This window comes from Neopsephotus bourkii, unplaced genomic scaffold (assembly GCF_033783945.1).
Source record: "Neopsephotus bourkii isolate Nb327-2 ecotype Australia unplaced genomic scaffold, CSIRO-AGI_Nbou_v1 NB_144, whole genome shotgun sequence".
Lineage (NCBI taxonomy): Eukaryota > Metazoa > Chordata > Aves > Psittaciformes > Psittacidae > Neopsephotus > Neopsephotus bourkii.
In genome coordinates, this window is record NW_026900661.1 from 777836 (window position 1) to 849924 (window position 72089).

General features: G+C 39.5%; 2 protein-coding genes across 9 annotated transcripts; one reads left to right on the forward strand and one right to left on the reverse strand.

Annotated features, from left to right (window-relative positions):
• Positions 1-7024: 7024 nt before the first annotated feature.
• Positions 7025-25752, reverse strand: TRMT44 (tRNA methyltransferase 44 homolog). Of its 4 annotated transcripts, XM_061369434.1 has the most exons (11): positions 25252-25752; positions 22966-23083; positions 21947-22166; positions 20892-20960; positions 19098-19205; positions 17727-17798; positions 12972-13078; positions 12186-12369; positions 11206-11596; positions 9646-9762; positions 7025-7702 (listed from the first exon to the last, which is right to left on the reverse strand). In XM_061369434.1, exons 1-11 carry the CDS (start codon positions 25679-25681, stop codon positions 7470-7472), a joined length of 2049 nt encoding a protein of 682 aa, XP_061225418.1. In that variant the 5' UTR covers positions 25682-25752; the 3' UTR covers positions 7025-7469. The 4 variants fall into 4 exon arrangements, with proteins under 4 accessions (XP_061225418.1, XP_061225436.1, XP_061225427.1 ...); XM_061369452.1 differs by lacking the exon at positions 19098-19205; XM_061369443.1 differs by lacking the exon at positions 17727-17798.
• ACOX3 (acyl-CoA oxidase 3, pristanoyl) lies at positions 25647-60102 on the forward strand. 5 transcript variants are annotated; one of them, XM_061369400.1, is made up of 18 exons: positions 25647-25777; positions 28951-29123; positions 29786-30019; positions 31002-31073; positions 32503-32592; positions 34208-34351; positions 35216-35304; positions 43676-43772; positions 44179-44361; positions 45367-45489; positions 47058-47178; positions 47664-47783; positions 48470-48583; positions 50260-50375; positions 52947-53121; positions 53572-53639; positions 54354-54440; positions 58916-60102. In XM_061369400.1, exons 2-18 carry the CDS (start codon positions 28962-28964, stop codon positions 59033-59035), a joined length of 2115 nt encoding a protein of 704 aa, XP_061225384.1. In that variant the 5' UTR covers positions 25647-25777; positions 28951-28961; the 3' UTR covers positions 59036-60102. The 5 variants fall into 5 exon arrangements, with proteins under 5 accessions (XP_061225384.1, XP_061225393.1, XP_061225364.1 ...); XM_061369409.1 differs by lacking the exon at positions 25647-25777 and adding an exon at positions 26035-26127 and having other exon boundaries at positions 45370-45489; XM_061369380.1 differs by lacking the exon at positions 25647-25777 and adding an exon at positions 26036-26127.
• The last annotated feature ends 11987 nt before the right edge of the window (positions 60103-72089 follow it).

A 72089-nucleotide genomic window follows, 5' to 3' on the forward strand; every position in this document is an offset into this window, starting at 1 on the left:
AAGCTTAAAAAAAAAAAACAAACAGTAGACTCACTTAAAAGCGTTTCCTATCTGCTTAGATTCCAAATACAAGAATATGACTGCTTGGCTAAACTCAATATTTGTGTTCACAGCGTTATCAGATCATTGCTAACAGGCAATGTGTTCGCTATGGGATTTAAAGTCTCTGAAACAACCTGACAAAACAAACGTTAAATAAAATAGAAGGAAAATAAAAATAATAATAATAAAAAAGACCAAAATGATTATGACTATACTGTTCTGCAGTATAACAGGTAAGGATAACAAAGGCTGTACTGGATGGATTTCCTCATGATGCACCAAAAGCCAGTGAAGACACTAAGGTGCTGCAGAGTAAAAGCATTGCCCCTCAGAAGGCTACACATTCAAAGAAAACAAAAGCATGATGTACTGGCAAAAAGCCAGGCAACCTGAAAACTGTTCTCTCGCTATCCTGTACCCAAGAAAAGGGCAAACAATTTTCCCTTCCTCTCCCAGTTTCACGTTTATTGGCTGGATTAAAACCTGCTAACACAAAGCTTACAGTTCAAAGCAAAAAGACTTATATTTCACAGCTGTTGTATCTCTGTGTGCACCCCACTCACAATATTAATTAGCACTGAGGACTGAGGACAGTTTCCTTATTGCTACTACAGCAAAGCAATTACCCAAGTATTCAACATTCAGGGCAGGCTTTCTAAGAGAAGACTGTTTTGATTTTGTGCAGTGTCTGGCTAGCTGTCAGCAACAAGACTGACTGGCAGCTTGCAGGAGGGTGTTTCCACAGCATGGCAGGTGAGCTCAGCTTCAGCAGTCAGCTCCTGCCCCTTGAGCATCTGCAGCACCACGTACCGGGGAAGGACTGGATACACAGCTCTGGAAACTAATTCAGATGGATCCGCTGATCTCTGAACAAAAATTTGCCATGATGCTGCTGCCATGTAGGAATCCAAAGCTACAATCACCCATTTAGAGCTGTTGAAACCTGTTATAATAAAATTGTAGAGGGAAGAGAGGAGCTTGGTTACAATTGCTAAGCAGATTTAGTCTGGCAGAATCATAGTAATGCCCAGTTAGAAATAGCTTGAAGGAGTGCCCATTAGAGTATGGCAAATGAACACAAAAGCAGTTATGTATTTCTACCTGATAAATATGGACATTAAGTTATAATACAAAAAGACCTCGCATAAACTCAGCAAGCCCAAATAATAGTGTTCACTCACCACATGCAGAGCCCAGTCATAAAACCATTGCCACATATATACAGCATCACAGACTCATTAGGGTTGGAAGAGACCTCTGGAGATCATCTGGTCCAAACCCCCCTGCCAAGGCAGGGCCACCCAGGGCAGCTTACACAGAAACATGTCCAGGTAGGTTTTGAAGATCTCTGGAAAGGGAGACTCCACAACCTCCCTGGGCAGCCTGTGCCAGTGCTCTGCCACCCCCAACGTAAAGAAGCTTTTCCTCATGTTGAGGTGACACTTCTGTGTTTTAGTTTATGGCCATTCCTCCTCATCCTGTCACTGGGTACCACTGAAAGTCTGGCACCATCATCTTGGCACTCACCTTTGAGATATTGATATGCATTAATGAGATCGCATCTCAGCCTTCTCTAGAGAAGACCCAGCTCGCACAATCTTTCCCTGTAAGAGGGATGCTCCAGACCTCTGATCATCCTTGTGGCCCTCCCCAGGACCCTTTCTGGTAGTTCCTTATCTTTCTTGTACCGAGGAGCCCAGCACTGGACACAGTACTCCAGATGTAGCCTCACTAGGTCAAGTAGAAGGGAAAGATCACCTCCCTTGACCTGCAGGCCACACTCCAGGATATTCTTGTGCCTCCTGGCCACAAGGACACATTGCCAGTTCATAGACAACTCATCATCCACCAATACTCCCAGGTCCTTCTCAGCTGAAGTGCCCTCTAGTAGGTGAGCCCCCAACAGTGCTGCTGCCACAGGCTTCAGCAAGAGGAAATGTACCAATGCCCTGGAGGAAAATCTTACGATGCTACTCACAGGTCCAGCATGATATAACAGCAGAGCAAGGTGACTGTGAAAGATAATCCTCGTGATAACATGGCCATTACGCTCTGGGTGAATTCCCAATTAACTGCAAGTTTTGAACGAAAATACTCTTCCAAATATATAAGCAGAAATTACCAGCAATAACAGAACACAGTGGCTGATTTCAGTTGATTCCAAATGTTTAGACACTTCAGTGGACACCTGTCTCAATATTTGTTTCAGCTGTCACTTGGTAGGACTGTTACAGATTTTGCATTTCATCTATTGATTCTGAAATATTTGCCAGTATAATGCCCTAAGCAAAGCTATGGATTGCTCATCCTTGCCTTATTTATATAGCTAAAGGTAGATTCCAGCTCATTAAAACATGCTAACATCACTGAAGGTAAAGAGGTAGTTCATAGAATCCTACAATGGTTTGGGTTGGAAGGGACCTTAAAGATCATCTACTTCCACCTCTGCCATGGGCCAGGACACCTTCCACTAGACCAGGTTGCCCAAAGCCTCATGCAGCCTGGCCTTGAACACTGCCAGGGATGGGGTAGCTAGAAATTTTCATTTAAAACTCTGAATCAGAACAAACAAGCCCCCAAACCCGTAAGCAGCAGCCTGTTATTACAAAGCATACCTAGAGGCCTGTGTTTGCTGTCAGGCAAGCTAGAACACTTCCTCTAGGAATTGCTCTAAATCTCAGCTAATCATTTGTAACATGAAGTGGTGACAGTAACATCGTAAACAGAACAACCCAAACTGACACATACACAGAAAAGTTTTCTTGTTTCTAAATGTGCCAGAAAAGAGACTGTTGTGAAGCTATAGGTGGATATACTATGAGTAAAAACTTTGTCTTATGTTTTTTTTTTCTTTAGGTTTAGGAACCTGATAAAAATCTACAATTCAGTCCTTCACTGAGACTTAAGGGAAAATATAAACATATACTTTTTCGTTCTTATTCAATTTAGAATATTTCTGTAGACTTAATGGGATTGTAGTTCATCTGAAGATGGAAATGAAAAATCTCTAGCTCCCAGCATTTCTGGTTCTAGACATCTAACTTCTCTTCATAGTCTCACTCTTGTGAGGTATCTACAACACCATGCATTTTCCCTTTATAACCTACATGTCAAATAAAGCCAAATTAACTAACAGGAAGTGATACTAATAAAGCACGGAGTAAAATGAGAGCATGACCTGAAAAATTCAGACTTTCATAGAATCATAGAATAGTTAGGGCTGGAAAGGACCTTAAGATTACCTAATTCCAACCCCCTACCATGGGCAGGGACACCTCACACTAAACTGTCCAGCCTGGCCTTGACCACTGCCAGGGATGGAGCATTCACAACCTCCCTGGGCAACCCATTCCAGTGCCTCACCACCCTAACAGGAAAGAATTTCCTCCTTATATCCAATCTAAACTTCCCCTATTTTAAGTTTTAACCCATTACCCCTTGTCCTATCACTACAGTCCCTAATTAAGAGTCCCTCCCCAGCATCCCTATAGGCCCCCATCAGATACTGGAAGGTTGCTATGAGGTCTCCACGCAGCCTTCTCTTCTCCAGGCTGAAGAGCCCCAACTTTCTCAGCCTATCTTCATATGTGAGGTGCTCCAGTCCCCTGATGATCCTCGTGGCCCTCCTCTGGACTTGTTCCAACAGATCCATGTCCTTCTTATGTTGAGGACACCAGAACTGCACACAATACTCCAAGTGAGGTCTCACGAGAGCAGAGCAGAGGGGCAGGGTCACCTCCTTCGACCTGCTGGTCACGCTGATTTTGATGCAGCTCAGGATACGGTTGGCTTTCTGGACTGTAAGCACACACTGAAGCCGGATCATGTTCATTTTCTCATCGACCACCACCCCCAAGTCCTTCTCCGCAGGGCTGCTCTGAATCTCTTCTCTGCTCAATCTGTAGCTGTGCCTGGGATTGTTCCGACCCAGGTGTAGGACCTTGCACTTGGCATGGTTAAACTTTATGCTTGAACCCCTTGTGGAGCAAGAGCTTTGTTTTCAGGAAAGAAACTGATTCTTATTCTGTATAGTACTTCATCCATCGCTAAAGCTGAATATTGTATTAATGCCATTTTAAGCATGTGGATCACAGAGAAAGCAACAACATACAGAATTTAGAGAAAGCATAGCTATTTCACACCTTCAGCAGTTACCTTCACATTTAAATGGTGAATTATATAAGGCTGGCATTTAGATGCAAAAATGTTCTCTTACCACTTCTCTGAACAACAGGGAAGTTTGTGTAATTATAGGAGATTTGCTGTCTGGCTTGCCACCTGCAGGGATGCCAAACAGAAAGGGAGCAGCCTTTGTACATCTGCGACAATCTGCATTCTGGTGAGTTCAGAAACAGTCTATACAAAGGAGGCAGGGTACTACAGTATCACTGTATGCTACATTAGTTCTGATAGCATTGCAAAAATAATAAAAGAGGTAGTTTTAAAGCTAATTCACTGGTCTTATCTTGTGTGCATTTGTGACTTCAATGAGTCAAGCAGGTACTTCATTCACCAGTTACCGGAAGGAATGAAGTGAAAAAAAAAGGCACAAGCAAAATACAACCAGCCTTCTTCCAACTTGTTAACCCTGACTTCTGGCAAGCCCATCTGAGAGGCTCCACAGGTAAACTCTATCTAACTCAGGAAATGTTTCAAGTCAAACACATCCTACCCCAATGTGAATCATTAGGGAAGACCAATGACAGGAAAACAACTGAAAGTTTGTTTTTGCTCTTTGGACCATCTGGAAGCAATCTCCATATGCAGATCACATGAACTTAAGTTTTACAGAAGCCTCCTTCTCATCAAACATTATCAGTATGTTTACCACAGTAAGCATCATGGGGAATTCTTACCCTGCATGTAGCCAAATAAAGGCTAACACAAACAACTTCATGCTTGATCGCATGCAAGTTTATATAATTCCATGGCTGTTCTCAAATTTTTCCCCTCAATAAGCTATTTTCCTGAGATTCCTATACCAGTAAGAACACCATCAGCTGTGTTCCCTTACTGTGCTGCCCTGCTTCACAGAAGTTGCAGCTCATCTGGCTTACACTATTCTTTCCTTTACCCCAATCACCCTAACTGAGCTACATCCAATTTGCCCCTTAGAATGTGATTTACCCAAGGGTTTATCTTCTTTTCGAAATGCCTAGTGCTAAATTCAGGACATGGTGTGCTGCTTTTGTAATTTTCGTCATAGTAGCTGGTATGGGGTTATGTTTTGGATTTGTGCCCGAAACAGTGTTGATAATTTGGATGTTTAGCTATTGCTGAGCAGTGATTACACATCATCAAGGCTGACTGGGTTTCTCATACTGCCCCACCAAGTAGGCTGGGAGTGCAGAAGGGAAGGGACACAGCCAGAACAGCTGACCTTAACTGACCCAGGAGCTATCCCATACCATATGGTGTCATGCTTGGCATATGAAGCTGGGAGAAGGAAGGGGGGGGACATTCAGAGTTACACCACTTGTAACTGTTATGCATGCTGAAGCTCTACGTGCCTGGAGACGGCTGAATACCTGCCTGCACATGGGAAGCGGTGAATGAATTCCTTTTTCTACTTCACTTGTGCATGTGGCTTTTGTTTTGCCTGTTAAGCTGTCTGTGAGTTTTCTCACTTTTCTGTTTTTCTCCCCCATCCCGCTGGATGTGGGGGAGAGGGGACAACAGTAAGTGGTCGTGTGGGGCTCAGTTGCTGACACACTGTCCAACACTGCAGACCAGAGCCATGGGGAAAGACACAGAGCCCACCACAGCTCCTGTACTACCCGGCATACTGGATTACATGTCTGTGATCTCGGAGTAAGGTGCTGCTGCAATTATCAGGGTCACTGTTACCTATCAAGAGCTACTACTTCTTCCAGGAATGAAAAGAGATAAGGGAGAACATACAACACTTCAGACATACTCCTGGCATGTCAAACACATTTAGACCCTGCTTCTTCTGCATGCACTGGACTGGAACACAGTGGTTTAAAGTTAGGGTGTTAGAAAAGTGGCTTTGGAATGGTTTTGAAAAGTGTTCTCAGTGTCATCTTTCATTTCTCCTCTGCTTTGTCCTCAATTATTTCATTCCTTTGTTCTTCAGATTCCCTGAGCTCTTACACAGTTCTCACACAGCTTACTCATTCATATCCCTAGACCTCTTTGTTTTGCAATCCATTTCTATGTCATTGCTCTCACCTCCACATTTCAGATATACTGAATTTTACAAGTACTTTTCAGTTGACAGATATGAATTATGACACTAGTTCAGTGACTGTTACTGGGAAATAATTAGGATTTCTGCTAAGTTCATAGAGTCATTTAGGTTGGAAGAGACTCTTAAGGTCATCAGCTTCTACCATTAACCCAGCACTGCCAAGTCCATCACTAAACCATGTCCCTAAGTGCCACATCTATACGTCTTTTAAATACCTCCAGGGATGGTGACTCCACCACTTCCCTTGGAAGCCTATTCCAACAGTTTAACAGTCCTTCCAGTGAAGAAATTTTTCCTCATATCCAATCTAAACCTTCCTTTATGGCAGCCTGAGGCCATTACCTCTTGTCTTTGTCAGACTTGGGCTCCAAACACTTCACCAGCTTCATTGCTCTTCTTTGGATGTGCATTTAAAGTTAAGCCTTTTACATAAACTAACAGCCCACCACAGCAAATGATCACCTGCACAAGGTGCTAAGACATTCCTCTGTTATCTGCTAAGCCAAGCCCTTCCACTCCAATGTTACTGTTACTCCTTACTTTAAAAACAAGAGGGAAAGGACAGTATGGCCTACAATAGCCCTAAAAACCTACACTTACCTGTGAAAACTTCCACAATGATTTCCCAGGAAGTTATTCTTCAATTTAACACTCACTTTGAATCAACATGAAAAACATGGAGTAGAGGACTAGGGCCTGACCAAGAAACAAAGGATAATATGTAGTATTATACCATAGTAACAGGGAGAAGAAGCTGTCAGGTCAGGAAAGTGAAACCTCACCAGTTTCTGACTGATAGAGCTTCTGAGTCATAAGAAACCACAAATACTCCTGGACAATCTAGAACCTAACCAGCTGATTTTCATGGTTTGAAAATGCTGCATCATGTACATTTGATCTCACTGAGGATTATGAAGAGTGCCCTAGGAAACAAAGCTTTTAAATTTTTCAACTTATACAAATGCATGTTAGACAAACCAAATCCAGAAGTGAAACAAAATCCAAAAGTATTACATACTTTACTATATACCTTTCCTGTGTTAATGACAAAATAAAAGAATGAGAAATACAGAACTTGTAAATTAAATGGAAAATAATATGCACGGGAATTGGGAAACCCCTCCATACTGTACAGATCTTCATGCACTAGGCAGTCCCAAAGTCAATCACATATTTGGTTATGTACATCAGCTTAAACATAAGTGGAAGCATTTTATTACTGTACATGTTTCTTCTTTTTAATCTTCTGAGACTGCCTTAGCTCCTCAGTCCCATGAGCATATGGGCAGGATTCAGAAGGCAAAGAACAACCATCAGGATGATGAATGAAAAACCAACAGAGACGTGTTTTAAATGCTTCAGCTGAAAGGCGGCGTTTCACTTCAGGCTTAGTTTTCCTTGACGGTTTCTCTTTTCTCCAGTCACGAATATGAACTCTCCCATTTAGAACTAAGATTCAGAAACAAACAAAAAGCAGCTGTGAATAGACAGCCATGGGAATTATACTGGAAAAAATGCACAGTGACAGTCTGTGAATAAAATATGTTCTACAAATGGATCACTCAGGCAAAACCAAATGTGCCATGTGCATAGGAACGGAAAGAACTATACAACAAACCAAGATGATATAGACATGGTCTAAAGCAGAATTGATTGTTTTCCCTGTGAGAGGCTTTATTGTGATGCTGAATAGTTTAAGGTACCTTTGTATCAACTTTGTAGATATTTATTTCAAATACAGCAGTTAGAATCATTTAGACTAAAATCCTTTGAATTTAGATTGCAAATCCTGACGAAGTTTCAACTTCAAGAATCGTAATCCTTCCTATGTTCAAATTACCCCACATTTGAAATATGATTAACAGTAAAAATCTAGTAAGAGTCTTCTGTTACTTTTTCACTACACAGAAATGCTTTTGCAAAGACAATGGTTTACTGGCCCAAAAAAATACACTGCGCCAAGGAAATGAAAAGTCTAATCCTCCATATGAACCAACAGGAAAGTTTAACTCGTCACGTTGGGCAGTTTTTAATTCATCTGCTGCCCATAAACTGCACACACACATTTGGGAGCCTCTGCCAGCTCCTTAAATGCGCAATAAAACCAGAATAAAAGTTATTAAGAGAGAAAGGAAAAAAAAGATTAAAAACAACAGTGAAAATGAGGAAGAGAGAATCTGCCACTTCTAAGTTGCCATGCTCTATTTTCATATTCTGCTTCAATCATACCTTCTGTGTCACATACTTGTATCAGTTAACTGATACCACTGTGCATTCTGATAACTGCTATTCCAAAGGTAACAAGTCAAGTGAAAACTTAATATCACACATTTAGGCCTGGATGAATTCATCCCTCAAGGTTTCCCTGTGATATACAAATAGATCTGAACAAAGGAATCCAGGAGTGCGTTCAGCTTTAACATCTCTCTCAAATGATGAAGAAAAATGAGCAGATCTAGTGCTATTTATGTTCAAGTGTATTTTTAACTAGAAAACCAGACCTGTATTGGACAAGATGCCAGATCAAAAGAAACTGCCACAGATCAGTCACTCTAAGGCCCTTTTTGTGTGTGTGTGCATCCATCTGTTTTCCTTAACTTTAAAAGAAATACATTTTAGAAAAAATGACAAAAATGCTGCAGCCATGTTCTTCTCTGTTGTCTTTGGCATGAGCAATGTCCTTGCAGACCACTTGCTGATAGAAGTCACTTGTTATGGTGAAGGAAAGAATTAAACAGTCCCTACTGAAGCCCCATGGAGCTTCCATGTGATGTAAATCGCTAAGAAAGATATGGCCTTAATCCTAGTCTTTCCTCAGAGGTAATGTGCAGACAGCATCCATGCCAAATTAAAATGCTCACTCCACTTAACAGGTTGTAAATCTATTCTACCTATCCCTAATGACAGGGAATCCAATTCAGATACATAATGAATGCAGTACGACTAGTTCAAAGCAAACAAAAAATAAACTCCAAACAAAACAACAAAATCCCCACAACAAAACCCTCAAAAAAATCCAAACAAATGAAAACACACACCAAAACCCACACAGAACACACCACCACAATGGGGAAAAATACCCCAAACAAACATACAAGCAAAAAAACAATTATTGACAAACCCAGGCAAACACAGAAACTTGCTACTGAATTCTTTCTGCCATGCCACCACAGTCTATGTAAGCACACCAAGCCTCAGAGTTAACAGATTCTCATGAAGACTGGTTTTATTTTGTGTCAGCATTTACACTATGGTCTTGATAAGGCCAGACAGATACTGAAAGTGGTTAAAAAAAACAAAACCACCACCACAAGAATTTTCCAGATGTGTTTAATGGCATAGAGAGGAGACAAAATAAATTATTAAAGAAAACCAAACCAAAATGCCCTTACCTTCAAATACTTGATGATTGTTCTTGAGAAGTGTCTGCAGGCCTCCATATTCATTCTTTAGCCTTTTTAAAGTCTCTTTATGTAAGTGTTCTGCTACTTCTTTCAAGGAAAGGCTTTCTGCAATAAATAATGGTGTAGCTATTAAAATGTATACATATGTAGAAGTTAAATTTCCTTAGGACTTTATAAGTTAATGATTATGAGCAGAATCTATGAATTATTTACCAGTACTGCATCAACTTGTACTCCTGATATTATGTGTGATACAATTTTATATGTATACTGTCTGTAAAATAGCAGCTTTCATTCTACGGGACTCAAGTCAGAATTTCCACAGTAAGGCATTTTTTATTTTCCTCCTTTTTTTGTAGCAACAAGTAACTCTCATTGCAATAAGCACTGTTTACATGCACGTATTTAGAGAAAAGAGAATGACTCAAGGGATATCCTGTAACAGTAATATATGACAAACAACAAGTAAGTAAATAATAACAATGCATAGAGAAAAATGGAACAATGGTAGCAAGAATGCTTATAAAATTAACAATGTCTATTCTTTTTCTAAGACTACACAAAAAATTCCTAATCCTGTCATAATCAAATGGCACTTCAAAGCACTTCTTACACGATTCTTACAAAATTATAGCTGACTGTGATGTTAGAAAACTTACTGTTCTCCACAGATAAATGTAGATGTTCCGTTTTAGTACAGAGGGAGGAGCTGTGGGTTTGGTTTGGCTTTTGTAATAAAAACTAATGCAGGCCTAGTATTTAAGTGTAGAGAAAAAAAAAACACCACACCAATTCCAAAATATTCTTATAAGAATACATAATTCTTATAAACTTACGCTTTATTAGCATCCTAGTGTGCAATAAAACATTGCAGAATAAAAAAAAAAGTGCCTTTAATTGCTACTGTACTGCTCTTGGTATTGCCTAAAAACTATTCCTCATTTGGAGTATTGTGTATAGTTCTGGTGTCTCAACATAAAAAGGACAGAAACTGTTGGAACAAATCCAGAGGAGGGCCATGAGGATGATCAGGGGACTGGAGCACCTCCCCTATGAAAACAGGCTAAAATGTTGGGGCTGTTCAGCCTGGAGAAGAGAAGGCTGCGTGGAGACCTCATAGCAGCCTTCCAGTGTCTGAAGGGGGCCTATAAGGACGCTAGGGAGGGACTCTTCGTTAGGGACTGTAAAGACAGGACAAGGGATAATGGGTTAAAATTTAAACAGGGGAAGTTTAGACTGGATATAAGGAAGAAGTTCTTTACTGTGAGGGTGGTGAGGCACTGGAATGGGTTGCCCAGGGCGTTGTGAATACTCCACCCCTGGCGGTGTTCAAGGGCAGGTTGGACAGAGCCTTGGGTGAGATGGTTTAGTGTGAGGTGTCCCAGGCCATGGCAGGGGGATTAGAACTGGATGATCTTAAAGTCCTTTCCAACCCTAACTATTCTATGATTCTGTGATTCTATTTTAATAAGTTTAAAAACTATTTCAATGCATTGGAAAAAGACATCCTCTACCAGGAAAAGATAATGAAAGCAAAGACAACCTCACCTCCTTGATTCCAGGTATTCGTATTTCCATCATGCGTATCAGAACATGATTTTTGGGAGTTTGCATTTAACAGCAAGTTTGCCACGCTGAGAACCACGTCATCTACAAAATCCCGAGGGAGGGAAGCACAGTTTCTGATTTGTTCTACTTTTTCTCTGGGTTGAAATCCAGGCATCCAAACTGTACCAGCAGTCTCAGTCTCATTTTCAGGAAGTTCAGAGCTGGGTTCTTTGCACACATCATCAGAGTGAGCCTTATGACTACATGCAACTTTTCTGTTACACATGACCACAGCACAGGTCTGACGATTATTAATATACTGTGTTATCTGCTTGTCAATCAGAGCATGTTCTGCAGGTGGGTAGGTTCTGCTTTTTCCAATAAGGCTTACCTATTTAGTAGAAACAGATAAATAACTATTTGAACGGACTCCCATACGCATGGCCTTCCAACCTGCACATCTTACACAGGCTTCTAAATCCACCTACAGGAGATATACGTTCAAACTCAATGCTTATTAACATCTGAGGCTTTCTTGATTTTAGTCTCCAAATATTGGTGCCACAGAAGAAATCCAGCAATCAGACCATAAGCCATCATGCCATAAAAGCACAAAGATTACTTCTGGCCCTTCGGTTGTTTATAAAATTAAAGCTGGATACCTCTTCCTACCCTGAGAACATTCCACTTTGAATTTCATGGACACAGACAAAAGAAAAATTAAGTTCAAATAATGCAACGCAGGCAGCTGGGAAGGAAAAAGAAAAAAAAAAAGGCTTCATGAGTTTTCCACCCTGTAGCCTGGCAAGAGAAATAATCATAAAACCTTCCCTTTCTGAGTATTTATACTATCTCTGCAGAGCATATTGTCTCAAGTAATGCAATTGATCTTAGGACAATAATGAACAATGCTTCAGACAACTAGCAGCTTAAAGTAATAATAATTAAAAAGACAAAAGCCCTACATAGTCCAAAATTACCCTCTTTGTTGATGGAATTCTAAGGCAATCTTCCTCCACATTAAAGCCGCATACAAATCCCACTTGGGCAACGAAATCAAGATATTCTCTGTACTGGGTTTTCTTGCTTTGTCTTCGGCTGTATTTTCCATAGAAATCAAAGAAGCAACAGGGCAGCACAAAGTAGCGACATGAATAGGAAGACCTACAAGAAGGATAACAAACTGCTGAAAAGAATGGTATTTCAGGGAATGCACAAATTAACAAATAACTCATTAGATACAATAATGGGAATTTTCATTAAGTGAGAGCTGCGTGAAATAGTATTTATATTTCCCTCTTTTAGTAGATCTATTATCAGAATCAAAAACAGTTTCACAAAGTACTTGCTATAGCAAATTACTACGTCAAGTTGGGTTGCAGGACTAAAGCTGCAGATGTTAAGCTGTTGCAGCTGGTTGCAAAGTGCACAATGGTTCAAAGTAAGGCAGAACCAACAGCAATTTTAAAAACCAAGCAAATAAAGAACAAACACGCCCCCCAGTACAAAACCAAACAACAGCTTCACATCAGTTCTGAGGTTTGAACTTGAAAAGCAAAACACTGTACTGAATTCTGTAGCAAAGTAAATACTGCATCTGTGCTTTTCCACAGGAAATGAAATTATGTAGAAATAATCAACTGCCATCAAAAGCAGCAAGGATAGCAGATGTGGCAGCAAAGTAACAGTGTACACCAAGCCCACATACGTAATTATGCTTTGGTTTGTTTAATTCCTCCCTCCCACTTCCCTCCCTCTGCAGATACCTAGCTGCAATTACAGGTATCCATGGTGTTAATTCATCTGAATGATTTCCTATGAGCCAGTCAGTGTCTGGAAAGAGATGAGTGTCACCTGGCATGATTGTAGATTCCTAAAAACAAAACAAAAACAAAACACACAACAAAACCAACAAAACAATACATTTAGTGATTTATATTACAGGTTCCTTTTAATCCATTTTATTTGTTAATAAAAGAACTAAGTAACAATATAAAATTATACAAGCTTACAAATACAAGGTGAATGAGAACCACAGACAGCAACGTTTTTCCTCAATTGCAATTTTGCCAGGTTGTAATTTGTTCTAGCTATAAAGAAGTAAGTTAGCGACACTGGTTGGACAAAGAGTGGAATAACAATTTTGGTTAAAGTATCTGGCACCCTAAAGATGGAGTCTTGGGTGACATGGTTTAGTGTGAGGTGTCCCTGCTCATGGAAGGCATGCTAAGGCACATGAAAAACAACAAGGTGCTTTGTGACAGCCAGCATGGCTTCACCAAGGGGAAATCCTGCCTGACCAATTTGGTGGCCTTCTATGCTGGGGCTATGGAACTGATGGACAGCAGTAAAGCAGTTGATGTCATCCACCTGGACTTGTGTAAAGCGTTCGATACTGTCCCGCACGACATCCTTGTCTCTAAATTGGAGAGACATCAATTTGATGGATGGACCACTCGGTGGATAAAGAACTGGCTGGAGGGCTGCACACAAAGAGTTGTGGTCAATGGCTCAATGTCCGGCTGGAGACCAGTAACGAGTAGTGTCCCTCAGGGATCGGTGTTGGGACCGGTCTTGTTCAACATCTGTGATGGTGACATGGACAGTGGGATTGAGTGTGCCCTCAGCAAGTTTGCCGATGACACCAAGCTGTGTGGTTCGGTTGATACGCTGGAAGGAAGGAATGCCATCCAGAGGGACCTTGACACGCTTGTGAGGTGGGCTGATGCCAACCTCATGAAGTATAACCATGACAAGTGCAAGGTCCTACACCTGGGTCGGCGCAATCCCAGGCACAGCTACAGGTTGGGCAGAGAAGAGATTCAGAGCAGCCCTGCGGAGAAGGACTTGGGCGTGCTGGTCGATGAGAAAATGAACATGAGCCAGCAGTGTGCGCCTGCAGCCCAGAAAGCCAACTGTATCCTGGGCTGCATCAAAAGGAGTGTGACCAGCAAGTCGAAGGAGGTGCTCCTGCCCCTTTATTCTGCTTTCATGAGACCTCACTTGGAGTATTGTGTACAGTTCTGGTGTCTTCAACATAAAAAGGACATGGATCTGTTGGAACAAGTCCAGAGGAGGGCCATGAGAATGATCAGGGGACTGGAGCACCTCATGTATGAAGATCGGCTGAGAAAGTTGGGGCTGTTCAGCCTGGAGAAGAGAAGGCTGCATGGAGACCTCAGAGCAGCCTTCCAGTATCTGAGGAGGGCCTATAGGGATGCTGGGGGTGGACACTTCACTAGGGACTGTAGTGGTAGGACAAGGGGTAATGGGTTAAAACTTAAAGAGGGGAAGTTTAGATTGGATATAAGGAGGAAATTCTTTCCTGTTAGGGTGGTGAGGCACTGGAATAGGTTGTCCAGGGAGGTTGTGAATGCTTCATCCCTGGCAGTGTTCAAGGACAGGTTGGCCGAGGCCTTGGGAATATGGTTTAGAGCGAGGTGTCCCTGCCCATGTCAGGGGGGTTGGAACTTGATGATCTTAAGGTCCTTTCCAACCCTAACTATTCTATGATTCTATTATTGGAACTAGATGATCTTAGGGTCCTTTCCAACCTGGGCTATTCTATGATTCTATTAAGTATCATATACTGGATTAGGATTGCTTGCCATTCTCCTTCTGTCACACGTACGTATGGACTTAATTTGGCAGAAAGCCACTATCTGGTATGTCTTACAGACCTAGGACTCACATAGCAACTAATCAGAACACAGCTTTACTATTATCTTCTCCTTATTCACAAACTCTTCCCAAATCAAATCCTAATAGACAGAACATCACCCTTCACACCTAATCATTCACATAGAAGAAACCTAACCCAGCCTAACACCTTCCGTCGCCTGTGTTGCCATTCCATCCCCTGCTGAGCTGCACAAAAACTACCTTATGATACATGCGAAATCAGGAGCAAAAATAGGAAACAACAGGTTAAAGAAAGAAGGTTTCTTTGGTGGGCTCTGGAATAGTATTTTGCCTCATGGAATTTCAATATATATGGATTCAGGAGGCATCAACACAGAAGTCTTCCCATCACAGTACTGACTCACAGAATAGTTTTCATACCTTGAACCAAGTTCAGCAAAGAAGTACTTAAAAGATTTTGATACTGTGGAAGTACATATACTCTTCTGCAAAACCTGTATGAATCCCAAAGTAATTGTGTGCAGATTTGAGAAAAAGTTTTAAATTAACTCTCCAGAGACCTTTAGGAAAAGCCCTGAAAATGATGCCCATACTCTTTCTATAGACAAAATGCATGTTTTGCGAGTTCAAAATTCACATGTATATACAAAGTAGTATCTATATAGGAATAAAAACCACCAACCAAACAAAAAAACCTAAACAAGACCAAAAGAGAATTTCAGAAATCTTAAGACTACCTCGATTACATCCCAATTTCCCTCTTTGGAAAGCACTGTTAGGTGTTTTAAGTATTAGTACAGTGTATTACTGCTCCCCTTAAATACAATATGTCGAACCATTTTTATTTACGTATATATACTTTTAGATATTATATGTAACATTTCTTTTTGGCAGGTCAGTAGATGTTAAATCAAATGTTTGGTAAGATTTTCTTACAGTTGATTAAATAAGTTACTCCTACATTACTGTTCAGTTTTGACTGTTCAGTTTAGGCATAGAGGAATTATCAGTGCCACACTCCACATTTTGACAGTGACCCGTAATCAAATTTGTATTCACCATGTCTGACAGCAGTTTGGCAATGTGTAACGCCACCTGTTACATTCATTTATATTGTTAGTATTGGCAGTGAGTGTCACAGATGGCAATTTTCATCCTGCAACTCATGCTTTAAGTAAAGATCACAACTAAATTAGCTTTCAGGCTAACAAAAAGCTGTGAGTAGGTGCTTTCTCCGTCTGTGGCTCCTGTAGCTACTGGAACCTTGCAAAATTATTTCACCCTTCCTGTTTGTTATGTAACTCCTTTCCTCATAAATTAGTACTTTATATATATATTTTGGATATATTTATTGTTTTGTGTCTGGATTTTTCAAGTGTTCTCTGAAGTCTTTTTTTTTTTTTCTTTTAAAAAGACAAGTAACACATGCCCTTTTGTATTTTGTTGCCTCATGCTGCTGAGAGGGACAGCTGATGCTCAGAAGTTTCCTTATGATTCAAGAAATTTGAGAAACTGTAAGCAGACAGACCTTAATATGAAATGAATGTCCGAAATTCAACACTCTCCATAATACTGAAACATGGGCAGAAAAACAAATATATAAAACAGGAAGGAAAAGAGAAGATATTATTTAGTATGATCAGAACTAACACAATATAGTGTAACAGTGAGACACTGGCACAGGCTGTCCAGAGAAGTTGCAGATACCTCATCCCTGGAAATGCTGAAGGCCAGACTGGATGGAACTTGGAGCAATGTGGTCTAGTGCAAGGTGTCCCATGGCAGAGGGTTGGAACTGGATGAGCTTTAAGGTCCCTTCCAACCCAAACCATTCTAGGATTCTATGATTCTGTAACACAAATGAAGGCTTACCACAGCTTGATGTTTCAGATTGTTTCTTGATGCCTTGCAGTACAATCTGCTTGCAGAGTGCTGCAAAGGAATCTGTCAGTTTTGGCAATCTGCACCCAAAATGGCAGGGTGGCAAAGAGGAGGCTGCATAAGGCTGTGAAAGCTCCACCTCCCATCTGTGAAAACTGCTGCTCTTTTACTGATTTAACAGAAGATATTAACATTCAAAGATACCTTGAATTAACTTTCAAACAAAACTACTAGAAAACAACTACAGGTGGAAAATTCTAATATATTTGAAGCTGCCAGTTTTTGAGAGAAAGGTGAGAAATTTCAGGAGTCTAGAGAACAAGAAGCCATGAACCTCACCTCCAAAGGGCAGCTGTTCATCAGTACCACACTTTGACAAGTATCTGACCAAGAACAGATGGAGCTAGTGAATGTTCCTATGCTCACAAAAATGCTAATGTGGAACTTGAAATGTAATCCCTCTTTCAGACTCATTTTCCTGTTCATTTTTTTATGAAGGCTATTATTGCTATTATTTACCATAAGCTCAGTACAGCAGAGATTGGCTCCTTTGAAGTTCAACAATTTTGTCCCCGAAACAGCAGCACACAGCACTAGAAGGTCAGAATCACTTTCAAGAATAAACTGTGCACAACTCTGGATATTAATACGTTTTTAGGAGGCAGAGTGGTAGAAATAAAGCTGATTAATACTGATTTTCCAGTAAAACCAAAGATTGTTTCTGGTGTGCATGTCTGTATATGCAGAAAGAAATCAAGACAGTCTTCTCAGCTGAAAAATAAGGAAGTTGCAAATATCAAGCATTGCTCTCCTAATTCCCTTAACAATATACAGCCCCACAAGATATATGTGTGTCATCATCCCAAACCCACAGATCACTTTTAGAGAACTGTCTGCAACCTCATATGTTTGATTACATTTGCATCAACACAACCTGAAGCAATGAACAAATGAATAAAGTTACAAATCAGTAAAATGGACATACATTTGCATAATACCTCTAAATGAGTTCCTGGTCCATACATGTCCCATACTTTTCTTCTCCTCACATCAATTCCTCTACCTGAATGCTGAAATATTTGAACAAGAAAAAGTATCATTTTTAAGTACTACTTTTAGCAGAAACTGCGAAACAGCCTCACTAAATGTACATATCAATACCGATTATTTCATTCATACTACAATTTAGACACATAATGAAACACAGCCTCACCATTTTGGGTAGAAGCTTTTTGTTTGCTTTTAAAATATCAAAACCTATCCCAAGGCGAGTATTGCTGTATCACCCACAGGGCTCAGGGAACAGGGCTACTCTAAGCAGTTCTTGCTGGACAGACACCCTTCAGCTACTGAAGTCAATTAACCTGCTGGAGTCCAAACACACTTTTCCCTGTGTGAACTGATGAGAAGAGGAAATAGGACTGGAAACTAAAGCAAGACATAAAAACGCGTAAGTTACAGTAACTGAATTTCAGTAATCCTGTGCAGAACTAACCAAAATCAGGTACCAAGTCTCATAAAACTCTCACACCTGATTTCTTGCCAGTCAACAATGTTTGTCAGTGCTATAACAGTGATGACCTAATGACATACAAAAAGAAATCTCCACAGGGAAAATAGTGGTTTACAGCAGATCAAATATTTCTGGCTACACAAAGATAGAAAACTTGTGCTAGGAGAACTTGGGACTTTTTCCTACTGCCAATGACTTCTACTGATCAAATAGGAGGTAGTAATTTCCTCTACACACTTTAACATGTTCTTCCAGAAGTGGAAAATACAATTTTCTGAAACAGACAGACTCAACTTCACTGGGTTTTGTTCAATCTCACTTTCTTTGCTGTTTCAGAAACTATGCCTCAAGCAACTGAATTCTGCTGTTGCCACATTTTCACTCCCAAAGCACGTAACATTCATAGGCATTTTCACAATTAACAGATTACAGTATAGTTTCTAAAGATACAGAAAAACATTTTTAGGGCATGACAAGTAGAATTCAATTTCAATAAAATTAAGTTCACGGAAAGCATCTTTCTAGAGATAATCTCTATATTAAGATCCCCCATTCTTTTTTGCTTTGTCTAGAGCATAACTAAATTATGTAATCACTTCTTATTTTCCCTCTTAGTGTCTTACCTCTGAAAATAAGCCTGGAATTGAAGTGAATTACACTAATAAGAGCAGATAAACAAGTGAAAGGTTTCTGAAGGCCTGCTAGAATTTTATCCTGGTAACTCAAGTGACAAAAGTCCTATTTTAGCAACATGAATTAACAACTTTGGCTATCTGCATGCCAGATAAAAGAAAACTTAACAAGACTGCTGATTATCTCTGGGTTTTAATTATTATTTAAAAAGCACTCTACTTACCCCTTCATTATTTAGAATATGAACCAGCAGACCATTTCCACATCCAAGATCTACAAATGACTGTTTCTTAGTCAACCCTTTTTCCTTTCGCTCTTCTTCCCAAAGAATCTAAGACAAGAGAAGAAAACATTTTAGACTTCTGCTCTCATCTCTCCTGTAAGAAAGCAGCAGAGGTTACTGGAAATTAAAGAAGAAAGCTTAAAGAGAATGCAGATGTGATAGAAGACATTCCCTGTAGTCACAGGCAAAACAAGTTGATACAGCAAAACCACAAACATTACAGAGAGGGGCAGGAATTATGTGATCATCAAATCATAGAATAGTTAGAGCTTAAGATCATCTAGTTCCAACCCCCCTGCCATGGACACTAGATCATGCCACCCAAGACTCCATCCAGCCTGGCCTTGAACACTTCCAGGGATGGAGTATTTATCACTTCTTTGGGTAATTTGTTCCAACGCCTCACCACCCTCACAGTAAAGAACTTCTTCCTTATAACTATCTTGCACTTTCCCTATGTAAGCTTAAACTCATTACCCCTTGTCCTATCACTAAAGTCCCTCATGAAGAGTTCCCCTCTAGCATCCTTGTAGGCAACCTCCAGACACTGGAAGCCTGCTATGAGGTCTCCACACAGCCTTCTCTTCTCCAGGTTGAACAGGCCAACTTTCTCAGCCTGTCTTCATATGGAAGGTGTTCCAGCCCCATGATCATGCTTGTGGCCCTCCTGTGGACTTGTTCCAACAGTTCCATGCTCTTCTTATGTTGAGGACACCAGAACTGTACACAATACTCCAAGTCAGGTCTCACGAGAGCAGAGCATAGAGGGGCAGGATTACGTCCTTTGACCAATTATCATGCTCCTTTGGTTAGGATATCATTTTGATATTGTGTTGCAGTCCAACACACAGTTGGCTTTCTGGGCTGTGAGCACACACACTGATGGCCCATGTTCAGTTTCTTATCAACCAACAAAGTATCAAACATTTTCTAAGTGCTAAGCACACCCTCCAATTTCCTCTGAGTCACTTAACTTGAAATTAATCAAAGCTATATAGTCCTGGGCTAGACTGAGTATAAAAGTAAAGTAACTTGCTAAAACAAAGGCAGCCATGGAAGCGGCAAGTAAACTTCAACAGTGTCTCTGTAAGTGACACCACAGAAACATTTATATCCACTGTATTAATGAACTGGTGGCAGAGCTGAAAATAAAACCAAAACCGTTATTTGTAATCAACTGGCTATATATTGGCACATATAACATTCTTCCAGTATCTAAAGGGCGCCTACAAGAAAGAGGAGAGGGACATTTTACAAGGACATGTGATAGGACAAGGGAGAATGGCTTTAAATTAACAGAGAGAAGATTAGATTAGACATTAGGAAGAAATTCTTTACTATGACGGTGCTGAGGCACTGGCACAGGTTACCCAGAGAAGCCTTGGCTGCACCATCCCTGGCAGTGTTCAAGACCGGGCTGGATGGAACTTGAGGCAACCTGGTCTAGTGAAAGGTGTCCCTCTCTGTGGCAAGGGGGTTGGAACTGGATGGTCTTTAAGGTCCCTTCCAAACCAAACCACTCTACAATTCTAGGATTCTACTGAAACTCATAAACCCCACATCCTTTCTCCCAACATCTTCTTTTTGCCTTGTATGCCTGTAATAACTTCAGGTCATTCTATTAAAAAAAAAAATGCAACAAGTATAAAATGAAAATACTGATTTTCTGTAGGATAATTCTATTACTGAGAAATAGAAACTTATAGAATAATCTTAAGGAAGACAGTTCCCTACCAGCAAGTAAGTAGCAATGGCAACATCTTCATAAACAAATTTCTCAGGATCTGTCACTTCAGGCCACACCTTCAAAAAAAGAAGAGAAAAATTATTTTCTGCACCATCTGAAATTACTTCAAAAAGTGCTCAGAGCAATCTGGATACCCATACACTTCAACAGGTTTCTGCACTTCAAGAATGCTGTATTTTAATCTCATTAAAAATATACACAAAGAAAGTAAATAAAGACTGTCTGATTTTGTGAGTCACACAAAAGAATTGTGGCATAAAGAATGTCTGCTGTCATCCAATCAAGTAAACAGCTACAGATGCTCTGTAACAGAGCATGCATCCTTTTGCTTGACTCAGAAGAAAAGTACTTGTATTATTCCTGAAACACTGATAACATGAACATTTTTAAATGTATTTTCAAAACATAACAGACACAGAATTATCGCGGCACAACAGAACATGAAGAATCAAAATTTGAAGTAGGAAGACAAAGTATTAACTCTATTTCGTGAATGAGAGAATCTAAACAAAGATTAAAATGCTCCAACACTACACTAATTCTATTGCAAAGCTAAAGACAATCATTACGTTTACCCAGAAGTCCAATTTTCCTCTAATTATATTTTTCTATTAGTGCAGAAATATCAACAATAAAACCTTTCAACATTTTCACAATATGTTTTACAAAATCATTTCCTAATGTTTCTTGCTTGCAGCTACATTCTGGTGTATAGGCATTAATTCATATAGCAGTTAAGATGATCACAGTAATTTTTCAGTATCCCCAGGGTAAACAATAATACAACATTGCCCCTGTAACTGAAACACATACTAACACAGAATTCAAATTTGAGTAATAGTAAGTTTAACCTATTTGCTACCCAGAGCTGCTTCCAGACTAAGCTTTTGGAGAAGGAAGGGCTTTATTTATCTTTCTAGTGTGAATGACTTCGTATTTAAATCCACTGCTTCTGGATTTAGTGAAAGAAGCAGCTTCACTAAAACTACAAGATATAAGAAAGCATACGAAAACATATTAATACTGCATTTACTAAATTTACCTTTACTATCTCCTTGTATTTTTCTTTAAGGTCTTGATAAACCTTGCTGTATTTTGCTACTGAAATGAGTGAGAGTGTACTTTTAAACTCACTGGGCTTTTGCTCCAGAGACCATTTAGCCAGTTTGGACAAAAGTTCATTTTCAAGCCATGCTAGTTTGGGGTATGCAATTCCATCTGAAAACCAGTCGTCTGGAAATGGAGCTACAATAGAAATAGACCTTTAAAATAAAATAAAAACTTTGTATAAATACAGCATATTTCATAATTTCAGCTACCTCAGAGAGAATACAATGATTAAGTGGATAAAAAAAGTCAAATCAGAACTATAAAAGTAGACTGGAGAATAAGAAAATGCATAATACACAAAACAAAAATAAAACAGTGAAGTTACTGAATAATGGAACAGTCTCCCCTGAATTTTGTTAGACAGCTTAATATTTGCCTATTTAAACACTGCACACGAGACTCCTTGATGCATTATCATATAGACCAGAGTCTTGCATATGATGAAAAACCTGATTTAGCAAAATGTCCAAACACTAACTAGTAAAAGTGAATTAATAAAATTTTCATGAAATCAGCAAGAAAATTTTGAAGGAAAATATATCAGTTGGTATGTTTGATCATTTCATCATCCCCAGCTTTACCCGTATTTCACTAGAGCTATGCCTGCAAATGCTCAGGACCAAGTGGCAATGGTCTATGTTTCAATGACTGTGGGCCAGTAAGTTCACAGCAGTTCTAGTCTGACCCTCAACCTTATCAACACTTTCAGAACCTGAGCTCTCACAGGCATAGCTAGCTCCTCATGATCAGAATATGCATACATTTTCTAGACCCCACATGAGTACATTCAGTGTATATATTCAAAGTTGAAACAGAATTGTGTTGTTCTGTGTTGTTTTGGGTATTGTAGATGTTTAACAATCACTACTGTCACTTACTTAATCAAGTAGGAAATTACCTAGATACCAATACTAAAACATCCTTGCTTCCTCTCTTGCTTCCAGCACTTACCATTCCTCATCTTTTATGCACACAAGTTGAATTTGATAAATATTGCACTTTTTAATCTTGTATTTTCCTTCACTGTTTTCCTCCAAAGGCAGAAAGGTCACAGTTCCATTGTAAACATCTGAAAAGATACATAAATACTGATAGGTTATCCTACGGTTAGGACCATTCTTTTTAGCACCAAAACAAACTTTTATCTCTTTACTATGTTAAGTGCAAATGAGTGAAGCAATACCTAGGACAACACATGAAAAATCACAGTGCTAAGAATAAATCCATTTCTTGGTGTGTCTGACATTTAAAACTACTATCCTGTTTGCATTCCCCAAATTTAGAATTCTGCTGCACGACATTTTCAGAACATCCAAGGCTGACTGCCAAGACTGTTTTCTTTAAACTTATTGAAATAAAGTAAAAGCTAGACAATGAGATTTTTCCACCACAAAACTGGTGCCTTCCCCTGCCCGACAGTACATCCAGAATCCTGGGAAGCACATCCCAGATTAACTGAAACCCTGGTATTAGATTAATAAAAACTAAAAACTAAAAAATATGAGTTCAATATTAATAATTAATATTATTAATATCTATCATTTTTGCCATGTTCAAGCATGGTATCTATTTATTGTGTGAACTATTCTATGATTATAATTGAACAAAGATACCTTCCTCACTGTCATTCAGATTTTCCAAATAGAGTTCCTGGATTAGGCACTGTAAAAATCACATTATCTATCCCTAAATTAGTACCTCATAACTCTGAAGGCAGATAATCTGGTAAGATCTGGTTTTAGGTGAAGGTGCATATTTTATGTTAACATGTTATGTTCAGAAACAACACTACTGATCTTAACAGTATTAACCACCTGTAGAATAAAACAGTTTATGTACGGTGACAGATTCTAAACACTAGGGATTCTGGAAGAGTTGAAATGTGCTGACAGCTGGCAATGCACTTATTCCCTATATCCTTCCTATAAAGTGACTGTAAAAGCATTCACTTTTACATATTTTACGGCACATAATATGCATGCATTACTGCTTTATAAAACACTTGCAAAAATATTTTTAGATGTGTATCCAGGGTGACTTCTTCAGAATAACTTGCTCTCATTTTTGAAAACATTCTGACAAATGCAAATCTTCAAACCAAGAATGCTGCATTGGCTGAGTAGTCAAATTTCAGCGGACAATTTTCTGAGACAGAAAATGATAAATTAGCAATAGAGAAAATATTAAGTCTATCTCGGCCTATCCTTAGCCAATTCCCTCTCTAACTTTCTTTAAACTTTACTTTTAAATTTTATTTTTACTAATTAAAATATTGTCCCAAGCTTTTTGTTACATATAGGCTCTCTGGATGTAGCTCAGGAACATCTTAACATCAAAAGAAAAAACATACACTTCCTTTTGATTTGAAGGCATCAGAGTAAGAATTATAAGCCCCAAGAGCATCCCATAAATAACTACAGGTCTTTTTTAATTGCTCCAGAATTCTGATTCTTTTCAAAGATTTACTACTAGAATTTACTCCCCATCCATACTTCTCCCCAAATTTATCTTAAAAAGGTGTTAACCTCTACATGTTTCTTAATGAGTAGGATTTACTGCATCATATTACCATCATACAATGTAAAAGACCAAACCAAACAAACCTAACCAAAATAAATTTAGTTTCATCTTTAAGCAATGTTAAGCAATAAATCAACACGAGCAGCTCAGCTTGCTCTGAGAGGTGCCACAGCTGCCTACTTTTTTCATTAAGTGCATTTCTAAAGGCTACCATCATGAGGTGTGCACCACAAGCAGCATTTTTTGTATGGGCAGATTACTCAGGACAGAAGCATGCAGGGTGACAGCCCTTCTTGCTTCTTCAGAGAAGACAAAGATGAACAGTCTTCTACACCTCTTCAGGAGCAGGGTACTTAACTTCCCTAAGTGCTTTCCTCATCTCAGCAGCACCTTACAGTAACACATCAGCTCCTCCCTTACTCTGCCTCCCTAAGGCTGTAGATGGGGTTGTTTAAACAGGAGTCCTACAGGTGTTTGGTCTCTGTAATTTGTATTTAAACTGCTGACACTTCCCACCACTACAGAAAAAAAAAAAAGTTAAAAATAATATCTAAGCACACGAAAACAACAACAAATCTGCACTCTCCAAGTAGGAACAAACTGGTTTTCATCTGACTTGAGAGACAACCTCGGCCGGGCCCGCAGCAGACACCGCGCCCCGGCATGGCGGTGCTCCCGCTGCCCTCCGCCCTCCCTCGCCGCTGAGCTCCCGCTCACCTTGGACCGCCAGCTCCTTCCTCGGTGGGGCGGGGGAGCCGGCGGGGCGCGCCCGCGGCAGCAGCGTCCTCAGCACGGCGCGGAGCTCGGCGCGGGGGTCCGGTCCGGCCCACGGCGTGAGAGGCGGCGGCAGATGCCCGTGCCACGGTGACAGCTGGGCGCAGACCTCCCTCCAGAGCCGGCCCAGCTCCGCAGTCCCGGCAGACGCCACTCGTTCCCCCTGTTCCTCACTTCCCCGTACGGCAGCGAAGGAGGCAGACTCTTCCCCACCCTCCCTAAGCGCCAATGTCCCCTCCACCTCAATGGCGGCGCCGCACAGCCGCCTGTTGGCCACTTGCGGCTTCTCCAGCCAGACACGCACCGCCGCCCAGAAGCCGTCAGGCAGCGCGGCCCTGCCATCCCGCACACCCACCGTCCGCAACAACCCCATCGCCCGCCTCGCCGCCGCGTAGGGGTAGGAGGTGGAGCGCGTCGCAGGCTGCTTCCGTCAGTTCCTGGGGCGGGGACGGAGACGACAGTAGCGCAGGTAAGAGTAGCGGGTTTTCAGCCCAGGTCGCGGCTTGGAAGCCCAAGCGGTGGGGCCGCGGGGTGTCCGCCTCACAGCGCAGTCACAGCGAGCGGGCAGTGCCTCACATTTACCCTCCCCAGGAGCTGCAGCGGCTTCTGTGTGGGCGCGATAGGTAACTGCTGCGGGTACTACAGGTGGGAGACACGGGGCGCCGTCCTTGTAGAGGACGAACGCGGGCTAGGGCACTTATTGTGTTTATAGCGTATGATTGAGGGAGAGCGGTATCGTTGTGCTAGTGGCTACGGTACATCAGCATAAAAACACCTTCTTGAAAGCGGACTCAAACTTGGGAGGCACCCATCTGCCCGGTGCTTAAGGAAACAAATCTCGGTATGTTTTTCGTAGTAAAACCGGTACATTAGCTGTTACTTTCCTTTCTGAGGAGGAGTGAGGCCTCGCTCCGAAGTGGGGCAGTTCCTATAGCGGTTGTGCAACGAAACCTCAAGGGCTCTTAAGTGATTTCCTTCCCTGCCTTTGACTTGGTGTTGTCTTTCTATGGGCAAACTGCTATCGGTAGCTTTTAATTCCATTTTTCGAGCGGCTGTGCATTTGCGAGTGTTTCTGACAGTATTATGGCACAATAATTAACGGTAATACACTGCAAAGGAAAGTACTCGCTTGTGATTTGCACGTTGGTGTTGTCCAGTCGTGAGTCTGAGTTCCTAGTAGGAGCACCTTCCACGTATAGAGGTTTTCGACTCGGCATTTCTAGTGAAGCTGCAGCAGGTCTCAGCAAGTTGCAAATAACATGAGTTACATGAGTAACATGAGTGTGGTAGTACTGCCACATCCCCAGGCAGAGTGTGCAATATCAGTGCAAGGCTGCAGTTAACACTGACGTCATTCCTTAGGGCAATCTTTTGCTACTTTCTTATTGTAGCTGCCTGCTTTGGTTTCCTAATTAGTTTTGAAACTGTTTGCTTGGAGCAAAATTATGTTTGTGTAAGGACAAATTTAATTCTTTTTCAGAAGTGCATGATCCTTTTTTACAAGCACTTCTGTTTTCTCGTTTGAGCAATCTCACTGACTTCCAGTGTAAATAAAGTTAGATGCAAAACCTGCAATGTAAATTTTTGTATGTTCTGAGCCAGAAGCTGTGAACTCCTGCCTGGTTTACCTGGTTTCACATTAGAAGAACAATGTCTGTTTAGCTTCAGGTTGAAATGCTCTTTCTCAGTGCCTCCCTCCTCCACCACCTGCTCTCTTTCCAAACCTGTTGCTCAGTGCTGCAGCTGCACCTTCCTAGAAACGATGTGGAAGTCATGCAGAAATGCTACCTTGCAGTCCTCTTCTACTATGTCTGTACTGTCCAGAAGCAAAAAAATGACCTTCATAAGGGTATTAGGGTGAAATAAAAGAGATATAGCAAGGAGATATATCAAGATAATGAGAGAAAAAAGAAAAAGTAGTATGTCAAACCAGTAGTTTCTGTGCTTTATTGTTCAAAGTCCATCCTGAGCCCTTGGCCAGCCCTGGGCCTGGGTACGCTTCTAGTACCCTTGAGAACTGCTTTTTCCAGTCAGTTCCCTTTTTATAACGTAGCCAGCTTCTGTTTTCCTGCACAATCATTTTTGCATTTTACAAATACAAAGCACGTCTCGGCCACCTGCATGAAGTGACAGAAATTGCTGGGTGTGATACAAGTAGGTAGCAGCAGAGGGCACTCCGACATCTCTTTCTGGAAGAGGTACAGCAGAGGAATAAGCTGTCACTCTTTGGGCCAGGTTCTAAAACAGCGAGATTCCCCTTCTCTCCAAAACCAGTGTGGTTGTACCTACTGATAATGAAGTCCTGCTGGTTCTGTGAAGTTTTGCAATGCACTTGCATGACCCATACACACAACAAAATACCAGCAGACTTAATAGGGCCTCACTGCTTTTGATCCTATACGTATGAGGTCAACTCAGCACAGAAAAAAGTGTATTTGGAAAAAAAATATATACTGGGAAGATAGACTAAAAATGTGATAAGCCATCACATAATAGTGTTGTGGTTTAACCTTGGCTGGCAAGTACTGGGATTACCATGTGGCTGTTTGCTCATTGCATCCCCCAGTGGGATGGGGAGTGGAGTCAAAAAAAGGTAAAACCCACTGGTTGAGAGACAAACAATTTAATAATTGAAATAAGGTAAAATGTAATAATAACAATAATAATAGTAGGAAAAAGAGAGAGAACCCAGGAGAGACAAGTGATGCAAAACACAATTGCTCACCACCTGCTGACCGATGCCCAGCCTGACCCTGGGCAGTGATTGACCCAGGATGGGTGACTCCCCCCACTTTCTATACTGGGCATGACGTGCTATTGTATGGAATACCCCTTTGGCTAGTTTCAGTCAGGTGTCTTGTCTCCCTCCTGGCTTCTTGTGCTCCTCCTCACTGGCAGAGCATGAGACTGAAAAGTCCTTCGTCAGGATAAGCACTGCTTAGCAACAACAAACAGATCCGTGTGTTACCAACATTACTCCCACACTAAATCCAAAACACAGCACTGTACCAGCTACCAAGAAAAGAAATTATCCCAACAAAAAAACAGGACAAATAAGAATAAAAATTTGAACTTTAGGGAAGAAAGAAAGAAAGAAAGGTCAAGTTTAAGTGTTGTTGCAAAGATTATACCTTATGTTTTAAATTTGTTCTTGAGTATGGCAATATGACACATAAGAGAAGTGCATACCTATGTGCTTACAATTTTCCAGAACTCCATCAACCATGTAGAAGAAAAGCATTAGAGCTTTATATGTTCTTTAGAAGTCACTACTATGGTACTACTGCACGAATTTTTATCTCATCTTACCTTTCTTATTATGCAGTATTAACCAGTGGTGTCCCTGTTTCGTATTTTTCTTATTTGACAAGGTTTAGCTTTTATTTTAATAAGGAAGACTATATAGTTCATTTATATCTGGTGAAAGGCTTTTTTTTTCCTAGGTTGTACCAAGCCAGGTGAATTAGAGAATTGAAAAAAGGGCAATCAGGCAATCTTTTACTTGTCCCTGCACTGTTGTACTCATTCATTTGAAAAAGTCTGTGGTTTTAATTAGCAATCCTTTTGATTTCTTTTTATTAGTAAAAAATTAGGCATCTGTGCTGCTTCAGTTTGTGATGTATCTTTTCTTGTTTGGTGCAGTTTAGCTAAAAATGGCACCCACACCAAAAGAAGACACTGGCAACCAAAGCTCATGGGATACTTTGCTACCAGATTTACCTAAAGGAGCACTTTGCAGGTATCGTAGGAAAGCCTCCTTCAACTGGAAGGAGATGGCAGTGTTCCTAGATGGCAAAGATATCATCCAGCTGAAGGTAAACTTTGCAAGAATTGTAAGCATGTTTTAATTTGGGGAATATGTGATTTTTAAAGGGAGAGTATTTATACTCTGTAGATATGGAGCATTTATACTCTGTAGATACAGAGCATGAAGAAATTGGTTTTGCACATCCGGTTTCCAGAACAGAACTTTCAAGCAACCTACTTAAACTGTCTCATTACTGAACACCAGTACAGGTGAGACCAGGAGGTGCTATATTGCAGAAAATAATTTCAAACTGAGAAAGAACTATATTCTCCCATATTTCTTTACTGTTTGCATTAAATCATGTATCCTGTGCTTTTACAATGCACATGATGAGCTAACTGTCAAACATAGTATTTCTGTCTTCCTTTGACCTATCTTAATTTCTTACAATCTCCTGTGCTTGCCTTGATGCTTATGTGGCATTGCAGTTGCACAGATTAGCTTGCCTACCTTGCTGAATGCTAACCTTGTCATAAAGAGAGATCAATTGCAGCACACGTGACAAACCATTTAAATACATTTTTTATCTCTCTGGAATTTTGGCTTTATAAATTTAAGTTTTCTATTAGACAATTGTAGTTTGAGGCCTAGTATTATCCTAGAAGAACAATAACATGTTTTGCTAATAATTTTAGGTTAACAGTATCATGTAATATTTTCCACCTCAAGAACAGAGTCTTCTCTGCTCTGGAAAGCGATCCTCTATTTGCACACCATCCTGGAGAAGATTTATGCCGTGAAAAATATCAGGAGCTGACATTCCTGCGCTGTAAAAGGCTCTTTGAGTATGATTTTCTTACTCTGCAAGAGACCAGAGAGAACCCATTAAAGCTACTTTGTCTGTTGAGCTGTCTAGGAATGTATGATTGGTCTCCATCTCTCCAGTACTTGATACATTGCGGTGTAAGTACAGTTCAAAGGGTATAGGGGTGTAAATTTGAATATAAGTGTCTGAATAACAGAATTCCGTAGTTTTCTGCTGGTTTTATTAAAACCTTTTTCCCAGTCCTTTGTTTTAAAAAATGTAATTCAGTTCAACTGTTTAGAAGAATCAGAGAGCTGTGGGATGAAGTTAGCACATCTTTGTCATTAAGCCCTGTCTCCACTTGAATCTCATCATGAAAGTAAAGTGGAGCAGCATAGACAGGGCTACAGAAGGATATCTTTGATGCCTACAGCTCCACTTTCTTTTATCCACTCCTCTCCAGCATAGTAGCAGCCAAAGAACTTGGTTGTTGGGCCCTGTTTGGTGGCTACGTCTTTGCTACAGATTCAGGTATCAGAAACTCCTTTGCCTAACCCCCAGTGGCTTGATATAGGGCAGAATCCAGAAGGAATGTAAAGTTTCTTACTAACATCAGTGGCTGGGATTCTGTTCATCAAGTGCTGCTGAGTCTCTCAAGAAGAATACTTGACATAGCTGGTCAAATAATATTAGTTGAATTAATTATTACTATTCATATGGCAGAGGAGTTGTAGTTTTTACCTATCTAGAAAAAAACAAAGGAAGCTTTAAAAACAGTGTCTGATCTTGAAGCAGCTACCTTCAGTTGCAATAAAATGAACTAGAATAGTCTTAAAGTTATTCTTTACTCAAGCAGACATCAGGACTAGTGGAAAGGGAGCTCATAAAGCATTTTTAAGAGCTTGAATGAAAGCTTGATCAGGTTAGAGCTGTGGAAAGTTCAGTCCTCTGCAAAGAGGCCTTGACACAACCAAATCCTGACTTACCTCCTCCAGCTAAAATCTAAATAGTAGTTTACCATGCAGCCTACTTTCCCTGGTCTCTTTAATGGACATCACTATTACAAATCCTTATGTATGAGCAATTTGTGCTTTCTGTCACGAGTTCACAGAATTCATTCATAATTCTCTGTTTTTGCAGGTGTTTGCAGGTCCAATTTTGAGTGCTTCTACGAGGTTTGCAGACTTTGTGAAGCAAATTTATAACATGGAGGTAATTATTTTTTTTCAGTAACTTGTGAGAAATGGGCACAACCGGAACCGTGGCACCTCCTGCACCTTTGTTTTATTTCTCACCTCTTTATATACCTAGGTACTTCTAAACAGCAAAAGACTAAGGAGCAGATTCAAGCACTGAGCCCTGATTACCTTCACTGCTAGCTATTCTGCCATGCCCTGGATCTGTTTTAAACTGTCCAAGTTAACATACAGACAAAGTTTAGGGACTTCACCCCAAAGCAGTATAGATGACACCAATTTGTTCTCCATCCACATTCATTTAAGAGTATGCTAGCAAGTTTTGCATGCTCAAACATTCCCTCCTCCCACATCTACACCATACACTGTGCAAAACATACCCTTGCCATGATGCTATAAAAATTACATTCTGAATAATGCCTTAGTGCCACAGAAACACCACATGGAGTCCAGTGGAGACTCAGGACCAAGTACCTTGCAGAGTAAGTGCAGCTTACCTGATATAGAAGGAGTCAATCCTAAATAGTTTCTCCTGTCTATGCCATTTGGCTATGTGGGCAGCGTTCACTGTCCAACCTGGCCCTTTTCGATTTTGCACAATCTATATTTTAAGTACACTCCAACTTAGCTTTATGCTTCTTTTGTTATTCTTTATCACTTCTTTTATTTTTGCCAGCCACGCACCTTTGTAGCTTAAGTTTCTGAAGTCATATGTTTATCTATCTGCTCGTAGACAACAATATACTGCTACATAGTTTTGATTGGATGCCCCATACTGAAGGTCAGGATGAATTCTTTTAATGACTCTTACCGAAAGCAAAAGCCTTAAGATATGTATTTGTCAGAATAATTTTGCCTGAAGCTTCAGGTTTTTTGTTTTGCTGTTTTATTCTCACTTGTTTTTCAAAGATTTGTTACAGAAGAGTATACTATAGCCCAAACCAGTCTAGGGTAAGGAGTTGCAGAACGCAAATCTCAGTTTGGCTTTGGTCAGACAGTGTTCCCAAATGCTGTTGAGAACCAAGCGTAGCCATACATTGGTCTGATATAAATTTATCCCCTTCAGTAATTAAAGCTATTTGCAGTTTTAAAAATAAACAACCCCATTCTGGTTTTCCTCTAAGTTGTTCCCAGAACTGCTTGTAATGCAAGGAGGCTTGCAGATTTTCAACATGCAATAGTTATTTCAACACAGACAGCTGAGAATTGGTCAATGAATATAATAACCCCTACTTGCCTGAATGAGTCAGCTATCAGCAAATGAAAAAAACCCACCTTTAACTCTACCATAGGCATGATGTCATAGGCTTAGGGTTACATTTGACTGGTTTCTTGCAATCGTAAGTTACTTTCAACAGCTTAATTCACAATCATTTGATAATGTTACGACTTTAATTGCTACGACAAAGTGGTCTTGAACTGTGCCTTTTTATTTCCTTATTTAGGTTTTTGGATGTTTTGCTCTGACTGAACTCAGCCATGGAACTAATACCAAAGGCATACGGACTACTGCCACATTTGATCCTAGCACTCAGGTTAGTCCTTTATGTACAGGAATAATGTTTGTAATTTAAGATCTGATATTTACTAACAGAGCAGAATGATTTAGGGATTTCTTTGCTTAACAAGAAAGAATCAGTTCAACTGCGAATGTAAAAAAAAGCCCAACAAAACTCATATATTTACATTATTATAAATAAGTGAAATAAACCCAGCAATTTCTGGTTTTTTGCTTTCACTTCTGATCATGATATAAAGTAAGGATATCAGCCTTCTTTGTTGTGTTTCTTAAGGAATAGTTGGACATGCAGATTATATTGCCTTTTGTCTTTAAATAAGAAGTTTTTATATACAAAGATTAGCATTATTTCCTGAGGATGAGAAAAAGGAATACAAAAAACAGATAACAAGACTATGAAAGAGACCCAAAGAGGAAAACAATAAACTGCTTTTTCCACTAGGATAGTGCTTACTACTAATAATTTGTTTTCTGAAAGTAACATTATTGAAGAAATAAATTCATTGTCCTAACATTTATTCAGAAATTACTGTAGTTTTATGTTAAGGGAGAATAGAAGTTAAGAGGGGAGACCAACAGAACTTTATGGTTCTTTTTGTCACCTGCATGCAGCATTTATGCCAAATTGAATTTAAAATGTGTTATTTAATATCCCAAGAATAGGCTTATCGTGTTTTCCAAAGACTGGCTTTGTATTGCACTGTAATGTACAGAACAATGTCACATCTTGAAGTGGCTTCACACGAATGAGAAATAAGAATCATAGGTTTGAAACGTAAGAGTTTGTATTCTTCAGGACAACATTCCCATCTGCACTTTTTCATATACAAGCAATTCAGTGAGCATTTGTGCAACATGAAGGATCATATCTCTTTCCAGAAAAACAAACAAGCAAACTTGTGAGATTGACAGCATGAAGAGTTCAATTTAAATAAATTGAATTTTAGGCTGGTGATGAGTGCACTGCAGTAAAAGTGGCTGAAATGACTAAATCTGTGTAAAGATCATGAAGCTCTGGGCTTCTATTTCTTTTATATCCGGAGCATGTGCAATTTGCAATCTAAAATTCTGAATGCTGAAGCTATGTCTAAATATCAGGATACACATACTCTTCAGAATTCCTGCTACATGGTCCCCTAATTGTCCAAACTGGGAATTATGCTGCCTTTTGCACTGTTAACCAGGCTTCCTTTCCATACAAAACTGTATAAGGAGGTGGTCCCTGCATAGCTTTCAGCCCTCACAGCTAAAATAAGCCTTCACAGTCCTTCACATGGACTCACAGCTCAGCTTAACATGAGATCTCAGAAATGCTTCTGAGTCCATCAGTATGCTTTACTTTTTTTAACTGCTTCAATGACTAATAATAAGGCTGAATTTCAGGCTTTACAATGTAGTAATGAACTTCTTCAGCTCCAAATTCTTCCTAGCTTCTCTCCAAAGTTGAATACATTAAGAGAGATGTTAGCTGTGGAAGTGGAGCACAGAATGAAATCCTGACAGCTAATGGATGTTTCCAAAACGTTACCATGGTCATGAAAAAAAAAAAAAAAAAAGAAAAAAAAAAAGGAAATAGCTGTGTGTTGATTTTTAGGATTTATATAATTTGCTGCTTTCTTTCTTGGATACAGGAATTTATCATTCATACTCCCGACTTTGAAGCTGCAAAGTTCTGGGTTGGTAATATGGGGAAACATGCCACTCATGCAGTTGTGTATGCTCAGCTTTATACTCCTGATGGACAGTGCCATGGACTACATTCCTTTATTGTACAGGTAAAGTACAAATATTGCCAATCTTTTTTTTTTTTATTTTGTTTTCCTTTTGGGAGGAGTGGGTTCAACTTGATAACTTTCTGTCGTTATTTATGTCTGACCAAACAATTCTTTAATTAAAGCCTTTAGCATTTATTGCGGTTGTAATGAGGATTCTGGTTTTCAATGTTCATTGATTTTCCTGGTGGTGGTGCAGCCAGTTTTATACTCACAGTTTTCTGCAAAAAACCCTGAAAAATACAAATGAGCTCCAGAAAAACCTTGAGATTATCATACTATTCATGCAGTTAGAACCAACCTGTGCTATATGAAATCCTGAAAGCCTGGGTGAGGCTTAAGATGATTTATGTCTGCCTGTGCTGCAGGCTGATTTGCATGAAATCTGCAAGTTTCTGCCACGGATACCAGTTTCTAAGATTAAAAGCATCAAAATATACAGCAGTGCAACAGGGAAATTGTACAGAGTAAAATTAAGTAGTCACAGACTGAGTAGAATTTATTGCAGAATTAGGGAATATCTCAAAGCTGGTTGTTGCGTAAAAGTTCCATTGATTCCTGCTATGTTTGTGTAAACCTGAAGAAGGTTTCAATGGTAGTCTGATGAAAGCAGTCATCAGTGTTAAGGCGTATTTATCACACAGATGTAATTAGTGTCATATTGCCAAAGTAATTTACATCAAGGGGTCTGTATCCTGAATGAGTATAAGTTATATCCAGGGTTATGTGCTTGAGAAAAAAACAGAGTGTTTTCTTCAGCATAATAGCAGAATACAAGTTGGGAATATTGTCACTGTTTGAAAAGTTAGGCCAGTAACTTTCCATCGTTTCACAACTGAAATAATGTTTTGTTCCACTTCTATGCAGATTCGAGATACAAAATCTCTCCTACCAATGCCAGGTGTGATGGTAGGTGACATAGGAATGAAACTTGGGCAGAATGGGTTGGATAATGGGTAAGTCAGTCCATTTGAAGGAGGAAACATTCTAGATTATAAAACACCTGGTGGTGCAAATATCCTCCTGTGTTAGTTCTGTCTTCTGACATACTCACTAGTGGTTTTATATTGTTGGTATTTCTAAAAAAAAACAAACACCAGATTGAATACTCTTGAATTTCAGTATTTTCTATCTGAATAACCATCAGCTTCTCTGACATTTTAGAATGTAAACTGCCTCTGATGCTCTGTGAATATCCCCAAATGTTCTTTCAGTCATAGACTCTGCAAGAGTAATGATGAAAACAAACTGAAAACCCTAACAGAAATCCATCAATTTCTGAGTAAATAACTGAGCCAGCCTTTCCACCCATCTGGGTGTAAGCTTTAATTATTTTGTCTGTCGATTTCAAGCCCAGTGTGCATCTAACAGAGGTCCACAGACAAGGATTATTCTTAGTAAAGATGTAAGATTAATGAGACCCAGTAGAGAAACTAGATGTCTTGTTTGAACCATTGGGTTTCTTGACTAATCCTGCTCACTGCAGAGGAGAAGGTTAGTTATTTTTTTTCTGTATTCTCTGTGTAAAGTTGAAATAAAAAAGTACCTGGGCTCCTTTCTGAGTCATGGACTTCAGTGGCTTTACCATGGCTCTGCTTTACTAACCAAAGGTGTCCAATGGGGAGGAGAGACAGCGAGGAAATTGTGGTAGATTTCTGTATTAAAACGGCCGTTATGTAAAAATTGTGATTTAAACCCCTGTATGCATTACGTAGCTCTGTGTAAAGTCAGACTTAAAATTGTAAGGCAAGGGTGGGCTGGCGCTTCTTTATGCCTCAGATTTACCTTTTTGTATTGATTTGGTTCACTACAGATACATGTATTGTCCTTCATAACATGCTGTTTCAGTAAACAAAGTATAGACATCCTGAAGTTTATCCTGCTTTCAAATGCTTTGGCTTTCCAGAAGGTTGTAGCTCTGTAGTTGTCTATACCAATGTCCTCCTGATGTCCCAAATAGCCTGTAGTGGCAAAAAAAAAGCATTGACTTTTATGTCTAGAGCGCTCATTTTCATTGATGTTTTTTTGCTTGAAGACACATGCAATAAAAAAAAAATACAGAAAATTAAGTTTTATAAAGGAAAAACATGAAAAGGTCTGGAAAAGAAGGGGAGGGAGGATGGACTTTGTTGATATTTTTGTCCGCATCTGCGTTATAAAATTAGTACCCACCAGATGGCACATTAACATGGGCCTGAACAATCAAAATGTAGTTCAGTTTCGGATTTTTGTAGCAATGTCCGAATTCTGCTGTTCATTCTTAATTTGCATCAGTTTTATAGGCAACACAAGGAAGAGTGTGCTTGTCACATAACATCAAATTGCATGTTATTTTAAAATCCACTTATCCCTTGATCCACTGGGAAAATATAGAGCATATCTTAAAATTGCAGTAACAACTGAATAATCTGAAACTGTAATGTACTTAATATATAATGTAAATAAGAGATACCAGTGACTTCCTATCTTAATGTCAGATGGGGTCCCTTACCTTAGTTATGGCATCACATGTCATTTAAAGCAGTCATAGGGCATTCTAACCATTCTGTTTACTTTCCTTTGCTTTAAAAATAATTATCATTTTTCTGCTAACAGCAATGCCTCAGTTTAAGGCAGCACCTGAGGATTAAGATAGAGGGGCAAGGGAGCCCAAGTTTACCAACAAATACCCTTCATTCGGCTGAAAACTCAGCCTGTGTTCCTCATCAGCCTCAGCTATTTTCTCTGGAGGTCTGAGGCTAGATGCCAGCATTTTTCATAAGAACCAGAGAACTAGTTTTTGTTTTGCATCATTCTGCTCACACTGAGCTGTCAAAAATGTCAGGACTTGTACACATTGTTCTTCATAGGTACGTGAAGGCCTAGATGAGGACTGCAGAGATCGTAGCTACCATCAGCATTTAGTAAATCAGATCTATTTCCATGTAGTTACACTGAGGATAAATGGTCAGAGTGAAAATCAGAGCCCTGCATCTCTGGCAGAGATGTCAAATTTTGTTGCTGTACTTTCCAGCTATTGATTTTCAATATGAGCACAGAGAGTTAAGCTTCTGAGCACTTATGAAGGGCATGGGGAAGAAATTCCAGAACTTCCTTGGAAAATGCCATTGTTTTATGCTATGTAAAAGAACTCAGAAGGAGATTGTAGTTGTCCTTTCCGGCTTTGGAAAACAACTAATCTCTTGGGTTATTTGGCTGAAGGCTGGTTTCCTGCTAATGCAGAATGTAATGTTTTCAGTAACAAAAGAATTTCAGAAGTAATGTGGGAATTTTTGCAGTGTAAATCCAATTGACCAGCCTTCTGCTTCCAAGTTTGTCTTTCCAAATAATTCTCATAGTTTCATAATTGGAATGTCCAAAAATCCCATGGCTTTTGCAAGTGTTTGTAATTTCAGCTACCCTGACAAAAATGACAAAATCACTTTAAAATATTTTTCTTTGTTGCTAGCAAAAAAGTTTCTGTAATCAATACGTAAATGATTAAAACCAGGACTCCCAGTTTTTCTCATGGAGATTTTATGTTGGTCTTTTTGTTACCAGAAAATAAATCAGACTGCCACCAGGGGATGCACCTGCTTTGCTCTTCAGATTTATAATACAAAAACGTCCACGTGTTGCTAGTGCTCTGGCAGTCTTTGAAATATGCTGTTGTCTGAGGTCCCAAAATGAAGTTGCAAAAACAACCACTGGAGAACCTCTGGGTATTTGGGATGCAGTGTCTTTTTAGTAAAATGCATGGCAGGTGCAAGAGGGACATAAAGGAAAAGCTTGGGTAAGTGCTGATGTGCACTTTCTGTTTCTTCCCATTTCGTTTTGTTGCCTACCCTGGCTGGTGTAACCTCACCAAAATTACCAGTGGCTGCAGTGCGTATCAGTAAATGTTTACCACTGAGGGGGTGGTGAACTGGTTTCATGTCCAGTTTTAGCAAATCACTGCTTTCCTCACTCCAGAAGTTGAAATGATGCCCAACTGAATCCACATGGCAAAGAGTCTGAGAATCAGTTATAATTGTGTTTCTGAAGTGGTGTTTAACATGCCTGCCTGTGTAAAAAAGCCTGTTCTGAGCTCGTTCAGCAGTATCCATCAATAATGTGTACAGTTTGTTGAGCTGCTGAACCTCTCTATGATTAGGGAAGAACTAGTGAAATGAAGCTATCAAAAGTAAAACAAATCACTGCCAGATAGAAAACTATTTATTTTAACTGAATTCTTTGTAGGAGAGAAATGGTTCTTTCTGGAGGAAAAATGATTGTTAACTGTATCTAATTATAATGATGGACTTTGGAAAACCAAAGTTTTTAATTAGCTGTTTAACAGCCTTTCATGTACAATTAAAATGTGACCAGTCTCTCCACACATACAACATGCTAGGACATTCAGCATGTTCTCTAGCAATCACTGAGGCCAGATTCAGTTTTATGGATACCAAAAGCAAAACATAGCACCCAAGAAAAAATGGACAGAGGGGATTTATTGAGCAGAATAGCAACAAAGACTGTAAAACAATCCATCCTGGAAAGAGATAGCAGGTTCTGAAAGTCCTCATAACAATTCCTTGGGTACTGGTGAAGATGGCATACATCACACAACCTCCAGGCCTTTACAGACTTTTAAGTGGTTAATTCCAACTTTTGAATGAGATTAATTCCTATTTATTTTCTCTGTTACTATTTCAGTATCAGTGCCAATGATACATTAAGATTCTGCTACTTCTAGTTTAAGGGCAGGACAAATCAAAGTCTTGTCCTTAAAGGGTTTTTTGTCTCCTGGTATTTATCCTCCTGACTTTTAGATTTTGCAATGGTTGCAGTTGTTTCACTGGGAAGATAGGAGCTATTGAAGTCTGAATAGTCTTTGGAACTTAATCTTACAATCTGAAGCAGTAGTTCGGTGAAGATAATCTCCATACTCAGCTTCTTTGGTTGTTTGCTTCTACTCCCACACTGCCTTTTTCTTTGTGCTGGGACAAACATTTATGTAGCAGTATAGGGGACTCAACCAGAGAACTGGAAATGCCTGGAAACTAATCTGACAGAAAAAGCCCAACATAGCTTGGCTGTCTTCGACGGGACCATTTGTCAGGTCTGGTTCAGTGCAAGGCCACAGAAGAGGCTGTACAGGGAAAGAAACAGTACAGACATGTGAATAAGAAAGCAGATGTAGAAATCAGTCCTGCTTCTCAAATAGACAAGCTTGTGCTTGTCTGTGGTCTTTATTGTCTTGCAGCCTCTGATCAGAGTCACAAACAACAGTAATGAAGCAGCTATAAAATAAAACTCAATCTTAAAAAATGCTTGTTCCTGTACTTACATTATCTGAATACAGTATTGTCAATATTTCACTCCTTGTGAACGCTAATGCCACTTTCACGGTTAAATATTTTGCAAGATAAATCTTGCAGATTTGCCATTTAGGTAAAAACAATTATTTTTACAGTAGAAGCATTGATACTTCCCTGTTTTGACCTATCCACTTAGTTTTGACAGTCAAGGCTAAACACTTTGGGGGTATACACAGGATTATGCACACAGCTGAGATGTAGTCAGGTTGCTGAATAGTGCTGCTTTATCTCCTCAGTTTTGTCACTCACGCGTACCTTAAAACTGTGTAGCCAAAGGTAGTTCACACTGACAGGTACTTGGTGCTGCTAATGGGGAAAGGTAGATTCAGGTCTGGTCACACATTTGCTTTATCAACCGCAGAAATACAGCCTCACATCTGCAGTGAACTTCAACCAACCTTTTTTTTCTTCCTTATCAGAGCACTGTAAGCTCTTGACAGTTGCAGGAATCTGCACATCCAAAACTCCTTGCACAGCCTGCACTTAGACTGCAAGAATTCCGGCATGAGCAGGTCTTTGTGTGTCCGTAAAGCACATTAAGATAGGATTAGCAGGCATATAAAATGCAATGCTACTGAGCATTACTATTACAAAGTTACATTCCTAGATTAGAGTCTTGATTGTAGAAACTAGAGCTAAAATTCTGCTTTACTGTTTTCTCCAGCTTCTCTGTGACTCTCTCATCTCTAACCTTTCTGTGAGTTTCAGTCTGGAATATGTGGCTGTTCTCTTTCCTTCTGCAAGTTTTTCACCAACCTCTCAAGTGTTATTCTTCCCAAGGCTTACTGTATCCCATAAACAGCCATGAGATCATTTAACGCTCAGCCTTCCAATACTGTTCACCTGCTTTCTGTTTCTGGCTGGAAGGACTGAAGGAACTGTCACTGCACCATCTCTAACGTAGTCAATAACAAAAGCTGGCAGGAAAGGCATTTTAGTGAGTCTGAAATTCACCAAAGCATGTTTGAGCTATTTGTACTATAGGTAACAGCTTATTAATTTAGTACTGGCAGAAGAAGCTCATAGCTGTTTCAGCTGCCTCTTTTTTATCAGTGTTACTGCACACCAGATGAACTACTCTTGCATGATTTAAAGTCATTAAGATTAACTTCGCTTGAAATATTCCCTAAACCACTGTTTGAAGGACCCAGACAAGAATGCTCCTATTGGAATAGTGCTTCACTCTGCTCAGCTAGTATAGGTAGAAGTCTATGTGGTGCAGGTTTTTTTTTACCTATGGACTGCATGATGCAAAATTACACATTGCTGTAGAGCCCTGTGATACATATTGAAAGTGACAGCTATCTGTCTTTCTTGCTGAGAGGTCTTAATCTCAGTCACACTACTTGCTATGCAGAAGAGGCCCTAAGTAGGGTAGCTTTCAAACCTATGGTCTTGTCATCACCATGTGAAATGTAGCCATTTCCCAAACTTGCTGGTACACGATATCCCCAGAACTGTGTATACAGGTCCATTATTGTATGATAACTGCTTCAATGCTTTAAGGAGATTTTTCCCCTGAATGCGTTGACAGATGTGGACCATGTCTATTCACTGTGCATTCTAGGCTAATAACCATTAGAAATGTGATCATTGACTTCATTAAATCTTGCTGTTTATTTTTAATATGTTCCAATATCAAGTTCAAATTGGCCAGTGTTGTCTAGCAATTTCACACATAGCAAAGTTCCTGGAGAAGGAGCGTAACAGCAGTTGGCAGTGAGCTCATGAGGTCACCTAACTCCCAGGTCCTGTAAGATTCTGCTATTATTTTCAACACTGGTGCTTATGGGCAATATATCGTATTCCTTTACACATAGGAATTTTCTGTGTGATTTTTAATGGCTAGTTCTCTCTCTTTTGCTTCTTAAAGTTTTTGCCATCTTGTATGCATTTACTTTGATAGCTTACAGAAAAAAGAAGGAATGTCTCTGTAATGGACAATATTAAGGGAAAAATCTAAGCTTTCAAAAGCTCTTACTTGAACTGTTTTGATTTTAACAAACTAGATTGTTATATAATGACTGGAAATATGTTCTGATTCACTAGCTGTGAAAAATGTTATAAAAAAGGTATACATGTGAGTTTTAATCAAAATAATTCTAAGTAATCTTTTATGTGGTACAGAATTAGCTACGTTATATTTATGTCAGAAAGTTTATAATAAAACTTTCCACAAGAATTTTTGCTCTTTCCAGCAAAGGATTTCCTCTAGATTTAACTATTTGGGATTGTATCACAACAGGTGAAAGTGGGTAAAACAGTTTAGGTCATTTTGGGAGCTGTTCCATTCAGCACACATCTGCCACATGTTCAATATTAGTAGTCTTGAATTTCCTAAAAGTAGCTTATTAATATATAGATTTGTGTATTAGTAGATTGGAATTTGCTTTTTAAGATCTCTAGTGTTTCAAGCACATATCAATATAAGTTATTTTCTGTAACTGCAGAGGTTTGCTGAATGAATTGAACTAATCACTGCAGTGTAAACCAAAAAGGACGTTTTGCCACCTTGTTCATTGTTATTACTACCACAAATCTTACTGTTCATTACACATAGGACTAAACATGCTCCAAATATGTATTTCCAAAGAGAAGGCACAAGAGCTGGAGGCCTTTGAAACTTCCTAATCTGTCCCGAAAGTTGTATCATCTCTCTGTTAGGTCAACTCTTCCTTTTGTCTGGATTATGACTCCAGTTTTATCACCTATTCAGCAGCTTTAAAAGTAATATTTCATTGCTTTCTTCCATGCATCTTTTCCTACTTGGGATCGTTTATAAACATCCATGAAGCTCCCTTACTTTCACCACTTAGATTTCTCCTTAAAATTCTCATTTACTCTAATGACTTATAAAACAATGCCAGTGCTTAGCTGCCAATGTGCTGTGACTGGCAGGTATGATATGAAGAAAATACCCTTCAGTAGTTAGTGTCTGCTCACCAGAACTTTTAAAACACTTGTAGCTTCTTGCCTTGTGCTTGGATTGTAAGCTTGTAGGAGGAAGCACCTGCTTGTAATTCTATGGATGTCACTAGGAAAAGAGAGTGCTAAACTAGGGACCTAAATCTTGCCATACGCTCTCTTCCATAAATAAAGTAGTGAGTAATAATAATTAAAAAGCTCAAGTTCTAACATGCATGCTATTGCTTATAAATATTGGGGTTGAAATGCAGTTTTAGTTGTGATGGATTTCATTTGTGATACAGGGAAGAGAGAAATCGAATTTAAGCAAAAGGTCTTTTTTGAGTGACATTTTTTATTTTCAGTGATATGAAAAAAATACTAACAAAGATGAAAATCAGATTTTTTTAGGATTCTGAATTTGCTTCTGTTTTACAAAGCAGAGTCTCACTGAAACTGGCACTTCATAAATCTATTTTTAGCATCATCAAGGCAGCTGGTTCTTGGTTAGGATAGCACACTTTTCTCTATGGCTAAGTCCGAAAATACAGTGTATCTCTAAGGCTGAATAAATTTGGTATGCAGATATGTTTCCTTGGAAACAACTTGTAATTTTAAAGTGCATGCAGCCATACAGGCCTTATATAATTTATTAATGTGAAATACCTGGCTCTCGTGAGCCTTGTTAAATAGATCAGCCTGTATTGGCAGGAAAAAGGAATTTGCTTTGATTACAAATACAGCTTTTCAAATGCTATTAGATACTGAGGTATTCGTGCATGGAGCTGATATTACTGCTACTGTGCCAAGTTGTTTTGCCCATTTGGGTGAAACAGTTCATACAATTTCTTCCTGAATAATACAAATATTCAGGACATTCTGCCTATTCTGAAAGACTTTGATCTCCCAGGCATACTCCCTTTAAACTACCACCTGGCTTGATGAGCACTGTTTTCAGTTCAGTGATATGCCTGAGGTCATTGTGCAAGCCTTTCTTCATTGTGACCTTTTTTTTCTGTAAGTAGACACCTCAGACCATGTCAGGGTAGATTTTACATTACTTGTGTGTTTGTTTCAACAGGTTTGCCGTGTTCCACAATGTCAGGATACCTAAAGAAAACATACTGAATGTGGCTGGAGATGTCACACCTGAGGGGAGGTACTCAAGTTCAGTCAAGGTGTGGATCAAGGTTATCAAGGTTTTGTTTCATTAATACAGTTCATTAAATATATAACGGTATAAGTAGGTTAAGAGAGGAGCATAGGCCTCTCATGTTGGGAAGTCCTAGATACCTGAACTTAGATAGGGCTGTTGTCAATTTCACAAGATAGTAAGAATGCTGAGTTTTTAACTGCCTTTCAGGGTTCTCTCAACTCACTGATTTTACTGACTTCATGCTCTTTTCATTGAGTAGTTCAGAGAAACTACTTTGAATCTTACCTGAACATCATATCTGAATGTGTCAAAGACCAAAATTGGCCAATCCAGTGGGCTTCTGATCCTGCTACTAGAGTTGTATCTTCATGGGGGATCTAAACAAAACATTAGCCTCACCATTCAGTCTGTGCCTTTTATTCATTCAGGATGTTAAAGAACGCTTTAGTGCAGCTCTGGGATCCTTGTCCACTGGCAGAATCTTCGTCATGGCAGCTTCCATTACGAATTTAAAACTTGCCATATCAATAGCCATTCGCTTCTCAGCAGCTCGCCATCAGTTTGGACCAACTGATGATGAAGAAATACCTGTTCTTGAATATCAAATGCAGGTAAGTACTTTGGGATTCATATCTGCAGGCTTTCATAGAATTAAACTCAGATTCAGAGCTACTGCAGATCAAAATAACAACACTGAAGTTGGTGAAATGGAGGTTGTCTGTGTCATCTGAAGTGTCATTCCTTTGTCCTGAAAAAATAGAACAAGAGTATGTAGGGTAACTGGGAAATAGAAAAAACTCAGCTCTGCTGAATGAGAAAGGTTAATGTATAAGAAGTGCTGAGAGCAAACCTGCCCAGCTTGTCTTTGCAAAGTGGGTGTTTTTTACCAGGTTTGCACTTAGTCTTGCAACTTTGAAAGATTTCATGGGTTTCTAAAAACTGGTGAAAGCTGCCTTCTTTTCACCTCTTCTGTATAAGTCAGGGTCTGCTTCCTACTATTCTCCAAGTCTCTGTTTTTCTGCTTTGGCTTGTTCCATGACCTCTACTTGCTGAATACCTCATTCCCTTCTTTCTCTACCACAAAAGCTTCCTCAAGCAGTTAGTCTTTTCCCACGAAGGGCTTTGAGTTGCATGGAGCAGCAAAGATGCTTTTTTTCTGCTTCCCAGACTTGGATTTTTTTTTTCCACAGAATGCAACCAGCACTAATACACATTCAGCAGTGAACAGGCAAGTGAAGCAGTTACAACCTCTGTCATGCTGGTACTGAAGAAACACATACATCATGACTGGCCTCAGTATGCCAGGCATTGTATAAACACAGGGCAAAAATACACTGTAGGTCCCCAGACCTTCAGTGAACTTTTTCACTGGTTTAATGGGATGGTTATCACAAATTCATAAAATGCATGAATTAGAGTAACGTAACTGTGACTTGTGTATGGTTACACTTCATTATGTTTATAGATGGCTATATTTATGTTATCTCCATAAAACAGATTTCCAGTTTGAACAGAGTAAAAACAAATAGGTCAATTCAATATTATAAGATATTTACTTATATATAACTAAAAATATATATTGATTTGCAGTCAAATCTGTTTATTTTCTATTCTAGCAATGGCGTCTTCTTCCTTATCTGGCTGCTGCATATGCCTTAGATTATTTCAGCAAGTCCCTGCTTGAGAACTTTGTAGAATTTTATGCAGGCTTATTGACAAAGCAGAGGAGTCAGAGACAGGTGAGATATTTACATACTTCTTCCTCGCTGAGTTCTTGCTAAAATAAACTTGAAATTGTTAAATGAAGGACTTACTTAGACATCCTAGGCCATCTTAAAATCAAGATTTCACGGTATCTCAGAAATGTGGGAAATACAAAGTAGTGATTAAAGTTGCATTCAGAAAAGCATACAGATTAGTTTTGATGTAAAGTTTAAAGTTTTATTGATTTCTGTGGGATTTAAGGTGTTTATCATAAATGTTTGATGGTAATGCAAATTCAACAACATAACTTATAAATGATACCTCAGAGGGCATATATCAAAGACTCTGTGAAATGATACTGTTCTTAATTTCTGCGCAGACTAGGAGTCTTGACTTGAGTTCACGATTCATATTCCTGTATTAGGATAAATAATTTTGGAGAAAAAGGTTAAGGCTGTTGAGTCTCAAGGCTGAATTTTTCATCCACAGTCATACCATTTGAAGTAAATGTCACCCCTTTACAGAGGAAATAGTTTGATCTATCTGTCTCTGAAAGGACTGATTCTCAACCAAAATAACCACAGTGTGCTTTTTTATGGTATATAAATTTGATTTATTTTTTAAATATTCAACAGTATTAATCCTTAGGGCCTTTGTTCTGCCTCTGTCCTGCTCAGACCTCACTTAAACACTCAGGCTTTCTGAGCTAAAATAAAACTAATGAAAGATTTGTGTACTAATGCCTGGGTATTCTAATTTCTTCTTTTTGCACAAACCTCAGAAGAATCTATTTGATGTTTTTAATTTGATATTTTACCTCTGGAGGTCTCCATTGCAGTCACTAATCTTAGCAAAACTGTGGCTATCACAAAAGAAATCATGGTAGAAGAAAATCTGATTGTTCACAATGTTAAGAATGTAATCCTTATGAATTCCTTTGTTTTACACTTCTTGAACAAACAAACAAACTAAAAACAAGCTTTGGCAGTATCAACCCAGTACCCCCAGAAACTGGAGTTCCAAACACATTTTCATAGGAGCGCTAACAGAGTTAGTGTAAATGCAGGCTATTGTGATTCTCTGGAACTTGAGGGGGTGCATTTAAGTTTTCCTACCCTGCAAAAATTGCTGCTTGAAAGGTTAACGAAAACCATGTAAAGCAGTAAATATTATAAATATCCCCTTGCTGACTGGGGAGCGAGAGATTGCTTATGTCAAAGAGGAGATAGGAGCTTTCTCTGGACATGCCATCTTCAACCACTTTCCGTCTTTGGGAGGAAAAGGTTGGCAAGCAGTGAACTATCCCATGCAATGCATGTCAGTTGGCACATCTGAGCTAAGATACACCCATGTGTCCATTGCATGGCACAAATTATTGCTGTCCTGTATAAGGAAGTTTTTGCTGAAGGATTTTCAATTGTGGCAGATTTTTTTTGTGGCAGCAATATATATATACTCTACTCTCACATAGATCTCAAAAAACTTTATGTATATATTGCTGGTAACTCTTCATTATAAAGCAGTACACGTAGCTATGGCCTTAATTGGGCATAAACTTAATTTGTGTAAAAGTTATTACTCATTTGTACCATTTTTCACACAGGGTGATTTGGGACGTGAGATTCATGCCTTAAGTGCAGCCAGCAAACCACTGGCTTCTTGGACTGCTCAGCAGGCAGTCCAGGAATGCCGAGAAGCTTGTGGAGGACATGGTTACCTTGCCAGTAAGTTGCAGACTTCTGCATACGCTGATCAGAAGGAGAATGGTTATGTTCGTGTGTTCTTTGAATGTTGTTGTGTCATGGTGTCTGAGTGTTAGGAATATGTTTAGAAAGGTTTTTTTTTCCTCATGTCTGTGTTTTTAAAGCTCCTTTCATACCTGATACCAAAAAAACCCCACTAAACCGATGCAGCATCTGCACCAGCATTTGGACAGACTGTACATGTGATTCAGTCTTCCAAAAGTAATGATACAGACTTCATAAATGAAAACTGCTTGTGTAAGATGAATGCCACGCTTTACTAAAATCTTTCCAGTATATCCATTTTTGCAAGCTAGCCAGCTTTCAAGATCATCTGTTGGTATCAATAACTATACATATAGGAATAGACAACTGTCTTGCATTTTGTCACAGAATAATTATTTAACAGCTCTTTAGCTTCTATTAATACACTGCAATATATAGATTGTGCACTTGTTCTTATTAAGTGAACCGCCTGGGTGATATCCGAAATGACAATGATCCAAACTGCACATATGAGGGAGATAACAACGTCCTACTTCAGCAAACCAGCAACTACCTAATGAGCTGGATGAATTGCATAAGAGGTAAGTTTTCATTGTTGAATCCTGTGCAGGACCCAGCAGTGTGTAGCTAATGGAATTAGGAGGCAATTTCATACTGAAAGCAATTGACAGTCATTCAGTCATTTTTTAGAGCATAAATAATGTGCTACAGACTCTATCATATGATACATTCACAGTACAAAGATATTTGCTGCAAGAAATATTCTTTCTCCTAAGCCTTGCAGAAGCTAGCTATCCCTAGTTTTGCTATCCCTAGTTAGTCTATGTAATATCTTACTCCTTGAAAAATGTGGTTTAGTTCAATGAACCTACTCCTACAGTTATTGTAAGTCTGGGTACCCTCTCCTCTTTGTACTCAAAACTGTTTGTATTGTCCAACTTGGTAGCAATATTCATTTTGTAATTCTCTAGATTTTGTTTTTACTTTCTATTAGTGCATTTTACCAGCATCTTACAGAACTGCAAAACTCAGCAATAGGAGTTGAATCTTACGGGGCTGCCCATCACTACCTATAGGTAGTGATGTCAGGTCTTTCAGCACTTGCCAACCAGTCCTCATTTGGCTGGACTAGGCCAGAATAAAATAAATATTAGGGTCAAATTGCATCTGGCCTATCAAATGTATGCATGGCTTTGAAATAGGTTTTAATTCCAAAGGCTCACATTTCTTTTCTCATAAATAATTTTTATTTTCTTTGGTATTTCAGATAAAGCTCCTTTTGAATCCCCTTTGGGAACAATAAATGTTTTGCAAGACTACCATCATATCCTTAGCTGGAAATTCACAGCTAATAGCGTTGAAGATTGCATGGACTCCTCAGGTAGCCTGCTGTTGTTAAACTGATTCGAGAATCTTAAATTCCTTTCCAGGGTATAGATTTGAGATTCAGCCTCTGCTATATATTAGATATTTGTCCTGTTACTGTTTGCTGAATTTCTTTGTGTTGTATACATTTCAGTTTACTAAGAAGATAATTTGCATTTCAAAGTATGCCCTATTGCCCCCAGCCTCAATTCTAAAATGGGGAATAGTATCAGATATTTGTCTTTCATTTTTGTTCCTCTAAAATAGCATTTGTGATCTTGGTTTGTTTGCCACTCTGTTGTTGTTAAGTGAAACTATTGTAAGGAGCATTGATTGCCGCTACCTTGTATCACTGAATATTTTAGAAAACCATACAAGCAATTTAGAAATATGTTGAAAATACTTTAAGCATGTCTGCTTTTGACAATTGCTTTTGGTTGCGTAGAGTGAAATGAGTAATGGTGAAAGAAAATTCCCTGCAGTTTTCCTAGCTTACTCTCCTATAATCAAATCAAGTATGACATTAGATACTGTTCCCACTTTTATATCACTGTGAGCCCAGATTGGCCCTTGGAGGCAAAAATTAACAAAGTAATGAGCAGATAATGAGATAGTGACAGGGCACTGAGCAAAAGCGAGTCTGTGAAGCTGAGAGCATACTGGGGGAAGAAACTCCACTCGTAATATGTAAGGGGCAATGTAGTTGATTTCTAGAATTAAGTAACCACTTCAGTGCTCAAGTAATTGCAAAAAAAGCTGAACTGTGGATAATGATGCATAGTACCATGTGAGATAGTATCATAATAGCTATGGGTAAAATCTGAATAACTTCAAAATACAGAAGCTGATAAGACAAAGACTAGCTCAAAACAAATGCTTGTTTTCTTCATTGTTGTATGTCTCCAACTTGTGAAACCCAGGAGAGCACAAGCTGATATCTAAGCACATGTTCTCTCTTGTCTTGTAATACTTACTGTACAAGACTGTAGTTTTAAAAATATCTAAATCTGTTTATTTTTCCATTCTGGTAGAAACTGGACTGTTAATTTCACTGCCTAAATTTAGGCAGCATGTGAACGCTCACATGTGCCTAAATAATATACTACATTAAATCTTAAGGTATGACGCAAGCAGAATTCATAAAAGGACTTTATGCTGGAGTGTTTTTTTTTTTTTTTTTGTTTAAGAGTTCCAGGCTAATCTAAAAAAGTAACACATTTATGTGTTACAAAGCAGGTCATTTAAATGTGATTACATTTAGCCACTTTTGCAAGGCTAGCAGTCATGTGCTTCCACTAAATGTGGACTGCCTTTTGTTCTTTATTCTCCAAAGCAACTTAGTGCCTTGAAGATGTAACTCTTAATACAGGAAGAAAATAATAACCTGAAAATATTTGATCAAGTCTGAAATCTAAATTGGGCTGTGAATTTACCTTGGCTTTTAGCTTAGAGTCGGTTCGAGCTAGTGTATGGTCAGGCATGGTATGTCTTTGTTGTACAGTTACAATCTGATTATCTTATCCAGGGGTTACTTATTGCATATACAGTAATGTGCAACATGTCATGTTAATAGATTGGTTAATGAACACTTTCATCTTAGATAACAAAAACTGAGACTGAAGTAGAATCCTCATGTGAGTTCTTGCATTATAAATGTGAAGGTTAAGGATTTTGGTTATCTCTTTTTCACAGTTCCTTTAGCAGCATATAAATGGCTGGTTTGCTACCTGCTCAAAGAAAGTGACCTAAAGCTCAAGAAGGAGAAGCAGTCTGGGCGAAGTGATTTTGAGGCAAAAAACAACTGTCAGGTAATAACTTGTTCAGCTTTCTTATTTTATTTACTTGTTTTCATCCAAGTTTGTCAGATCCTCTTAATTTTGCATTCTTGTGTCAAGTATCATTTCTTCAAGCATAAAGTCAAATAACTAACTAATAAAATGTAATACCTCTCCATTGTATAGAACGTGATAGCAGGAGGACAGTAACCATTAGCAGAAGTCTTCCAGGACATATTTCCATTCAGAAAAGTTGCAGGCATGTGCTGTATTGTGTCTGTAATTTTGATAGCAACTTCTGAAGACTAAATCTACTACTATTAAGTCTACTGCGGCATGTGATTATTACATATCCATATGCTCTTGTGGCCAAATACATACTGTAGGAAAGAATCTTGCTCTGGCAGGTAGGTAAACTAGATGACCTCATAGGTCTTTTCCATCTCTAATTTCTATAGTACAAAGTACTCATGAAAGATACCAAACTGACAGTATTGGAACCTGAAAAGGAAACATTGACAATCTACATATAGCAGATCCACTCTCTCACCAGGGAGTTTTAACAGCTAGGGATGGCTTAACTCCAAATTTCAGCGTATATCGCCAGGCTCCCCAAATTCTTCCATTAATTCCATGAGAAAATCTGTCTCACATCCAAGGAAAGAACACTTGCCATTTGTCACTGAGGAGAGAGATCTGTTCCCTGAAGATGGCCAGTGTCATTCACCTTATCTGCAAAGCTCATTAAAAAACAGGAAGGAGTATTCAACTCTGCACCTAGAAAGAGCCAGCCTAGCTTCAGCTAGGGATGGTGTGTGTGAAACCACTGGAAGAAACCTCTCCTGGTTTTTACCCTAGAAACAGATTATTAGAGAAACTCCTCAGGGTCAAATTCAGAATGTGAATTGCCAGGAATTCAAGTCTGATTGCCTGACAGTTGGCCAGATCTTGGGAGGCTGGTGTCAGGGCCAATGTGTTAAAGAATGCTTTCCTCAGAAGTATGAAGGTTCTCTTTTATGTTCAAATGTGCTAAAATTTACTTAGGCACACAATTGCTTTTGAGATAGGCATTGATCTACCTTAGGTCATTAGCTTTTCTTCCTACAATTCATCTTCGGGACAGTGGGAATTTTTATTTTAAATGGCATGCCTCAAAAACATCTGAAAATGATTTGCAAGCTTTGCTTTAAATATGTATGCATATTTGATTTAAAACTTTCTGGGCATGAAGGAGCACTTTTCTGTCAGCCCAGTGGCTGACTAATATATAATATTTGTTCCTGCTATGGGAGATCTGGAAGAGATTCATAGCTTATCCCAAGATTATTTTGGTTTGGGGATGGCTTGATAGAAACAATACAGAAGTGCAAGCAAAGGTAAAGAAGGAAATAGAATTATAGCGCAGAAGAATAGGCACTTAATGCTTCATTTGGGATGTTAAAATTTATTTCATTCTGACTAAGCAATTGACATTCATATCTAAAAAAGTCCATCTAGCAATGGGGAAGTCCTTTGTAAACTTGTAAAGCTGTGCATTTTGAAGTTCATGCTTGTATCTGAGCTTGAACATAAGTATGTCACTGAACATCTGTTGAGAGAGATGGTTATCTTTGTAATATGCCTTTTTAAAATGCCACAGTGGATTTAAGTGCAAGGATGATACAAGTATTTAAAATAAAAAAGGAAAACTAATCAACTCATTTTAAATGAAACAAAACAAAACAAGCAAAAAACCCAAAACAGACAGCCCGCACCTAAACATATGGGCTAAAACCAAACACCAGGTTACAGCATTGCAACAAATTGGCCACAACAGTAGCAGTTTCTTATCCCCTTCTGTTCACTGACTTGAATGCTTTCAGTCAGTAGTCTTTTGTGATAGGACGTATGCCATCATCCTGCAAAGGTGGAATATATGAAAGTAGACATGTATTCCCATGTGAGTACAGTTCCTTAAGGTTTCCTACTCCATATTGACAGTAACTGGTGATTTGCCTTTCTGATCAGAGAGTTGGCAAGGATTAGTTGGATAGTTCTTTCAAAACATATTGCAATCTATTGCAATCCGTAAACAGAATCCACTCATGCTAACATGATCAGATTGTTTGTTATTTGAAGGGACCGTAATATGTTTTCAATAGGTTACTGAACCGCTTTGCAGATTTTATCTTCTTCATAAAGCTGTGTATAATATTAAATGAATGTAAACCTCCAGTGGTTTACACTGGTCTTCTTCAACAAACCTGATTTGCCATGGTCTTCTCTCTGATGAAGAGATCCCTATCTGGGGGTAGCTGCCAAATTACACTAGTAATGCATGTACAATTTGTGCTCTCTTTGGTATAAGACAATACACAAACAGTAGAAAATTTGGATCTTATTTCTGGAAGGCATTTCATGATGCATTTCATGACTAGCCTTTGCAAAGACGTTGTAGATGGTTTTCTCCTGGAGTTTCTTCTTAGACTTTCTTTAGTCTCAAGATAGATCACCAGATCTAAATCAACAAATCTCCACTAACTTCAAAAGAGCAATGCAGTTTTGTACCAGCTGAGGATTGGTTTCTTGTATTTTGTCACTCAGTGATCTTTTCTGTTTCCTAAGGTGTACTACTGTCGATCATTATCCATTGCTTTTATTGAGCAAACAGTCTTACAAAGATATCATGACTACACTCATGATCCCAGCATGCCATCTACTCTGCAACCAGTGCTTAAGAAACTCAGTGCTCTCTATGGACTCTGGTCTTTAAGTAAACATCTGGCTGTGCTCTACCAAGGTGAGATCAGCTCCCTGAATGTACTGTGCATGTCAATTTATAAAAGTCTTTTGGCAGGGGGAAAGAATCCTAATTAGGATTTAGATTAGAGCATTTTGGTTTTGGCTGTGTAATAAAAAACAATTATTCAGGGTAAAACTTTCAGGAGCAGGAATCCAGAGTGACAAAACAACCGAAAAGACTTACATCAGAGATAATGGAGGGCTCACAAGTTTTGCTGTGATCCAGTGCTTGGGGGAGAGGATAAGGGATGGGCACCAAGATGCTGTAATGTAGCTTGCTGGTAGAAAAGGCTCCATATGTCTTAGATCAATGATTTTGCAGCCAACTCCAGTTACACAGGAGCATCTATTTAGTCTCATGGAAACTGAACTAATAAGCTTCTTTGTAAAAGGACTGTTATCAGAGTAACTGTAACAGGCATAAGCTTCTTTGTGAATGTATTTGCAGGTGGCTATGCTTCAGGTGAACAAGCTGGTAAATTTATTCAGAATGCCATTCTGGAGCTCTGCTACAGGGTAAGCCCTGATTATTGTTTGTTGTGACTAAATAATGATACAGTATACGAATAATGAAAAAAGAGATGTATCAGTTATTCTGTACTTCAAGAGGTAAATTAGCAATATATTACTTCAGTAATTTCTGAATAACTTCCTGTAAAGTTTAGTAACTCATCAACTCTGAATCTAGTCCTTGTTTATTTATCCAAAACCGAAAAGAATATATAGCTTACTAAATAACACTCATTTGTAAGTGTTATTTTATATATAACATAATCATTTGTGGCCTTACAATCTTAATTGGAAAGCCAGTGAAATACTGCAGTCCAGTTCTATTATTTTTTTCTATTTATTTAATGTTAACTCATGAATTCTTTTTCTTAACACTGGTTTGTATTCCTCACAGGTAACTAAATTTCAAAGAGGAATCTGGACATTGTTTTTAGAGTTCAAAAATATGGGGGTTTATGTATGTAAACAGTACCATCTTGATTAAAATATGGTTTAAAACCACATTTTAGGAGGGAGGAAAACGTTTAAAAATTGGTCTCTTGGCAGTTACCCTGTCAAAAGGAGATAAAGCAAAATAAATCCAGACTCCTTGCATGGATTTCTTTTCAGTTAACAATAGCTGGTTCTTTATGAAAATAATCTTTATGCCACTCGCTAGTTCACAGGTAACTACAGACAGCTACAGAATTTGCCAAATGCATGTTTTCTCTTTTTAAACAGCTGAAGGATGATGCAGTTGCCCTGGTTGATGTCTTTGCTCCTCCAGACTTCATCCTCAACTCTCCCATTGCTAAAGCTAGTGGAGAGGTAAGAAAATCCATTTTGTAATTTGTAAGTTTAATCATTGAGTATTGCCCTTAAATAGTCATAACACTTCACAGTTATAAAAGAAAAGAAAGACACTTTTTCAGTGGAAAGTACTAGAGTTAAATTGATGTCATCTGAAAATAACGTTTTGCATTTGCTGGAGGTAGTCTTTGATGGGAAACTCATAGAATCATAGAATAGTTAGGGTTGGAAAGGACCTTAAGATCATCTAGTTCCAAACCCCTTGCCATGGGCAGGGACACCTCACACTAAACCATCTCACCCAAGGCTTCATCCAACCTGGCCTTGAACAGTGCCAGGGATGGAGCATTCACAACCTCCCTGGGCAACCCATTCCAGTGCCTCACCACCCTAACAAGAAAGAATTTCTTCCTTATATCCAATCTGAACTTCCCCTGTTTAAGTTTTAACCCGTTGCCCCTTGTCCTGTCACTACAGTCCCTAATGAAGAGTTCCTCCCCAGCATCCCATACAGCATTGCTTTAATTTGCTCTTGTGGGCATCTGTGCTGCTGAACAACAACAACAGCAACAAAACTACACCACCTCCTAAGATTCCTTAAGTAGTAGCATGTCTTTAGTATGCAGCTTAATACCTTGGAGATGTAGTAAGGTGCATTTCTTCTCTGCCTAGGACTTTTGCTGCCCTTATTGATATTCACATTACACCCAGTTTGTGTGATGTGCATGTAAATGGTGTAGAAATTATTTCTTTCTTTTAATTCTTCATACAATTTGTATTTTAATAAGAGAAAGAAAAATATAGAACTTGTTCCAGATAAAAATTATGTCAGAAATTGCACAATTTTTTGAGAATTCTGTTTATCCAGTGGGAATTGTAAGATATAGGGAGTATCTTGTACTAACCAGGGACAAGATTATCCAAGGGAGCTCAGTAATCTTAATACAAACTCGAGGGATGCAGTTTTGTTGGCACCTGTACTTGCTTTAATGAAGATACAATCCATCCTTGTTAAGCCTGAGATATTTTTCTTTTTATAGTCTAAAATACACACACAAAAAAAGAGTTGAATTAGGAGCATAAGAATGGCCATACTGGATCCAGTTCACCGAGTACTCTGTAACTGACAGAGAAGGATGACCAAGGAGGACACTGTATGAAACAGATGCAGTATTGAGGTGTTCTTTCCCTGGTGTCTCAGCTATTGGCAGTTGATGGTTTAAGAGATACCTCATGCTTGTACCTCATGGTTGTACTTGAATCACTCTGTTTAATAGCCACAGATGTATCTATCCTCCATTCATTTTTCCCATCCATTTCCAAATTCATCTGTCTTTGGGCTTCCAAGACACCATCATTTCCATAATTTAACTATGAATGTTGTGAAAAAATATATCCTAGTCCCAGCCCATATACATTTATTATCTGTGGAGGCCTTTTAATTCCTCTGACAGGCCTTACTTCTGTCTTGCCTGGTTCTGCCATATCCTTTCTGAGGTGTCTTAACCAGATCTACAAGCAGGATTCAGGATGTGGTTGCACCATGGATTTGGCTATACTCAGTCATGGTCCCTCTCTGCTTTTTTTTCCTTGACATATTCAAAGATCTGTATTTCATTCCAAAGTCTCAGCAAACCAAAATTCTTGCTTACTGGCCAGCCCTACTCAGCAGGGCCAAGCCGTGGGGTTACTGTTATGCAGAGACTAGTGTCACAGTACGGTAGTTTGGTTTAGTGTGGATAGACTCTGTAGAGAATCACTGGAGCCTGGGGAGGCTGCCAGGATGTTTTGACAGGGTTGCTGAGTCAAGTGTACTCGGTGCTCTCAATATTCTGTGTCTTCACATCTAAAGTTTTCCATTGTTCCCATGGTGATCAACTGATACAAAAGGCAGCCCAGATGTTTCTAATGAGACGCTTACCTAACAGAATGATTACTTTGGTAACACAGTCTTTACAAATAAAGGAGGAAAGGCTAGCTCTAGGTACCCAGCCATCTCAACAAGTGGACAGTGATCATCACTGGAAACTTGTTTCCGCTCTGTAGATTTTTGAGGATTAAATTAGTGGAAGAGGTCAAGAGGCAAGCTGTAAGAGAAGGAACATCATCTGTAAGAATGTTAAGGCTATCTGCATTGGCCAAAAGCCCATTTTTACCATTACTCTGTCAGAAGCTGTGAGCAGATGCTATAAGCAGGAATATAAACTACGGTGCAAGTACACAGAGATCTGTTCCTAGAATACTACCCTCTTTCTAACAGTCAGCTGGAGATTTCTTATCAGCAGCTGATAAAGCTGTCATGTAATGGATTTGGCTATCTTCTCTTTGGCTCGGTCTTAACTCACGCAAACAAGGAAGCCACAGAGGCTTACTAATATTAGAGATTAATTTTAGAGGTTAATATTAGGGATATAATATGAGACACATGCAGATAGGACTCTAAAACATACTGACTTCCTTGTATACAAATATTTGGTAAAGTTTCTTTAAATTCATTGAGTCATATCAAGAAAATAATTTAAGCAGTGGTATCCAAACCATGTTCTGCAGAATTCAGGAAGGTTTTCTGAACTGCCTTTAAGCCTGTGGTTTTCCACTTGTGTAAATATTTCCAACTGAAATTTGAAAAAGGCTGCCAATCCCTCACTCAAAGAAAGTAATGAAGCTCCTTGTCTCCTGGCTGTCTATATTTAATTCATGGCTACCTTTGCAACTTCTAAACCCCAATGCAAATGTTTTAGTGAAAATTACAGTATAATAAAGAATAGATTATCCAAGCATAAAAGGGAAATTAGTTTAATTCAGGGTAACCTGTGTTGTACTGCAGTGCAGTGCCTTGCACCGAGAGCCACAGATCAAGATCAGAACAGAAGAAAAGCTTGAAAATTTGTTATGGGAAGATTTAAGCACTAAATAAGAATTCAGAGTCTCTTTAAAAGAAACTTTGATGATGTGAACAGCGTTTCCCCATAGAAGCTTTGACAATTTCAGCTTAAGCATGCGGAATTCTCGCCATATTTATTTCAAGATTAATTCTAAATTGTTAAATAATATTAAATAACGTGGAATGGAATAAAGAGTTAACACTAGTCCATGTAATCAAGGTAAAAATGTATTTTATATTCGTTACATGGGCTGCATTAAGAGGAACGTGACCAGCAGGTCGATGGAGGTGCTGCTTCAATCCTGCTTCTGTACTCTGCTCTCATGAGACCTCACTTGGAGTATTGTGTGCAATATGTTGGTGGCCTCAACATAAAAAGGACATGGAACTGTTGGAACAAGTCCAGAGGAGGGCCACCAGAATGATCAGGGGACTGGAGCACCTCCTGTATGAAGACAGGCTGAGAAAGTTGGGGCTGTTCAGCCTGGAGAAGAGAAGGCTGCGTGGAGACCTCATAGCAGCCTTCCAGTATCTGAAGGGGGCTTATAAGGATGCTGGGGATGGACTCTTCATTAGGGACTGTAGTGATAGGACAAGGGGTAGCGGGTTCAAACTTAAACAGGGGAAGGTTAGATTGAATATAAGGAAGAAGTTCTTTCCTGTTAGGGTGGTGAGGCACTGGAATGAGTTGACCAAGGATGTTGTGAATGCTCTGTCCCTGATGGTGTTCAGGGCTGGGATGGACAGAGCCTTCGGCGACATGGTCTAGAGTAGGGCTTCCCTGGCCCTGGCAAGGGGAGGTTGGAGCTAGATGACCTTAAGGTCCTTTCCAACCCTAACTATTCTATGATTCTGTGATACAGGTCCAAGTCATCTTTTGCTGTTGAAGAAAGGCTTTTCACTTCATTTCACTGACTGCTTTTGTACTATCTTAATATGATACACTGTACTGCAGCTTACTGATGAATATAAGGCCTTTCCTCAGATTTCTATGATGTTATTTAAAGTTTTAAGCTTCGGTTAATTAGGAACTGCCAAATATTGCTAAAATTATACTTTTGCGGAATTTACTTCCCATATGGTTTTTTTAAACTGTTCCACGTAAAATTGAAAATTGATGAAGACGATGTATTTACAGTCTGCTTATGAGAGAAGAATTTCTCTAGGCTCAGATCGAACAGTTCACATCTGGGAGAGAAGTTATGTTACTTTCCAGAAATGTGTTGAAATAAAGGGAAAACCAGACATGCATGACTACTTTCAGACATAGTCTTCAGGTTTGGACAGAACAAAGATTAGCTTAATAGAACCTGGTTTCCAAATTGCTACCTTTGATAAAACAACTCATGTCAAGTTGAAAAAAAGAAATTGTAAAGGTTACTGTTTTCCTGCTCTCATGCCAAGGATGGTCTAAACTATTTTCACAGATACTTGATTACTGTACTTAGAAATTTTGTGTTTATTCTTACCTGTACATAATTGCTCACATTTATTGTCTAGAAATTCAATCAAAATCCCATTTTTAACCAATAAGTTAGATAATTTCTCTTACAGAATTTGATTTATTTTCCATATGAATTAATCCTTTTCTATTATTATTATTTTGCAGATATATAAAAGTATGTGGGCAGAGATCCTTCAAGGCAGCAAAACTCTGAACAGACCTTCATGGTGGGCAGAATTATGTATTAATAAACCTGTTATAGGCAGGCTGAGGTCAAAATTGTAAACCAAACAGCTTGCAAGAGGCTGGATGGGCCCAAGATGGATACTTATTCCAAACATCAGGAGGAAATGAGACCATATGTCGAACACTGAAAATGAAGGAGATTTTCATAGAGAAGTGCCAAGTTTTAAAGTAACTTTGAAATCAATTCCAACTTGGTCTCAGGCACTGTTAACATAATAATGACAGGAGCAAGAGCAGAACATATAGTCACAGAATGAATCGTAGAATGATTTGGGTTGGAAGGGGCCTTATAGAGCATCTGGTTCCAAGTCCCTGCCGTGGGCAGGGATACCTTCCACTAGACCAGGTTGCTCAAAGCATCTGCACACTTAATTAAATACAAAATCAAACATGAAATACGAAGATTTATTATGATCACTGCTTTGCAAGCTTTCTATAAAAGAAGTGTTCCAACCAGTCTCTTGACCTTACTGTCATATTACAGAAGTTGAGTGATTAAAAAACATTTCCCACCAGGGATCATGAATAAGCTGAACAAAAGCAAAAAACAATTTAGGACAGGCTGTACAGAAGCTTTGTTATGATCATACTGGGAGAACACTGAAAGATATCTCCCCCTCCGCTCCCCTGTTGTCAGCCAACTGATTGCAGAGACCCAACCTATATGCTATTTCAGAAAAAAAAAAAAGGCAGAAAAAGTTGAGGAAGAGCAATCATTTCAATGTTAACAAAGCCAGATATCCATCCCTAGAGGGTACTCCTTAGGTAGCTTGCTAACTGCCACAATTCCAGGGAATCAAACAGTAAATAACATGGCAATATGACGAGATAGCTCTTAGTGGAGCCTGTATTAGTGACACAGCCCATTTTATCTTAGCTCAGAAGTGGGAAGTTGGAAACTGTCACAGGCTGCTAGCTTTTAATAATTTCATAGCCAGACATCTTGATCTGAAATGTTGATAATTTTACCACTGGATGTTCAAGGTCAGTTAAAGATGATCACCCTCAAAACACTGCAGTAAAAGTAACAAGCAAAGAAAAACCTCAAACTGATGAAACTGTTGATTATGTTGGAAAAATTAGTAAAAATGATTTTGTTAAACCTTGCCTCTCTTTTTTTAACGAACTTTTTTCTTTGCTGGAGATAGTCAGTGTTGCTTGTGTTTATTTTGCCTTTATTCTTTCTTCTTTTTTAATGAGGTACCATAATTCACGATGTCTAGTTACTGAGCTGTGGAAAACAGTCAAAAGTTTAGCCTTTGCTTTGAACTGGTTTGCCTCTTTTAATGATGACCAATAGGTGGCATCATCCCATGGGAAAAAAAGAAAAAATAGATCCATACAGCTAAATACCTATCATTAGGTATCATGGAATCATGGAGTCTCATGATTATCTTTATTTATTTTCTGTATCAGTAGACAATCCAGGAAGTGTCTCCTGCTTACATTTGTACAGACTTAAAAGAAGTAGTCAGAGCACATTATGCCCCATATCCAGTGTGAGCACCAGTATCTCTGACAGTGAGAAGGGCAAATGGGGAGGACATGCCCCTATACATAAAACACAGAGACCTCTAGCATTGATCTGTCATTCCACATTTTGTACTATCAGTCAGCAGCATTATTTCACTGTCTTACATGTGTACAATTTTGCCATCACCTCTGACCTCTTCATAAGCAGTATGGTCTTATCCTGCCTCTTTCCTTGTGGCTGGGAAACAGATCTACTGTATGTAAATCTCGCATATAAACTGTAAGTCTTACTTATGAGGCATTTGTGGCCTAGAGGAAAAAAACAAAAGTGTTTGACATGTAGCTGAAGCTACCTTTATCAAAAATAAACCATGAGAAATCAGCCATGTCACAGTAGAACAGAACTGAAGACCCAGGAAGCCCCAAGGATACCCACCAAACACATGGCAGGATAAACAGACACCCTGTGGAAATATATCCCTAAGCTGTTCCTGCTAATCTTATTATGACTAGTCAATATCCAAATCCGCTGATAAAAACTGAGGTCCTACATGCTGATAAGGACTGTGCAAACGGTCAGGGAAGTATGCTGTTTGTCCTGAAAAGCTTCTGACTTCAGCTAGGCCAAGCAGTGCAGGGCAGTGTAGGGCAAGGAGTGCATCAGCAAGAACATGATTATGGGTAGGCAAAACTCAGTAAAACGTCACAATTATAGACACTAATATGAATTGTCACACAGCTTGAACTAAGCTTAAGCTTTATGGCATCCTTGGATATCCACACAGTTAATGGCAAAAGTTAGAAGGCTGCACACCAAAGCTGAAATAAGTAAAAGCAAAGCAGGCGTGTGAAGCCTTGGGGATTTGCTCTGTATAACATTACACATCTCTGTACCCCAGCTGTGGGTGCTGGTGGCTCCTCAACAAGATGGTTTGCAAGCTAATGCAGGTGTTCAACAGCTGTTGGGCTTTCTATGCTGTCAGCAAAGGCTATCTCCATTTAGTCTCACACCCAGTACAAAGCCACAGCACAGCAAAGCCTGGCTCATTCTGTGGGCCAGAGCCATGCTATACTCAGTATTGTCAAAACTCTACGTAATTTTCTGTATGAATATCTGGATAACCATTCTTTAATCAGTTACGAGTATGAATTTCTGACCTGTATGTTAAGCCAAACCAGTGTAATTAAAGGAGCAAAATATCCTCTGCCTCTGAATTCAACAATAAGCCAAAGGTTCTAGAGGTTTTCTCCATCCAGCTTCTCAGAGCAGCTGGAATTGTGTGAACTTGAAGAGCTGCAGCATGGAGGAAGAAAGATGTCATGAAATTTGGCATCTGATTATCTATTAAATCACAGGGCAATAATTCAACCACTACCACAAGATGTCATGATCATATGCAGTTTGTTCCTCTTCATAGGACATTAAATAAAAGAGGCCTCTGGCAGAACAGGAAAGTCATTTCCCTCCCGGATCACATGCCAAAGTTGGATGTGTCATTTTAGCTTGGTTGGGGAGCTGGGTCAAAGGCTGTCAAATAGCTTCAGTCCAAAACAGTTTGGCCATGGGAATCTGTCCTTTCAAGCTGCCACATGAAGGCATCACAAGGTTGAACCCACGCAGGCTGAAAGATCCCTAACCTGCTGCTTCTGCTGTGCCCATGATGAACTCTCTCCTGGGTAGTGGCATTTTTTGTCTTCATGACTTTTATCAACCCATCTACCTGCCAAGGGTATTTCAAGCTGGTTTCTTCCATGATGATGTATTTCTGTTGATGTGAGTCAGTTAAAGCAAAAAAAACCCTCTTTTCTAACAAAAAAAAAATAACCACATTGGTCTTGTTCTTCAGGACACTGAATGCACACGCTTCCCTTGCTGATGTGAGATAAATACGTGACTATTTCACATCACCTTTTGTAGGAGCGGTGATGTCAGGAGAAAGGTTTAGTGAGCCAGGTGGAAGCTCTGCATCTTTACAGCTGCAGTTCTATGGATAGAGGTTTCCCAGTGGTGCTTGTTTTCTGCAGAGATAAGTAGACTCATATGCTGCTGTTTCTGTCTGAAAGCCTGTTTCCTACTGTAATAAATGATTTCTCATGTGTTCTGCAGGGTAGCAAGTTCCTCTTCTGTTTGTCTTTAGTCATGTATTTTCTTTACTGACTTAATGTGTTTCCAGACCTGAGTGATGATTTAATACTAACACATGCTATCAGCATGACCGGCCTCTCTAAGATGCAACCATAGAGACATCAGGGAGACCTGTGTGTCCTCTCATAGCACTGCACCTTCATGGGCCTCAACAGTGTTTTATTTCCAATTCTCATCCTGTGATCAGAGTAAGCCTCCAGAACAGCTTAGCTCGGTTCACTGGCCTGAGGAGCACCTTAAGCAAAGGGGAGCTCACTGCATGAGACATCCATGTGATAGTATAATGTGAGACAAGGCGGATCCAGCCAAGTGAGGGTCAGCTGTGAGCACAGCGGGCTGCCAACAACACTGTCAAATACAAGGAGAGCATTTCACATCATTTCCTTTCAGAAGCAGGAGATAATGCAGCTTTTTCTGAGAGCAACAGTTCTACTGACTACCTTGCCTTTTTCTTTCCCAAATTTCTGCAGACTGGTTGCATTTATTCATCATTCCCACAGAATGAATCTCTCTTGAATAAATGGAGATTTCCATCAGGATTTTCTTCCCTGTGTTTGTCAAATAGACCAGCAAGCGTGTGCCTAGAAAAATTCCCAGTAGATTTCCTGAAGAAAATTTGTATGTGTTTTATGGTTTTGTTTGAGAACTATGGTCAACTTCAGCACCCAGCATCTGCTGAGGTTTGCAGAAGACTCCAGAGATCCAGTGTCAGTGGACAATTTGCCTTCACCTGTCCATGTTCTTTTGTCCTCCTGCAGAGTGCCCTCCCCAGCTCATTTCACTCCTTTGTCATCTTCTCTGTACTCAAAACTTTGCTAAAAATTCATTTTTGCCAAGTCATAAAATATCCTTTGTTATCCGTCCTTTTCTGCAAAGAATATTTTAAGATTTAAGTTCTTTGATAAGAGAAAATCCCTCAATTCACAATGACAATTTTGTTTAGATGGGCAACTGCTTGCAGTGTATTTGCTATGGAGAGATTACCAGGTGTTGGACAACAGCCCGTGAAAGGGTCAACATGGAGCTCTAGTATGGTCAGACCTATGACTGATAGAGATATGCCTCATGCTTTCAGTAGTTGATTCATTGGCCAGGACACCTTCTAAGTCATCCAGAGGAAAGCAACCCTACTGCCAGAGTGCTGTGCAGTATATACGGCACCCTGCCACCTCCACAAGGGCTTTTGGGGCAGCCTCCACATAAGCAGTGGATGAGCATTGCCTGAAGGCAAATCCTCTTTAACAGTGTAGTGCATTCTTTACATATAATGTAAGAATCAATAGACAGACATCATTCCCTGTAGCAAAAATACAAGCTGTGATGATAGAATTGTCTATAATGAGGGGGAAAAAAAGTACTCACAAAATAGTTCTGCACTGTATTTCCTTGCTTTTATCACCAGGATGTGGTGAAATATTTTCCCTTACTAACACAGGAGGATGTTAAGCAACACATACTATGATGAACACTTTAAAATCAGCGGACCCATATAACTGGAAAGAAAAGGTTATGAAGGCTTGACTAGTAAATCTTGACTGTCCTCCTCATACTTGTTTCTGTTGTATTTATGCGTATCAAAGAAATTCCACCAGATTAGTTTGCTGGATATTGTACCATTATTTTAACAGGGAAAAAAAAGTAGTGAACATGATTCTATTGCAAGCAAGATAATAGAAAATGTGAAGGAGGATTCAGCCAATAAAACAATTAGCATCCAGCAATACTGTAAGTATCAATTGGAAATCTTATTGAAATTAGACTTTGTCAGACAAACCAGATTTCATTCTTGGAAGAGTTCCAGGTATACTTGAACCCTGTGTTTTGAACGTACATGGGACACAATGTACACGTTTACCTCTAAGACACCATAGTTAATGTCACATGACACTGAGTGAAAAAATCAGCTTTCCATCTATCAGTAAAACACACTTCAATTGGGTAGGAACTTCCTGACTGACAAGATCTCAGGAAGCCATCCATGGAGAAATCATTATGTGTACTTCAGGGATGTTATTAAGGATAATCCTAGACCTGCCACTGCTTATTATTTTCCTCGGCAAGCTGGAAGTAACTGTAAAATCTCTCATTAAAATGTGCAGAATTGGTGGACTGGTAAGAAAAGATAAAAACAGACTGGACACACAGCACAGCCTGAAATGCTTACGAAGTTTAAACAAGACTGGGTTTAATGACTTAAGTGTGCAACAGCTCCTTCAAAAATACAGGCATGAAGAGAGATTCTGTCATTCTAGGTCAGACAGTGCTGAGACAAAGTGAGTGCTTTCCTCTCCACACTGGCTGATTGCTCTCATCGAGAGCTGACCTACATTGATGTATAAGGGAGAGAATTAGAATTGTTTTGAAGGTCACAGGAAGAGTAAGAAAACGTGAGAGCCTTACAGCCATGATCAGAGAATTGTTTCTTGTCCAGCCCTGTTTTTGAGCAAGCCACATCCAAATGCTGCCCTGCCTATGGCAACTGTGTTGTGGAAAAAGAGCTTCTACAAGTAACTCTGCTTTAGTCTGTGCTTCCTGAAACCAGGTACCAGACTACCACTTCCTCAGGGCACAAACCAGTAAAGGATGAAAAAAGGAGCAACAATATCGATTTCAAAGCTGGAGAAAAGTGTGTACAATGGGAAACTGGACAAACTCAATGTTTAACACGTCAGACGTGTTTAAAGTAGGATGCAATTACAGTATTATCAGCTTGTCCAGAAGTGGAATAAAATATTGAATGTCAAAACAAATACAATTTGTGTCCCAGCACTAGGGAGAGATTTTAGGAAACGGTTGACTTTGGAGGAAAACGTGTGCATATACACATATTATTTGTGACGACCGAACAATGGTGTATGGTTTTATTATATGCTGTACCAAGATCCTTTAAATCTCCTTTTCAGAACAGCTGGTGCCATTTGAACTGCCCTCCAAAGAAGTGCTTCTCTGAGTGTCATTAAATAATGATTATTTTTAAGCCCACACAAACACTTGGCTTTTCCATCTAGTTTATCGATGATGAGTGTTTGCAAAGTCCGGAACTGAGCACCGGCTGTATTTCACTAGCGTGATGAAGGAGCCAGGAAAAACATATGTCCTGGGGAGTATTATCCGTTGTAAATTTACTTTTGACACATATAGGGTGGAATTGGGTTTCTGTGCTTGTTTTGATCTCTTTACAGATTCTTATTAATAAATGTCTTCAAGCTCCACAGAAACAGCATATCCCGTTCCAATCCTACAGCTGTGGAAAAGTCCCACAGCCCGAGGCGCAGGGCAATGGGAGAAACACTCACGTGCCTGAGACACTGAACAAGTGGTAGGCCAGTTCTTTGCTCAACACATGAATATTCACATGGTTGAGCTATAGTCTATAGCAGATGAAAACCATGCACAGCAGTTGATTGCACCAAACGTTGTTTACCCAAGGCACAACCCATCAACATGGATCCAGTCAGAGCCACTCTCACTGGTGGGCTCTGTTCTGCGGTGGCCCCGTGAAAGTCACCAGATAGTTTGGATGTGTTGTAGTGCTGTCCTACTGGATTCAACCAGGAGAAACCCACTCTCAGCCTGCAGAGTTATAACAGGACCACGTCTTCAGGGAATTTCCCTCTGGTTTTGGTTCACTTTTTGTTTTGGATTTTATTTGTGTTTTCTTGTCAGGGAGCAAGAATTCTATCTACCAGTTTGTCTGTTTTGGTAGGCACAGCATTACTTAGCCATGTTATGGTTTCTCCCCAGTGTCTGTCTAGTGTCTCTTCAGTATACTTCAGCTGCAAGGCCAATTCCACAACAAAAGTTGGAGCATTTGCAGTTTTACTTCTGTTGCCAGGCTCCCTGTCCATTGTGGGAGGATTCCATATGCAATCAGAGGATGATTTTCCTCTGTGTTAAGAAACAGTCCTGGCAATGAACTGTTTGAGTCATCTTTCTGTTTGCTTGACTTCTCCCATAATAATAGTATCCAAAACTTGATTCACCAGCTAATCTCACAAGACAGGATTTTAGATGTTTAGAGAAAAATAAAATCTTCCCTTTTTTTTTCATTTTGACTCAAGAAAGCTCAGAGTTGAAGGAGTTTTGCTGTATTTTGCTTCAGTTGAAGTTAGAGAGCAAAAACTTCTAGAGAAAGGAACATTCCCAACATGTTTAATTTGTAACATAGAATCATAGAGTCACAGAATAGTTACAGTTGGAAAGGACCTTAAAATGATCTAGTTCCAACCCCCTGCCATGGGGTGGGGGGTGGGGGGGGTGGGGGGGGTATGTTGATTTGGGAGGAACATGGTAACATCATCCTTAGTAGTGAGGTGTGTCTTACCACTTCTCAGAACCATCATATTACCTCTGAATAAGAAGAATGATTATCTCATATGGGAATGGGAACTTCCCATTGCAACTTCCCATTCAAGGGTGCAACAGCAGTTCAAGAAAAACAATTAAAAGGTCCCATACAGACTCAATCACAGATGCTCCTGCACCGTTAACAGTTGACATAGTCTCGTCAAGTGCTGTTCTTCAAGACAAGATTAACTGTATCCACGTTAGTCCTTAAATCCAGTATTTTCCTGATCACAGATTCAGTGTTAAATTGCAGTTAACATAGTGGAACAGGCAGGCATGGCTGTCACTCTAGAAATCTAGTATCATCACATGGTTTTGTAGATCCTGGTGGAGAGAGGTGGAGGGCATAAGAGATGACATTGAAGATGAGAGCCCCACCACCCCAAGTGCTGTACAAAGCTCTTACAAACTCATTTCCAAAACCTTGCACTTTAAATAGAAGATGATAAATAACATGCTATGAACAAATCAGTATGTCAGTACTGCATAGAATCATAGAATCATAGAATAGTTAGGGTTGGAAAGGACCTTAAGATCACAGATCTTAAGATCATCCTGTTCCAACCCCCCTGCCATGGGCAGGGACACCTTGCTCTAAACCATATCACCCAAGGCCTTGTCCAGCCTAGCCTTGAACACTGCCAGGGATGGAGCATTCACAACTTCCCTGGCCAACCTATTCCAGTGCCTCACTACCCTAACAGGAAAGAATTTCCTCCTTATATCCAATCTAAACTTCCCCTGTTTAAGTTTTAACCCATTACCCCTTGTCCTATCACTACAGTCCCTAATGAAGAGTCCATCCCCAGCATCCTTATAGGCCCCCTTCAGACACTGGAAGGCTGCTATGAGGTCTCCACTCATCCTTCTCTTCTCCAGGCTGCACAGCCCCAACTTTCTCAGCCTATCTTCATATGGGAGGTGCTCCAGTCCCCTGATCATCCTCGTGGCCCTCCTCTGGTGCAGCCTTTCACTGTTCCAGTTGTCATTGTTGGCTATATTTTTTTATAAACATACTGACACAGCAGTTTAAGGGTGCTTTGTTTAAGCTAATGGGGAATTTGCCTGGAAATTTTCTGAGAGCTTCCTACTTTACAAAGGAAGCTTATGAGCAAACAGGTAGCCGGCTAGCCAATACATGGCATGAAAGATGGCATCATCGAGGCTGAAGTAAGTGTCCTACCAGTGAATGAAAGGTTTCAAAATTAGGATTAGGCTATGATGTGTCTTGTGAGTAAAGACCAAGAATTTATACTTAATCTAATGTGGAAGGCAGTGCAAAGACACAGAAAGCAAAGGACAGTGCCAAAGTCCTGTGCTAAGAGAAAGTGCAAATCATCTCTTGTATTTGGCATGGAAATGATAAAGACAGAGGTGCCTTTGCCAAGGGCAGAGAAAAGGAAATAATGGGTCCATACTTTTATGTGTAAGTTTTGCTGTGAGAGAGAGAGAGAAGTCAATAGTTTTTGCAGAAAACTTAAAAGAGTTTCAAAACTTAGATATACTCTGGACATAAGGACCGGGCTGACTGACACGAAGTGCTCATCCACAGTTGGAAGTCCCTCCTTGAACCAGTACTTTAAGTAATTACATCTGTTGCAAGCTTTCTTCCATTATTTTTGCTTCCATATGTCTCTAGGCACCACCTGGAATGATAATACTCTCTAAAATCCAGGGGTTTATTGCAACATGTTGCAACATTGTCGTTTCAGAAATACAGATTTCATACACGCACAGGGACACAGACACACGTTTACAAAAGTCAATCCCTGCGCATGTGTTCAGATGAAAAATAAACAACTCTTAAGCAGGCTCGAACAGTTTTCCCTCAGGGTGCTACTTCTTTTTGTCAGGATTTAGCCAGAAATAAATGCGTAAAGCTAGGTGTGTGTATATATAGTTTTAAACATGAAGCCATAACACTACCACAGTCATCAGCTCCTTATGAAAGCATTATGAATTTCAAAGAGATAATGAGGAACTATTTCTGATATGGTATATTAGTTATAATGAAAGTAAGACCATTATCTTGAGTTATACTGTAAAATATGGGAGAGGGAATTCTCTCATTACATTCAAGATTTGGAGCAGAACTGCAAGAATATTTTACATTTTAAGTTTATGGGCAAAAAAGAAGGATAATTTCATTTGTCTAATGAAGCTGCAGTCATATCTTTGAGTAATAAAGTCATGTAGGAGAATTACTGTAACTTTAACAATTGAATCCTACAGAAGATATTATCATTTTAATTACCTCAAGATGTTTAGAGTTAGCTCCTTTTAATTAAAAATCAGAGGACCTAATAGCAGTGGTATGCCTAAATAGCCCAGGGAAATAATTTGTTGATCTGTGGTTGCTATGAGAATATTCAGAGCTATAGATTGTCTGTGGATTAACATATAGCTATGTAAACTACAACTCTTTGAAAGGTTTAATGCAGACTACATTTCAATGCATACGCCCCCTCTCTACTTAAGCAATGTGTTTTAGATGAGTACATTGTACTATTTCCACACTTCAAAGGCAAACTCTGGTTAAATCCCTTCCTTATTAATTTCCCTGCACAGTGAACCTATACAAACTCTGCTGTCCCATGCAGGTTACAGTGTACGTGTGTGGCAAAGCAAGCAAGTCAACATTTAAACCACACAAAAAAACCCACCACTGGATAGTCTGTGGTAAGCAGTGGCCTCTGAGCCAAAGGTTTTCAGCTTATGCAGGGTCCAGGCACTGTCAGAAGATTCCTGGTGCATTGGAAGCTGCCTCCATAGCCCCAGGGGTGTGAATTGGCCAGCCCTGCAGAAGACCCAGGACAACAGCTCCATAAAAGCAGGGCTTTGTTGTCACCTATCTGAGTCATGGTATACAGACAGGCCACATTCACTTGTCATCTGCTGGTCTACCAGTTTGGGAAATGTCTTGTTTCTTTGTCCTTAAACTTCATGAAGTATGTGAGTGATGGGGTGTAAAACTGGTTAAATCCGGCCAAGGTCACAGATACGGGTTAAATCTGAGCAGCAACAGCGTGTGTTTTGGAAGAATCACAAGGGGAGTGCTAAGAAGACAAGCTGTGGTTTCCTCCTAGCGTAAAGCATATGGCATGGCCAGAACCCAGCACCTCTGGCCATGTGGTTCGACAGCACCTGCCCATCCCTAGCGGTCCAGACAAGAAGAACATCTGCAGAGGCCAGGGCTGAAACATCTGCACCGCACTCCATAAACACAGCTTACCATATGTGACCAGATTTCCAGAGCAGCCTGTGATTCAAGGGGATGACTTCTGATGAAAGCAGAGGAAGAGCGTATGCAAAAAAACCTTTTTATCTGTGCTGCAGCATGACCAGAAGCAGATTTATAATTGCATTAAATTGTTTACACAGCAAAGTCACAACTGACACAGCTGTTTTCTCCTCCCACTTGTCAAATACCATTTTATTTTTGGTTATTTTGACATTTTGGTTATTCTGATGAAATACATATATTTTGATGAAATACATTTTACCAGATTGTGTCTTCCCTGATTTGCCTCATGGTTTAAAGATACTGTGAAATTATTAAAGTCCCAAAGATAGATAAATTGGCATCTATACCATTACATCTTCCTCAGTGGTGAAAGAAGCATAGATTTATAAACAGAATTCATCCCTTTCAGGGGGCTCAGCTAAACACAGGAAGAAATCTCTGTTCTGAACTACCACTTTGCAAAACTGAGTAAAGCCCTCCAATGGCATAACACCAGCAGCACAGTATGATAAAGCAAAGTTCAGCCTTGCCTATCACCTCTCCTAAAAATATTCCTATCTGCAGGAAACAACATCTCAGAAACTACTGTTCCTCTGTTGCCAGCTGTCATTTTTGTCTCAGTAGAAAAGCCAGAAGACAGCCAGGAAGGCTGAAAAACAAGATTTCTCATTTGTGTGCAATTTTGGTCCAATTTGAGCAATTATCGTGGGTTTGTTTCTATTCTAATTTCCCACAAACAACAACTCAGAAAATCAGTTGCAGAATCACTGCTACGTGGTCTTACAGAAACTACGTTCCAGAATCCTCCTACTCCCTTGAAACTGGCCTGCTGTTGTGTCACAGGATCTCAAAAGCTTCTCTGGGTAAAATGTGGACAGGAGAGAACGTTGTTCAGCCTTTCTTTTGTCTCTTCCCTTCATCATCTGTATACCTTCACCTTTCTATAAGCTTACCTTCCTACAACAATGTAAAGGGCAGAGTCATACCCATCAGTGTTGTCAGAGAGCCATACTTGTGGGCCACTGGCTCATGCAGCTTGGCTGTAGTCTTTTAGCCCGATTTCTCCTGCTATAACCTTAGTCCATGCTGTCACACCCCTCTCCAACCCTTTAATTTCACAACACAAGGCTTTGAATACAATATTTTTATACAAAGTCACATGATGAGGTGGCTCTGTGGGAACCTTATGCCTCAGATCAGGTAACCCACAAGACACATAGGGTAAGGCTGCCTGGTAACAAAGAGGCCAGGACATACTGGCTCATGTGATGGTGAACGGAGTGCATGGGGGCTTTAGAAGGTTTGCAGTACTGCACTGAGGGTGTCTGAGATGCACTGACCAGGGTGTATGGTTGTCTGAGGTCGTGTGTCAGCCTGGTTTCCTGTACTTGAACTGCTAGTCTGTCTCAAGAATTTGCACATCTGACCCATATGGAAAAAGAAAAGCTAGAAATTCAGTCACCATAGGGCTTTTGATGGGAACTGTGTTTGATACAGTTTCTTCAAAAAGACAGAACAGTAGCATCATCACATCACCCTGTACACATAATAATAAAAGACAACCCAAGAAGAAGCTACTGCCATATTTCTTTCTACTTCCAAATACTATGAGTAGCTTACTAAGGAAAGACATCCTGAATGTTCCTCTGTGAGTACTGAGCAACTCTTATCACATTACAGATCTTTCTCATAGTAGGAGCTGTATAGGCACACTGAGCTGAAATTACCTACTCACATCTGAAAAATCTAAGCACTCACAAGCTAGACATCTGTACTGAATGGCAGTGGAAGCATAACCATCACGGGAGGGGTTTTTCAGCATCTTAAAGGAGCCAATGACTTAGGCTAAGAGTATATGAATTGATAGTCTCAGTCTCTATGGC

What these genes read in the sequence shown, in the direction of transcription:
- TRMT44 (XM_061369434.1), bottom strand. Translation starts at nt 25,681, where the DNA reads ATGGGGTTGTTGCGGACGGTGGGTGTGCGGGATGGCAGGGCCGCGCTG. An exon ending in TGCATAAAAGATGAGGAATG is followed by an intron (nt 22,167 to 22,965) that starts GTAAGTGCTGGA and finishes TTTATTTTAAAG; the next exon opens with GTCTATTTCTATTGTAGCTC. An exon ending in ATATTCTAAATAATGAAGGG is followed by an intron (nt 17,799 to 19,097) that starts GTAAGTAGAGTG and finishes CAAATATTTCAG; the next exon opens with CATTCAGGTAGAGGAATTGA.
- ACOX3 (XM_061369400.1), top strand. Translation starts at nt 28,962, where the DNA reads ATGGCACCCACACCAAAAGAAGACACTGGCAACCAAAGCTCATGGGAT. An exon ending in AGCAGAGGAGTCAGAGACAG is followed by an intron (nt 45,490 to 47,057) that starts GTGAGATATTTA and finishes TTTTTCACACAG; the next exon opens with GGTGATTTGGGACGTGAGAT. An exon ending in TTGCTAAAGCTAGTGGAGAG is followed by an intron (nt 54,441 to 58,915) that starts GTAAGAAAATCC and finishes ATTATTTTGCAG; the next exon opens with ATATATAAAAGTATGTGGGC.